This window comes from Anomaloglossus baeobatrachus, chromosome 6 (genome assembly GCF_048569485.1).
Source record: "Anomaloglossus baeobatrachus isolate aAnoBae1 chromosome 6, aAnoBae1.hap1, whole genome shotgun sequence".
NCBI classification, from domain to species: domain Eukaryota; kingdom Metazoa; phylum Chordata; class Amphibia; order Anura; family Aromobatidae; genus Anomaloglossus; species Anomaloglossus baeobatrachus.
The window spans coordinates 7,558,034-7,630,122 of NC_134358.1; the positions used below are offsets into that span (position 1 = coordinate 7,558,034).

Here is a 72,089-nt window from a genome sequence, read left to right on the forward strand (position 1 = left end):
GCTTTTGTGCTACCTGTAATGTGGAAGAACTTTATATTTCTGTTACCAGATGACGGACCTGAGTGGAGACTTGTGCTTTTGTCGGTTGAGTTGAATGTTATTTGGTGGTGATTTTGGTACAGAAAATTTTGATCAGGTCACATTTATCCTGTGCTCTATGCTGAGCGCTTACATCGGGTTTTCCATCGACATCTCCAAAATACGTGATTAAGGTGAACCTGCGACTGATCCATTCACTATAATAGGGCAGCAGAGTAACTCCAGACTCAGTTTTTCTACTAATCCTCCTCATTTCAGGGGCTCAAAACTTTCCCATAAAGTGTTAATTTTTAACCCTTTGGGAGAATCCTCTGCATTAATGACTGAAGTCTCTCTTCCATGGACGCCTCCATTGCTGATCTCCTCCAGTGTCAGCCTTTTCCGCCTTTACTGCGGTGACTATTTTTTCTTGTCTCTGGCTCTTTCTCCCTTACATTTTTTCCTATTCCTGTATAAAGCAGCTCGATGGGGTTCAGATCTGGTGAGGACTCGGCCATTGAAGAATATTCCACTTCTTCAATGTTTTAATAAGTCTGTCTGTGAAGCGTCGTCCAATCCTTGATGCATTTGGTTGAATCTGAGCAGAAAGTCTCACCCTGGGCACTTCAGAATTCATCCGGCTGCTTCTGTCTTCAGTCATATCATCACCAACCACTAGTGCCCCAGGGCCATCGATAGCTCTGCATACCCGGCCAGCACACCGTCTCCGCTATGTGTTACAGAAGACATGCTGTGCTTCAGATCAGGAGCCGCTCCAAGCCTTCTCCAGACTTTCTTCTTCCATCATTCTGGTCCATTCAATAGTGATGCGGCAGCTCCGACATGGTGGTGGGGCGGCAGCTCCGGCACAGTGGTTAGCAATTCTGAACAGATGAGTTTTCAAGTTCCATTTGAAGCTTGCAAGTGTAGCAGATAGTCTGATGTGTTGAGGCAGCGAATTCCAGAAAACAGAGGATGCTCGGGAGACGTCTTGGAGGCGGATGCGTGAAGAGCGAATGAGAGAGGAGGAGAGGAGATCTTGGGAGGACCGGAGGTGACGTGTTGGAGTGTAGTGGGAGATTTGTTCGGAGATATACGGAGGAGACAGATTATGGACAACTTTGTAATTTAATGTTAGTAGTTTGAATTGGATATGGTGGAAGATTGGGAGCCAATGGAAGGATTTGCAGAGAGGAGAAGCGGGGTGGTATTGAGGAGAGAGGTGGATCAGTCGAGCAGCAGAGTTAAGGATGGACTGGAGAGGGGCGAGGGTGTTGGCAGGGAGGCCACAGAGGAGGATGTTGCAGTAATTGAGGCGGGAGATTATGAGGGCATGCACTAGCATTTTTGTAGATTGAGAATTGAGGAAGGGACGGATTCTGGAAATATTTTTGAGTTGAAGACGGCAGGAGGTGGTGAGGGATTGGATGTGTGGTATGAAGGATAAGGCAGAGTCGAGGGTCACTCCGAGGCACCGAACTTTGGGTACTGGCGAGAGCCTGGTGTTATTTATTGTAATGGATAGATCAGGTGGAGAGTGTAGGTGAGACGGAAGAAAGATGATTAGTTCAGTTTTGGCCACATTGAGCTTTAGGAAGCGAGAGGAGAAGAAGGAGGATATAGCAGATACACACTCCGGGATTCTGGACAGCAGAGATGTGACATCTGGGCCAGAGAGGTAGATCTGAGTGTCATCGGCATATAGGTGGTACTGGAAACCATGGGACTTTATGAGTTGTCCCAGGCCAAATGTATAGATGGAGTAGAGTAGTGGTCCCACCACAGAGCCTTGAGGGACGCCAACAGAGAGAGGACGGGATGAAGAGGTTGTGTGGGAGTGGGAGACACTAAAAGTTCGGTTGGGAAGGTGTGAAGAGATCCAAGAGAGGGCGAGGTCTCTGACGCCAAGGGAAGAGAGGATCTGTAGTAGCAGGGAGTGGTCGACAGTGTCAAAAGCTGACGACAGGTCTAGAAGGAGGAGTACAGAGAAGTGGCTGTTAGCTTCGGCAGTAAGTCATTTGTGATTTTAGTCAGTTAACAGAAAGTAGACGAGGAAAACGGGTTGTAAATCCGCGCCAAGGACTCAGAGGATTCAATGGCGATTTATGCTTCTTTTATTGGCATGCAAATGTCTACGCGTTTCAGGAGTCTCAGCTCCCTTCGTCAGGACAGCAAGCAAGGAACATCAAATTTGATGTTCCTTGCTTGCTGTCCTGACGAAGGGAGCTGTGACTCCTGAAACGCGTAGACATTTGCATGCCAATAAAAGAAGCATAAATCGCCATTTACAACCTGTTTTCCTCGTCTACTTTCTGTTATCAGCCAATTTTGGGACTGCTGCCGGACTTGGATTCTTACATGCGTGCATAGTGGTTGTGACTGGCACAACCATTATAGGTGAGTGTAACACTTTCTTTCACCCTCCCATCACCTGGGTAAGACCCTATTGCGCTTTCTCTTCCACAGCCCTTTTATCTAGTGATTTTAGTCAGGGCAGTTTCGGTAGAATGATGTGGACGGAAGCCGGACTGTGGATTGTCAGAGAGAGTTAGGGGCACTTTGCACACTGCGACATCGCAGGTGCGATGTCGGTGGGGTCAAATTGAAAATGACGCACTTCCGGCATCGCATGCGACATCGCAGTGTGTAAAGGCTGGATGATACGATTAACGAGCGCAAAAGCGTCGTAATCGTATCATCGGTACAGCGTCGGCGTAATCCATAATTACGCTGACGCAATGGTCCGATGTTGTTCCTCGCTCCTGCGGCAGCACACATCGCTGTGTGTGAAGTCGCAGGAGCGAGGAACGTCTCCTACCGGCGTCACTGCGGCTTCCGTAGGATATGCGGAAGGAAGGAGGTGGGCAGGATGTTTACATCCTGCTCATCTCCGCCCCTCCGCTCTGATTGGCCGCCTGCCGTGTGACGTCGCAGTGACGCCACACGACCCGCCCCCTTAACAAGGAGGCGGGTCGCCGGCCACAGGGACGTCGCACGGCAGGTGAGTGTGTGTGTGAAGCTGGCGTAGCGATAACTTTCGCTACGCCAGCTATCACCACATATCGCTGCTGCGACGGGGGCGGGCACTATCGCACTCGGCATCGCAGCATCGGCCTGCGATGTCGTAGTGTGCAAAGCCCGCCTTAGAGGAGAGGTGGGAGGAAAGTGCAGCATGGACGCGCTGTTCCAGGAGTTTTGAAGCGAACAGGAGCAGCGATATGGGGCGATAGATGGTAGTAGAGGTTGGATCGAGGGAAGGTTTCATTAGGATGGGTGTGATTTTTGCATGTTTGAAAGCAGAAGAGAAGGTACCAGAGGTTAAAGATATTTTAAAAAGATGTGAGTAGGCTGGAATAAGCGTAGTGGTGAGGGGATGGGGTCAAGTGCGCAGGTGGTGAGGTGCGCTTTTGAGAGAAGACATGTGAGCTCTCCTTCAGTGATGGTGGGGAGCTGCTTTCCCCGTTTTGCTGTGTGACAGGAGGCATTGTCCTGCATGACAATTGCAGCTGATTGAGTGATGGACACAAGTAAGAAGCCGCGTGTTGTGAAGAAGGTTCTGATCCACACTTGTATCACTCTGCCATGTATCTGTATGAGAGGTCCAACTCCTGCTGCAGAAAACATTCCCCAAACCATGGCCCTTCCTCCACCATCTTTCACACACTTTGGGTTCAGTCTTTCCCCAGTTTGTGGATGAACATAATGTATCTCATCAGACCCAAATAAATTAAACTTGCTTTCATCACGGATTGTCAGATAATTAAAGGAAATTAACACCAATAACCTGCAGGGATCTGACAGTGATCTCTAATTGTGATCTGTGTCTTTTACATTTCTCACTTATATTTTTATTATTTGCTTTACAATAAATTCAATTTATGGAACAAGCAGAAAATCTTGCGAGTTTCCTCATGTAAGGACGACACAATGACCGCAACATTTAAAAAAGTGTGTGCTGTTCTCTCATTTTGATCTCCAGTGTACAGTGCTGGCCAAAAGTATTGGCACCCCTGCAATTCTGTCAGAGAATACTTAGTTTCTTCCTGAAAATGATTGCAATCACAAATTCTTTGGTATTATTATCTTCATTTAATTTGTCTTCAATGAAGAAAAAAAAAAAAATTGTCATAAAGCCAAATTGGATATAATTCCACACAAAACATAAAAAAGGGGGTGGACAAAAGTATTGGCACGGTTTGAAAAATCCTGTGCTGCTTCTGTAATTTGTGCAATAACAGCGCCTGTAACTTACCTGTGGCACCTAACAGGGGCTGGCAATAATAAATCACACTTGCAGCAGGTGACATGGAGTAAAGTTGACCCAACCTCTGTCCTGTGTCCTTGTGTGGACCACATTGAGCATGGAGAAAAGAAAGAAGACCAAAGAACTGTCTGAGGACTTGAGAATCCAACTTGTGAGGAAGCATGAGCAATCTCAAGGCTACAAGTCCATCTCCAAAGACCTGAAAGTTCCTGTGTCTACGGTGCGCAGTGTCATCAATAAGTGTAAAGCCCATGGCACTGTGGCTAACCTCCCTAGATGTGGAAGGAAAAGAAAAACTGACGAGAGATTTCAACGCAAGATTGTGCGGATGGTGGATAAAGAACCTCGACTAACATCCAAACAAGTTCAAGCTGCCCTGCAGTCCGAGGGTACAACAGTGTCACCCCGTACTATCCGCCGGTGTCTGAATGAAAAGGGACTGTATGGTAGGATACCCAGGAAGACCCCACTTCTTACCCCGAGACATAAAAAAGCCAGGCTGGAGTTTGCCAAAACTTACCAGAGAAAGCCTAAAACGTTTTGGAAGAATGTTCTCTGGTCAGATGAGACAAAAGTAGAGCTTTTTAGGAAAAGCCATCAACATACAGTTTACAGGAAAAAAAAAAAAAGAGGCATTCAAAGAAAAGAACACGGTCCCTACAGTCAAACATGGCGGAGGTTCCCTGATGTTTTGGGGTTGCTTTGCTGCCTCTGGCACTGGACTGCTTGACCGTGTGCATGGCATTATGAAGTCTGAAGACTACCAACAAATTTTGCTGCATAATGTAGGGCCCAGTGTGAGAAAGCCGGGTCTCCCTCAGAGGTCATGGGTCTTCCAGCAGGACAATGACCCAAAACACACTTCAAAAAGCACTAGAAAATGGTTTGAGAGAAAGCCCTGGAGACTACTAAAGTGGCCAGCAACGAGTCCAGACCTGAACCCCATAGAAAACCTGTGGAGAGATCTCACAATGGCAGTTTGGAGAAGGCACCCTTCAAATCTCAGGGACCTGGAGCAGTTTGCCAAAGAAGAATGGTCTAAAATTCCTGCAGAGCATTGTAAGAACCTCATTGATGGTTACCGGAAGCGGTTGTGCGCAGTTATTGTGGCTAAAGGTTGTGCAACCAAGTATTAGGCTAAGGGTGCCAATACTTTTGTCTGGCCCATTTTTGGAGTTTTGTGCGAAATGATCAATGATTTGATTTTTGTTTCATTCTCTTTTGTGTTTTTTTCATTGCAAGCAAAATAAATGAAGATAATAATACCAAAGAATTTGTGATTGCAATCATTTTCAGGAAGAAACTGAGTATTCTCTGACAGAATTGCAGGGGTGCCAATACTTTTGGCCAGCACTGTATATGTGCATTATCCAATTATTGAATAAAGATTAAATATGTTAAACTCCTTATTTGAGTGTCTCTTTAGGAATTGTATATGAAATATAGTGTGTCCACCCATATCCTGTATACACCGCACCTCTATACAGTGCGTCCACCCATATCCTGTATACACCGCACCTATATACAGTGTATCCACCCATATCCGGTATACACCGCACCTATATACAGTGTGTCCACCCATCTCCTGTATACACTGCACCTATATACAGTGTGTCCGCCCATATCCTGTATACACCGCACCTATATACAGAGTGTCCACCCATATCCTGTATACACCGCACCTATATACAGAGTGTCCACCCATATCCTGTATACACCGCACCTATATACAGTGCGTCCACCCATATCCTGTATACACCGCACCTATATACAGTGTGTCCACCCATATCCTGTCCACCGCACCTCTATACTGTGCGTCCACCCATATCCTGTATACACCGCACCTCTATACAGTGCGTCCACCCATATCCTGTATACACCGCACCTCTATACAGTGCGTCCACCCATATCCTGTATACACCGCACCTATATACAGTGCGTCCACCCATATCCTGTATACACCGCACCTCTATACAGTGCGTCCCCCCATATCCTGTATACACCGCACCTCTATAGTGTGTCCACCCATATCCTGTATACACCACACCTATATACAGTGTGTCCACCCATATCCTGTATACACCGCACCTCTATACAGTGCGTCCACCCATATCCTGTATACACCGCACCTATATACAGTGTGTCCACCCATATCCTGTATACACCTCCCCTATACACAGTGTATCCACCCATATCCTGTATACACCGCACCTCTATACAGTGCGTCCACCCATATCCTGTATACACCGCACCTATATACAGTGTGTCCACCCATATCCTGTATACACCGCACCTCTATACAGTGCGTCCACCCATATCCTGTATACACCGCACCGCTATACAGTGCGTCCACCCATATCCTGTATACCCCGCACCTCTATACAGTGTGTCCACCCATATCCTGTATACACCGCACCTATATACAGTGTGCCCACCTATATCCTGTATACACCGCACCTCTATACAGTGCGTCCACCCATATCCTGTATACACCGCACCTCTATACAGTGCGTCCACCCATATCCTGTATACACCGCACCGCTATACAGTGCGTCCACCCATATCCTGTATACACCGCCATTAACTTGAGAACGGCGGCAGCTATAGGCATAGAAGTGGTGTCTAGGTATAGTAAAGTAGCCATGCGCTACGCAATGAAACCGCCTATAGCGCCACCTGGTGGAAAACAACAGAGTTAGCAATTTTATCTCAAAAACGGAACGAGATAGAGGGAAAAAAAGGGAATTAAAAAATTGTGGTGCATCATCAATTCAATACGAATCGACACCTTGCACAGAAATGCTGTGATATAAAACCCATGACCCCCCCCAAAACATTGAATGCTGGTCATGCATATGGCGCTCATGTAACTTTGATGCTCAAAGTGGCCACCGTCAGCTGCAATGCACATCTGGACTCTGGACCGCATACTGTATCGTGCTGCACGCTGCAAGGTCTCCATGAGGTGTCGCTTCACGTCCGCAGCCTTGTGAGGTTTACACCTTCTAATCACAGCATTTCTGTACAAGGTGTGGACTCTTATTGAATTGATGATGCCCAAAACTTTGTAATTCCCTTTTTTCTCTATCTCGTTCCATTTGAGATAAAATACTAACTCCGTTGTTTTCCACCAGGTGGCACTATAGGTGATTTCATTGCGTAGCGTGGCTACTTTACTATACCTAGACACCACTTCTATGCCTATAGCTGCCGCCGTTCTCAAGTTAATGGCGGTGGACAGGATATGGGAGGACACACTGTATAGACACTGGGTATTATTTGGGCCTGTTTGGTTTCTTTACAAGCAGAGACTGGATTCTTCATGTATAAGCAGCGAGAATGGATTCTTTACTGTATGAGCATTGACAACAATTCTTTACTGTACAATGAGACTCATTTTTTTAATGTATGAGCAGTGAGACTGCATTATTTACTCATGTACTAACAGTGATATTCTTTAATTTATGATCAGTGAACCTAGTGATTAGTGATATGTTTTTTTACGAGCAGTGAGTTTGGATTCTTTACTGCACAAGTAGTGACACTGAATTCTTTATTGTACAAGCGGTTAGGCTGATCTTTACCATACGAGCAGGGAAAATGGCATTACTGTATGAGCAGTGAGACTGTGGATTCTTTACTGTACGAGCAATGAGACTACAAATTCTTTACAAGCAGTAGGAATTATCTTTACTGTATGAGCACGATTCTTTATTCTACAAGCAGTGAGACCGTCAATTATCGTACGAGCAGCAAGTCTGGTTTTTACTGTACAGTTTGTGAGACTTGATTCTTTAGTGCACAAGCAGTGAGACTACCTTCTTTTCGGTATGAGCAGTGACTGTGGATTTACTGTATGAGCAGCAAAACTAATTGCTTTATTGGATGAATAGTGAGACTGTGGTATTTACCGTATGAGACGTGAGACTGTGGATTCTTTACAGTACGGGCAGTGAGCCTATGGATTATTTAATATGTAATCATTAGACTATAAATTTATTTTACGAGCAGTGAGACGGTGGATTCTTTATTCTATGTGCAGTGAGACTATGGAGACAAATTTTTACATGAAGCCAAATGTACATCAACCGGAGTATAACATCCTGGGGACTCCAGTCGCTCTGAATGTAGGAACTCTCTCCATACAGCGCAGTCCTGGAAAACTCATTTTACCTGTTTGGCCTCGTTCCTAAATACTTCTGATAATTCTCACCTCCTGGACACATCATGGTGCATGTATAGCGGCTGATAAGGAATGTTCCTATAAGAGCTGGATTATCGATAATCAGACGGTGCACGTGTGCCGCCAATCATCCGACAAACCCGCAAACACTTAGGGGCACTTTGCACACTACGACATCCCAGGTGCGATTTCGGTGGGGTCAAATTGAAAGTGACGCACATCCTGCGTCGCTGTCAATATCGTAGTGTGTGAAGCCTTTTTGATGCGATTACGACGATTTTGCGCTCGTTAATCGTATCATCAGTGTAGCGTCAGTCACTTCCATAATTTGGAAATGACCGATGTTACGATGTTGTTCCTCGTTCCAGCGGCATCACATATTGCTGTGTGTGAAGCCGCAGGAGCGAGGAACATCTTACCTGCCTCCACCGGCAATGCGGAAGGAAGGAGGTGGGCGGGATGTTTACGTCCTGCTCATCTCCACGTCTCCGCTTCTATTGGCCACCTGCCGTGTGACGTCACTATGACGCCGCACGACCCACCCCCTTAATAAGGAGGCGGGTCGCCGGCCAGAGCGACGTCGCAGGGCAGGTCAGTGCATGTGAAGCTGCCGTAGCGATAATGTTCGCTACGGCAGCTATCACCATGATATCGCAGCTGCAACGGGGGCGGGGACTATCGTGTGCGATATCGCAGCATCGGCTTGCGATGTCGTAGTGTGCAAAGTGCCCCTTAGTCCTAAGGTGACAATATTGTGAAGGTGCAGATAAATCGCAGTCGCATGTGACTTGTGTCGAACTTTACAGCAAGTGAATTTTGCACCTTTGGGACTTGTGATAAAATCTAACACATTTGGAAACATTTGTATCTGTAAATCACTAGATGCAGCACCATGAGCTCAACCTCTGGCGGCACACGTACAGCCAAAACTTTAAGAAAACCACAAATTATTTGGTGCTTTAGAAATAAAAAAGCAATTTATTGATTAAAAACAAGAAACAAACTGCTCAGAGCAGGATATGTGACGACGACCACCATGTTGCGGTAAAGGAACAGTTGCAGATTGTTTTCTCACCACCCACAGGACAAGGCTTTAAAACAGAAAGTTGTAATTTTTCACCAAAATGGTGAATATTCATCAAGAAAGTTTAGGAGACGCCTTATTTATGCCTCAGATGTTTGGTTTTTGTCGCTCTTGTGGATATGTGCGTTAGTTTAAGCCCAGATCCAGAGCGGACGTCTGTGAAGGACCCAAGAAAACATCCGAAAAGTTGAATATTCATAAAATTGCTGGTTGTCCCCGGCCGCTCTCGGCATCCACCATAGATGTCCACACCACGGGTACGGAGAAGGTGCAGCAATATCAGGACAGCAGTATTTAAGGTGTTGGGAACGTGCAGGGGGGAAAGGTTAGTAACGAAAGACTGCAATTCTACATCACTGCAGTAATGTATGGGCGATCGGGTGATCGCAGGTTCAAAGTCCAAAAATAACAAAAAGGGAAATAATACTTAGCGTACTTGTAAAAAAAAAAGATATGAAAAAGTAAACATAAAAAATAGCCCATTTGCTATTATATTCTGAGCAAAGTCTAAAAATGATAAAACCCAAACCTCCCCTCCCCCCACATATGTAGCGAACGAATACACATTGTAATATTTAACCCGCGGGGTGAAAGCCAAAAATAAATAAAAATGGCAGAATAGTGTTTGGCTAATGTGTTTTGCTCTTATAGCATTTCCCATATTACAGACAAGAATATGGTTTCTCTGCAATGTGAATCTTTTCAGAGGTTTCAAAATTTGATTTCCTTATAAAAATGGTTCTATATACTGAACATTAAAACAGCTGCTCTCCTGCGTGACTTCTGTCGTGTTTGACAAGACTCGATTTATCCGTAAAGCATTTTCCGCATAGTGAACATGAATACGGCTTCTCTCCCGTGTGACTTCTCATATGCTTCACATAATTAGATTTATCGGTAAAAAACTTCCCGCATATTGAGCAGGAATACGGCTTCTCTCCCGTGTGAATTTTCTCATGTTTAACAAGACTGGATTTTTCTGTAAAGCATTTCCCACATTCAGAGCATGAATACGGCTTCTCTCCCGTATGAATCCTTTCATGTTTAACAAGGTCTGATTTATTTGTAAAGCATTTCCCACATAGTGAACATGAATACGGCTTCTCCCCTGTGTGAATCCTCTCGTGTTTAACTAGATAGGATTTTTTGGGAAAGCATTTCCCACAGAGTGAACATGAATACGGTTTCTCTCCTGTGTGACTTCTCTTATGTATAAAAAGACTTGATTTCTCTCTAAAGTATTTTCCGCATTGTGAACATGAATACGGCTTCTCTCCTGTGTGAATCCTTTCATGTATAACCAGATTTGGTTTACCTGTAAAGCATTTCCCACAAAGTGAGCACGAATACGGCTTCTCTCCCGTGTGGGTGCGTTCATGTCTAATAAGATGCGATTTATTTCTAAAACATTTCCCACAATCCGAGCAGCTGAACGGCTTTACTCCCGTGTGAATTTTCTGATGGTTAACAAGAATTGGTTTTGTTGTAAAATATTTCCCACATAATAAACACGGATACGGTTTCACTAGTCCGTGAACTCTCTCATTTTTACCTGGATTTGATTTATCTGTAAAACATTTTCCATGTTCTGAATTGGAGTTCAGCTTCTCCCTCATGTGAATTTTTAGGTGTGTACAAAGACTTGAATGTTTTGTAAACTGTTTTCCACAATCGTCACAGTGAAACGTCTTACCCCCTTTCTGACCTGTACTTGTAACCATTAGGTCAGAAGGTTGTTTGCGCTTCGGGAGCCTATGTGGTCGCTCTGTAGTGTCGGATCCGCCTTGTACATTGAGGGTAACTGTGTCTTCCCCCGAGTACTGCTGCATGACATCTTCCACTGTATAATTTAGAGATAGGAATAAGTTTTCAGAGTTTTTAAATGGGATTTTCTGTTAGTATATAATAATAATAATAATAATAATAATAATAATAATAATAATAATAATAATAATAATAAATACTAAATAAAAGAAAGGTTTAGACTACAAATTAAACCTTTATACCTACGGATTTTGATGCTTTTTGGTTATGTTTAAACAAAATAAAATATTATTATTAATAATTATTATTATTATTATTATTATTATTAAAAACTTCCAGGTATTGAAATTGCTAGGTGCAAGCCAAAATGCGTTTTTGATCTATTCCTGTTGCGTAAAACACATGTTTTTTTTACCTCTGGAATTTCCGCATTTAATACAAAACTACGGATAAAATTTGCACAGAAAACTCAATGTACGCGCAAGAGAAATTGACAGGCTACGGCTTGGAAAAGTGCACTGGAGGTCAGTTTACGCAGTGTAAAAAAAGCGCAGAGGCTGGAGATTTCTATGAATCCATCCACTTTTCTTGTACTGTAAAACGCTGCGTTACTGTAGCAGCGAAAATATGTAGCAGCAAAAACGTGAGTAAAGCTCAGAGTGTCGGACCCCAATGGTACAACACTAAGCAACAGAACAGAAAATATTACAAAAAGAAAATGAATTCTTGCTAGATCAGCTTGCGGCATTATTGACAGTCAAGGTTGTAACATTTTTAAGAAAGATCGTCATAAGGCTGCTTTACACACAACGATATCGCTAGCAATCTAGTTAGCGATGTGACATGCCCAGATCGTTGTTACGATTTGCCGAGATCGCTCATAGGTCGTTTAGTAGCGGTCACACGTACACATCTCACAAACGACACTACATCGTTCAGCGATTTATTGTTTGACCAAGGCGGTCATGTGGATGTTGTTCGTCGTTGACAGGGTGTCAAACGTAGCAATATGTCTGCTGCGTTCCAAACGACGAACAATATTTTGAAACTGAATGACGTGTCAACGATCAACGATTTTCACCCTATTTGCGATCGTTCGGAGTCGCTCGTAGGTGTCACACGCAACAACGTCGCTAACGATGACTGAAGTGCGTCACGAAAACCGTGACCCCCGACGACATATCGTCAGATAAATCGGTTCGTGTAAAGCGGCCTTTACTCGCAACTCTTCAATGCCAACTCATCCTGAAGCTCTTGAGGTAAAGCAAAAAAGTTTCCACAATGAGTTTTGCTGATCAATCATGGCAGCGTCTGACGTCAGTAAAAGTGGATGCGATTCACAGACGGCTCCTGCACACAGGTTTATTTTTCTTGCTGTGGGGAGTTCTGGAAATTTGCAACACATCAAGTTCTCTGGTGGGTACACGGAGTTTTATGTGCGGATTTTTCCCCTTATAATTGCATTAGATGTGAAATATCTACAGGTAATAAAGCGCATGTAATTATGGACAAAGCCAAATACTAGGACGTATCAAAAACAAAACACCATATAACCAATAGCTGCGGCATCAAAAATGCATCCGAAAAGAAATGTAGCACATTGGTAAGTTTTTGATTTCTGCACCCAATAATGATTATGGGAATGGACATAGAAAGCTTCCCATTTTCAAGGAAAACCCCCAAAACTATTACCCTAACAGAAGCATTGCCAAGAACATTCGCATTCCCTAAACGTCAGTTAACTTCAACGCCAACATAAAGACGTATGAGGAGCGGAAGTCACATTCACAATGTGAGATCAGGAGGAGCCCGATGCCTGCGTCCAACGTGACAAGCCCCAGTGCCCCCATCAGACGCAGGCATAGCACGCTCCCACCATCAGATGAAGCAGCCCCCGCGCTCTGCTCCCACCATCAAATGAAGCACCCCCCTGCTCTTACCAGCAGATTAAGCATCCCCCCCGCTCTCTGCTCCCACCATCAGATGAAGCAGCCCCCGCTCTCACCATCATAGAGTAGCATAGATGGTAGCATTTTTGCAATAAGGCAAAGTGGTAAAACCGCTCGACCTGCAGCGCAATCAAGCAGGGGCTACTGAGAGCGGACACCACTGATATAAAAAAAAAACCCTCAGGGGGAACAAGAGAGGCAGGTCGGGGGTACACACACACACACACACACACACACACACACACACACACTTCACAAGGTTTAATCTGCCCAATTACAGCCTTGCTGAAGCATCCCCGGATCATCAACGATCATCCACCAAATTTCACAGTGGGTGCAGGACACTGGCCTGTACGCCTCTCCAGGTCTTCGTCTAACCATTAGACGACCAGGTGTTGGGCAAAGCTGAAAATTTGACTCAGATATTACCTTAAAACCACATAGACTAAACCTCAAAATAAATATCTTTATTAATAATATTAATTTAAAATATAGACACCATATGTCTTCCAGACAACAATAAACAAATACAAAGTGAGTGAAGCTTAGTTGAAAAATAGAAAGGCGTGAGAGAATGAGTAATAGGGAATTAGTAGGTATAGGGTTTCAATGAACCTAAGCTATATCTCTATATAGCCCTTCCTACCAGCGGAGGGTGTCATAATGTTTAGGACCCCCCCGCTCCAGATGGCTGACCCTCACTGTCCCTATTTTCTACTGGCTTGTGTCCACCACCAACATCCAGGTGCAGAGTGTGTTAAAGACAAACTACATATAGTACACAATAGCGTTAAATGTAGGTTTTTTCACTGAATAAATATTCAATCTGAAAACTTGATATTTTGTTAGAAGGGAGCGACAGGGTCTGCCACGCAGGCTCCTGCAGCTCCTCCCGACGCGTTTCCCCCCCTTCTAACGCAATGAAAGGGGGTTCATCAGGGGTAATAAGTAGAAGACACCTGTAAGAAAGACAGACATGTGTCACTATTCAAATTTAGGAATATACATGCTTCCTTGAACCAATGTGTGCAGTGAAGATGACTCACTTAAAAATGGTTAAAGCCAGTGACTCAATAAGTCTTCTGACCAGGAGAGGTGCGGCAAGTATTACTGTATCCTTTTTCACAAGATTCCCTATTACTCCATCAGGGTAAATGGACTCATAAGGGGGATTATGTCTTTGGACTTGCTGCAAAGCAAAAAGAGTGAAGAGGAAAAATTCCCTTAGGGCAACATACAGATTGTACAGAGTCACTATGTCAAGGGTAATAATAAACATATATAAAGAACCTGATTCCTCCTCAATGAGCCATGGCCCAACGGATATGTATTGGTCTCCAAATCACGTGGAAAGAAAACCTGCGATGTATAATCAACATATCCTCGTTAGAGCCATGATGGAGTGGGGGGCCATCCCCCCCAAAAAAAAAAAAAAAAAACAAAAAAAGGTAAATATATCTACCCTCTGCACCCAATGAGGACCCTTGCCCACTAAGGAACAATCAGGTTCTTATTGCATTTTTTATCTTTTATTACCATCCGTACTATAGTGATCCTATGCCATATGTGATATTCAAGAATTAACGCATGTGGATATACTTAATGGGGGTATGATGTAGATTTTTTTATTTTTACAAACAGGAACCTTGTGGTGAAAATTCTCCAGGAATTGGGCTGGAACAACCCCTACCTTGACTCATTGGGTGCAGAGGGTAGATATATTTACCTTTTGTTTTGTTTTTGTTTTTTTTTGGGGGGGATGGCCCCCCACTCCATCATGGCTCTAACGAGGATATGTTGATTATACATCGCAGGTTTTCTTTCCACGTGATTTGGAGACCAATACATATCCGTTGGGCCATGGCTCATTGAGGAGGAATCAGGTTCTTTATATATGTTTATTATTACCCTTGACATAGTGACTCTGTACAATCTGTATGTTGCCCTAAGGGAATTTTTCCTCTTCACTCTTTTTGCTTTGCAGCAAGTCCAAAGACATAATCCCCCTTATGAGTCCATTTACCCTGATGGAGTAATAGGGAATCTTGTGAAAAAGGATACAGTAATACTTGCCGCACCTCTCCTGGTCAGAAGACTTATTGAGTCACTGGCTTTAACCATTTTTAAGTGAGTCATCTTCACTGCACACATTGGTTCAAGGAAGCATGTATATTCCTAAATTTGAATAGTGACACATGTCTGTCTTTCTTACAGGTGTCTTCTACTTATTACCCCTGATGAACCCCCTTTCATTGCGTTAGAAGGGGGGGGAAACGCGTCGGGAGGAGCTGCAGGAGCCTGCAAGGCAGACCCTGTCGCTCCCTTCTAACAAATATCAAGTTTTCAGATTGAATATTTATTCAGTGAAAAAACCTACATTTAACGCTATTGTGTACTATATGTAGTTTGTCTTTAACACACTCTGCACCTGGTTGTTGGTGGTGGACACAAGCCAGTAGAAAATAGGGACAGTGAGGGTCAGCCATCTGGAGCGGGGGGGTCCTAAACATTATGACACCCTCCGCTGGTAGGAAGGGCTATATAGAGATATAGCTTAGGTTCATTGAAACCCTATACCTACTAATTCCCTATTACTCATTCTCTCACACCTTTCTATTTTTCAACTAAGCTTCACTCACTTTGTATTTGTTTATTGTTGTCTGGAAGACATATGGTGTCTATATTTTAAATTAATATTATTAATAAAGATATTTATTTTGAGGTTTAGTCTATGTGGTTTTCTGGTCATCCTACCTTGAATTTCTATTATTTTGTGGTTTTACGTAATATTAAATGGCAGGTTTTCTATCAGGACCAATCAATACCAACAGATGGTTGGATGATGCTGAAGAGGTGTTTTCAGATAAGGTGGTAGATAGCCAGGGAACCGGGAAGGGTACTATTAGGAATCTCTTCTCGGAACTACTAGACGTGTACAAACTTAATATAAAATCTTGGTGGGAAGTGCAATCATTGGAACGATATATAAAGCAAAGGATTGTTCCCCGTGGCCTAAGAATCAATTTGATTCCCGCAGAACGGTCGAGGACCGAGAGACTCATTGGTAGGTGGGAGGAAGAGCTCACAAATTCCTCCATCAGGTTAATGACAATCCTCTTGGAGGAGGAGAAGACCACGCTGGAAAATAGTTCAAAAACTCTACAGAACTTAAGGGAAGAGGCAATTAAATTTAAGGGGGACCCTGAGTTTGTAACAAGAGAGACATCGTTGCAAGTCTCAGTAGATAAGTACCAACAAAACCTAAAGATTAGGAAACACAAACATTTCCTAAGAGACTTGGGTGACTTCTCTGAGCAGAAGGAACCCCTTATTGGGGCTACGGGCCCCCCGGTTGACATTTCATCCTCTGACTGCTCTGATTTCGAATCCCAGGGACGACCTGAATTGAATAAGGGTAGAGGGAGAAGGAATAACCAGGGCAGATTTAACAATTGGGATAGGCAGGGTAATAGATTTAGACAATGGGGTCGACCCTCTGGAAGATCTGGTTTGCCATTGCCCTATGGAGCACCCTATCAAAATGTAGTTCAACAAAGAACCATAGATTATGTAACTCCCCCTATGGTGTCTCCTCCTGGACAACCTACCCCTTTAGGCCCACAACAAGGGGTATCTACTCATTTTTTAGGGGGACGAGATCCCTACAATCTACGACATCAAAATCAGAGAACTACTTGGAGAAAATAGATCTCCATTCTGATGTAGAGAATCAGATTATTAATCTGTCTAGTTACCATTTGTCTCATATTGAGAGACGAGTCCTGGTTTATGGACTTTCCTTTGTTCCAACTGTCAGGTTTGACCCCTTCACCTGGGTGAAGGACATTGAATTGTTTCTTAGAAAGCTAAAATGGAAAAAATTCTTCGCACACAGTGATGAGGCTGAATGTGCCCGTTTGGGCATCCCCTTGGAGATGCTAGAAGATGTTCGTTTACTATCCAGCTTGGGTGAGCTGAGTGGGGAGAACCTAGGATTAGGACCCTTTACCAATCTTAAGCCCAAAAATAAAAAGATGCCACCTAGTATGGACTTTAGTAGCCTTGATATCTTTTCTAAACTGGTGGAAAATGATCTCCGTGCCATTCAACCTAGATTGAGATCGGTTAAGTCCAACCTTACTATGGAGGAATGGCGGGCCTTGTCGGATTTGGAGAAAAACACACAGATTACCATCAAGCCATCTGATAAAGGTGGGAACCTGGTGGTAATGAATACGGTGGATTACCCAGGTATGTGCAAGAGAATCTTAGCGGATAAAACCACATATGAAATTCTCGCCAGGGACCCCACAGGGGAATATCTGGGAGAACTTCTAGCCCTCCTAAATGAAGCCCTGGAATCTAGACTTATCTCTGATAGGGAATTTGAATTTCTGTATCAGAAATTCCCTGTTTGTGCCACATTTTATGCGATCCCTAAGATCCACAAGGGGCTGCACCCACTGAGGGGTCGCCCTATTGTCTCAGGAATTGACGCCATTGCCCAGAATTCCAGCATATACTTGGACACGATCCTGCGCCCCTTTGTTACTAGTTTGCCTTCATACATAAGGGACACCAGTGATCTTATATCCAAGTTAGAGGGCATTGTATTAGAACCAGATACCATACTAGCATCTATTGATGTAGAGCAGCTCTACAGTAGTATTCCTCACGACAAAGGGATGGAGGCGGTGCAATTCTTCCTGTCCACGCGCAGAAACCAATGCCGTGAGCACAGCAGGTTCATTTCCAGCTTGCTATTTTTCATTTTAACACACAACTACTTCTCTTTTGATGGCAAGATATACCACCAGCTCAGGGGCACGGCGATGGGGAGCCCTTGTGCTCCCACATACGCCAATATGTTCCTGGGCTGGTGGGAGGATACCCACGTGTTCGTGGACGGGGATGTCATCTTTTCCCCCCATATACAATTTTGGGGGCGTTATATAGATGACATCCTCGTCCTCTGGACAGGGGGCGAGTCATTGTTTGTGCAATTTTTGGACAAACTGAACTCAAATAACATCGGTCTGAGATTCACCTTCGAGATGAGCTTCAGTTCCTTGGCGTTTCTCGATTTGAAAATCACTAGGGACCTGGAAGGGAATTTAGCTACAACCATTTATAGAAAGCCTAGAGCTACGAACAGTCTCCTGAGATGGGAGAGCTACCATCCGGCACCCCTCAGGAGAGGCATCCCTAAGGGACAGTTTCTTCGACTAAGAAGAAACTGTTCCTCCCTTAGTGATTTTGAAGGTCGGGCACAAGAGATGAAAAGACGATTCCAGCAGAGGGGTTATCCACCAGGGGTTATTGAACCTGCGTACAAACATGCGCAGTCTCAGTCAAGGAGGGAATTACTCAGGCCAAAGGAAAAACTGGGTGACAATGAGACCACAAGACTAGTGGCTACATTTGATGACCAAAACCCTAGAGTTATGGAGATACTCAGACAGTATTGGCCCATTTTAAGATCAGACCCGGATATTGGTAAATATGTCTCTCCACACCCAAGCGTTACCTTTAGGAGGGGGAAATCCATTAGGGATCACCTCACGCACAGCCATTTCGTACCCCCAAGAGGGGAGGGGACTTGGCTGGACCGAAAACCACAGGGGACCTTTAGATGTGGTAGATGCAGTTACTGCATCTTTATAAATCAGACTAAAGAATTTTCCAATCTGGGGACTGGCAGGGTGTTCAAGATCAGAGACTTTGCTAATTGCAGGACCCAAGGGGTGGTTTATCTCTGTACTTGCAGCTGCCCCCTGGGATATGTTGGCAAAACCAGGAGGCAGCTGCGAGTGAGGATTGGAGAACACCTGGGTGACATCAGCCACAAAAGGGACACGGCCATCTCACGGCATGTGAATGAGTACCACAATGGCGACACTAGAACCATCTCTTTTCAGGTCATAGAGGTGGTTAAAAAACCGGTACGTGGAGGAGACTGGGACAGAACCATCTTGCAACGTGAAGCAAGATGGATTTTTTTGCTGGGTGTAGTCTCCCCGGGGGGCTTGAATGAAAACATTAGTTATGTTAGCTTCATCTAATGGAAAAAGGGTTGCTATAGCTGATAGAAAGCCGTGATATTAAATTCTATGTGGGTCATCCATACCCACCTTGAGTTTCTTGTTATATATATACTATTTTTAAATTTCCTTGGACCATATGTAGTGTGTGAGGGATTGGTGCCTCTATATACACTTATAAAATAAATACAAAAAACAAAAAGGGGAGGGGGGGGGGGATCTCCACTCAGTGGTAGGTCACCAAAGGGCAAGACCAAGGGTCCTATTAGAATTGGAGCTATGAAATGGGGGATATCTGACAAGAATCGTTACCAACGGGAAAATAATCCCTAATACTGTTGTGCTTCATTTAGCACGTTTTTGATCTATTATTGATATTACCCGCCTCACTCCGTGGTCTGAATCGATCGTGGAATGCCTAATCTGATTAGGGATGATGTGTATCCCCGCTTGTCGTATTGTGTATACCTTACAATAGGCATTCCATAATGTGAGACATATGTGGTGGTTTCATATTTGTCAGTCAATCCAGTTAAATAAGCAGTTTAGTCTAACGCAGCGTCATTCCTATGACGCATGCTTAAGGGCACGTCCTTATCTACATAAGACGATTAGCATCTTCCTTGTTAAATCTGACTGGGAATAGGAGGTGGGCGTTAACGCAGTGTCATTCACTACAGCGTCAATCATATGACGCATACTTCTGGGCAGGTCCTGTTTGCATAGCCCCTTCCCTGCCGAAAACCGATTGGGAACAAGAGGTGGGCGTTACCATCATGCTAGGAGGAGTCACACTCTCGGTTCTGATAGGATCATTCTCCTTTCAATCATAACACAAACAGGAAGTGGGCGAGATCGTTTACAACATCAGGAGATCTCGTGTCTCCATAGGTCTCTTTTCCTGTCACTCTTAAAGTGAGCAGGGAAGGGATGATGACTCCGCCCCCAACTTCCGGGACGCGGCAAGTTTAAATACCCCTTCTTAGTGGATCCATGTGCAGGACACCGACATCACTAGGATACAGGCAACATACTGGATTTCCAGCATCACTCCCTGCGTTTTAGATGTGTATCGGCACTCGGGACCCGGACAGGGTCTTTGCAGGTGGAGTGGCCTAGAGGACTTCTTTGGGTATGTACCTTCCCCCCTAAACCAGGAGGGGCGAATGCTTTGTATGTGTAAAGGGGCTCCCCATTGATACTGACTAAGTCTGCTTTTGTAGGTCTGACCTATAACAGGTGGGACCCCAGCACCCTTTTGATTCCTAGGACTAATAAGGAAGTCCTTTTCATTACAGACATATATTCTCCCTTCTATCGGTGGCCTATCATTTATTGCTGACTGCAGCAGGTTACTACATGGATGTTCCTCGGATGGTATCTTTTTCGCTTGCAGGTATATCTGCTGTGATTTGAGGATTTATGCATGATTGATATGTAAGATGGGGGTATAATGGAAACTCCCCCTTTTTCACACATAGGAGCTGTGTGAGCTGTGTGGTGAAAACTCTCCAAGAATCAGGCTGGAACAACTCTGACCCTGACATACTGGTGTCTAAGGGTAGATATAATTGCCTTTAGGGGTATGGCCCTCTGCTCCATCATTACTCCTACGGTGAAATCTTGATTATACATTACAGACTCTCTCTTCATTTAAATTGGAGAATTTAATACATCCGTTGGACCCTTGCCCACTAAGGAACAATCAGGTTCTTATTGCATTTTTTATCTTTTATTACCATCCGTACTATAGTGATCCTATGCCATATGTGATATTCAAGAATTAACGCATGTGGATATACTTAATGGGGGTATGATGTAGATTTTTTTATTTTTACAAACAGGAACCTTGTGGTGAAAATTCTCCAGGAATTGGGCTGGAACAACCCCTACCTTGACTCATTGGGTGCAGAGGGTAGATATATTTACCTTTTGTTTTGTTTTTTTTTTTTTTGGGGGGGGGGATGGCCCCCCACTCCATCATGGCTCTAACGAGGATATGTTGATTATACATCGCAGGTTTTCTTTCCACGTGATTTGGAGACCAATACATATCCGTTGGGCCATGGCTCATTGAGGAGGAATCAGGTTCTTTATATATGTTTATTATTACCCTTGACATAGTGACTCTGTACAATCTGTATGTTGCCCTAAGGGAATTTTTCCTCTTCACTCTTTTTGCTTTGCAGCAAGTCCAAAGACATAATCCCCCTTATGAGTCCATTTACCCTGATGGAGTAATAGGGAATCTTGTGAAAAAGGATACAGTAATACTTGCCGCACCTCTCCTGGTCAGAAGACTTATTGAGTCACTGGCTTTAACCATTTTTAAGTGAGTCATCTTCACTGCACACATTGGTTCAAGGAAGCATGTATATTCCTAAATTTGAATAGTGACACATGTCTGTCTTTCTTACAGGTGTCTTCTACTTATTACCCCTGATGAACCCCCTTTCATTGCGTTAGAAGGGGGGGAAACGCGTCGGGAGGAGCTGCAGGAGCCTGCAAGGCAGACCCTGTCGCTCCCTTCTAACAAAATATCAAGTTTTCAGATTGAATATTTATTCAGTGAAAAAACCTACATTTAACGCTATTGTGTACTATATGTAGTTTGTCTTTAACACACTCTGCACCTGGTTGTTGGTGGTGGACACAAGCCAGTAGAAAATAGGGACAGTGAGGGTCAGCCATCTGGAGCGGGGGGGTCCTAAACATTATGACACCCTCCGCTGGTAGGAAGGGCTATATAGAGATATAGCTTAGGTTCATTGAAACCCTATACCTACTAATTCCCTATTACTCATTCTCTCACGCCTTTCTATTTTTCAACTAAGCTTCACTCACTTTGTATTTGTTTATTGTTGTCTGGAAGACATATGGTGTCTATATTTTAAATTAATATTATTAATAAAGATATTTATTTTGAGGTTTAGTCTATGTGGTTTTCTGGTCATCCTACCTTGAATTTCTATTATTTTGTGGTTTTACGTCAGATATTACCTTACTCTAGGAATTGGGCAGATTAAACTTTGCGAAGGACGTATGAATCAAGCTCAATACAAGGTTATCCTGGAAAAACAGCTGCTTTCTTCTGCGCAGGCAATGTTCCCCAACTCTGAGGACTGTTTTATTTCCAGCAGGACAATGCGCCATGCCACACAGCTAGGTCAATCAATGTGTGGATGAAGGACCACCACATCAAAACCCTGTCATGGCCAGCCCAACCTCCAGACCTGAACCCCATTGAAAACCTCGGGAATGTAAGGAAGATGGATAGTGACAAGCCATCAAACAAAGAAGAACTGCTTACATTTCTGCACCAGGAGCAGCATAAGGTCACCCAAAAGCAGTGTGAAGACTGGAGGAAAGCGGCCAAGACGCAGGAAAGCTGGGATTAATAATCCAGGTTACTCCACAAAATATTGATTTCTGACTCTTCCTGAGGTAAAACATTATTATATTGTTGTGTGTAAATGATTATGACCTTGATTTCTTTGCATTATTTGAGGGGTGAAAGCCGTGCATTCTTCTGTTATTTTCACCATTTCTCATTTTCAGAAAATACAAAATTTACTGCTTAGAAATTCGGAGACGTCGTCAGTAGATTATAGAATAAAACAACAATTTACATTTTACTCAAAAATAAAGAGAAAAATCAGAAAAACTGACAATTGTGCAGCGGAGTCTGAATTTTTGACAGATCTGTATAATTATAAACAAGGTCCTTGGTTGACTATAGCAACCAATCAGAGCTTCTTGACCTCTAACAGAATACAAGCAGAGCTGTGATTGGTTGCTATAGACCACCTGATAAATCTCCAGGGTAACTGTCAAAACAGCCAATATATTACCTCATAAAACCCCACACAGTGAGTATACAGGTAAGGTCATGTGAATTACATCAGCCTGGTCATAATAGAAGTCTATAATAACAGATCAGTTCCCAGCTCCATTCACTTTAATGGAGGCAGGTTTTTTGAAGAGTAACTGTAAAGGGTTAAATTTTCTTATCAAAACATAGTCTATGACGTTCCCTGAGTCACATGGGGTGTCTGTGCAAATTTTTGTGATTGTACATGCGACGGTGCGGATTCCTTTAGCGGACACACACACACACACACACACACACACACACAGCTTTATATATTAGATTACCTTATACATTATGACCTACATTTGACATTTGCTGGGCTTGTCTCCTGCATCATCCACTCATCGTCCGATTCCACCTTCACTTTAATAATAGTCAGCTCTTCCTCCTGAATTGAAGTCTGTAAGTGTAGAGAACAATATGGCAGATGAGAGGTAAAAATTAACAAACAGATCAATGCGAGAAAACAGCAAAACCAAAAACGTCCGCCAAACTAAAGCAAAAAAGCAAAATCCACAAACTCTTGCATAGATCTGGTACAGCTTCATCTACCTGATGATCCTCCGGGACATCGCGATTCTCCTCATGGTCCTGTGGATTCAGAGGACGGGGACTTCTCTCTGGTGGGTCCTGTGGATTCAGAGGACGGGGACTTCTCTCTGGTGGGTCCTGGGGATACAGAGGACGGGGACAGCTCTCCGGTGGGTTCTGGGGATACAGAGGACGGGGACTTCTCTCTGGTGGGTCCTGGGGATACAGAGGACGGGGACAGCTCTCTGGTGGGTCCTGGGGATACAGAGGACGGGGACAGCTCTCTGGTGGGTTCTGGGGATACAGAGGACGGGGACTTCTCTCTGGTGGGTCCTGGGGATACAGAGGACGGGGACAGCTCTCTGGTGGGTCCTGGGGATACAGAGGACGGGGACAGCTCTCTGGTGGGTCCTGGGGATACAGAGGACGGGGACAGCTCTCTGGTGGGTCCTGGGGATACAGAGGACGGGGACAGCTCTCTGGTGGGTTCTGGGGATACAGAGGACGGGGACTTCTCTCTGGTGGGTCCTGGGGATACAGAGGACGGGGACAGCTCTCTGGTGGGTCCTGGGGATACAGAGGACGGGGACAGCTCTCTGGTGGGTCCTGGGGATACAGAGGATGTGGACTTCTCTCTGGTGGGTTTCTCCTCCTCCTCCTCCTGCATTGATCTGTGAGAGACACAACCACACAGTGACGCACACAGGACCGGCTGATGATATGTCCGTGTATCACACACTTCTCTTATTGTTGTCTTGCGCTGTACCCTTTTTGGCAGAGGAGTACACTTACTGTATGGCGCGGACTCTGGAGACATTTCTTCCGCACCCATGAGGCATCCTTCCTCTGCAATGAGATCACAAGTCACTAATGGATGTTCACAGCAATTGGGGGCCATTAAAATCCTCCATGTCTCAAGTGTTAGTACATCCAGATTTCACAGTCAGTTTTTATAGAATAGACTAATATCGCATTACTGCAGTGTTCTGTATGATGATCAAGTCATCGTGGAAAAATATATATATATATATATATATATATATATATATATATATATATATATATATATATATATATATATATATATATATATATATATATATATATATATATATATATATATATATATATATATATATATATATATATATATATATATATATATATATATATATATATAGTATCTTTTCTAAGCACGAAATTCCCCCCCCCCCCCCCCCCCCCGGGATCAAACCCGACCTTACGCACTGTTAAGGCGCTATTGTTTAAAAAAAAAAAAAAAAACTATTGAGGCAACCGGGAATTTCTTTACCCTACAAATGGTTGAACAACCCCCTCTGACGAGCAAAAAAGAGAATTTTGTTTACTTACCGTAAATTCTTTTTCTTATAGTTCCGTCATGGGAGACCCAGACCATGGGTGTATAGCTACTGCCCCCGGAGGACACACAAAGTTACTACACTCAAAAACGTGTAGCTCCTCTCTCCTAGCATATACACCCCCTGCTAGCCAGATCTAGCCAGTTTAGTGCAAAAGCTGAAGGAGGACATCCACCCACAAGAAGAGACAGAGTAAAACCCGGAAGAACCGGAACCTCTGTCTACAACAATAACAGCCGGTGAAGACACTCGGAACAAGAAACCTGCCAACAGGCATAGGGAGGGTGCTGGGTCTCCCATGACGGAACTATAAGAAAAAGAATTTACGGTAAGTAAACAAAATTCTCTTTTTCTTTATCGTTCCTATGGGAGACCCAGACCATGGGACGTTCCAAAGCAGTCCATGGGTGGGAATAAACAGACAACTGAGAAGCAGGCAAACCTAACTTCACAAATGGGCGACAGACGCCGGAAAAATGCGTCTGTCCAAGCCCACGTCTGCCAAAGCATGGGCATGCCTTGGGAGTGCTTCGAAAAAGCATGCAGACTAATTTGAGCTGCAGTCTGACAGACCTACTGAGCCGCAACCTGGTGCCTGAAAGCCCAAAAATAAAGGCGCCGACAGGTCTGACCAAATGTGCCCCGATCCCCAGCGGGGAAGGCACCTGAGTACACTCATAGGTCTCGGAAATGGCCGACCTAGGCCAACATCAGGGTCAGCTTAGATGCCGAGAGACCATTACGCTGACGACCAGTCAGCACTAGAGAGGTGCACCGCCTAATAACGGCGGTGCGAGACACATAGATCCGGAGCGCCCGCACCAGATCCAGGATATGCAACGCTTCCTCAAGCGATGAACAGGAGCCGGACAAAAGGAAGGCAGGAAAATTGCCCCGGATAAGGTGGAGGCAGAAACCACCTAGGGAAAAAAGTCCGGAGTCGGACGAAGACCACCTTGTCTTGATGCAAAAGACCAAAAAAGGGGGACGACTCCGAGAGAGTGCAGCCAGAACTCTCAGGCGGGAAATTATAGCCACTAGAAGGTGTACCTTTCTGTGAAAGATGAAACAACGGAACCTCCCCAAGAGGCACAAAGGGGGGTTTCCGGGAACCGGGAGGACCGGATTAAGGTCCCAGGTCTCCATAGGCCGCCGGAAAAGCGGAATGATGTGAGATGCGCCCTTAAAGGAGCGCACCGGAGCCAGCCGGACGATACGCCGCTGGCACATACTGACAGGGCCGAGACCTGTCCCTTAATGAGGGATAGTCCAAGCTGTAGACCGGACTGTGGAAGGGACAGGAGGGTCGGCTAGGCCAAAAAGGTCAAAGGACACTTTGGAGCTCGAGTCAAGGCAGAGATGACTTCGGGAAGGATATCAGAAGTCACTAAGATCCAGGACTCAAGAGCTATGCCGTTATTCTGAGATCCAGAATTCTGACGGGAAAAACGGACCTTTTGGGAAAAGGTCTGAACGGTCCGGAAGATGCCATGGCAACCCAACGGACAGAAGGAGCAGGTCAGAGGACCAAGCCCGCTTGAGTCAGTCTGGAAGAATGACTCGACGGCCCCCTTTACCGATCCTGCGCAGGACTCTGGACAAGGGGTAGAGGGGGGATTGTGGACCGCGGTTGGACAGCTGAAATAGCCTGCCTCGTAGTTTTCACATCTAGGATGTGGACTGCGGATACAGTGGACTAGGAGTCCCTTGTCCACTGAAGAATGTTGAGCCGCCAAGATTGCCAGGCGGCTGAGCGTCCCGCCCTGGAAACTGAAATAGGAAAACGCTGTCTCGTTGTCCGACTGGACTCGAGTGTGCCTAGCCGCCCACAGATGGTGAAGGCTTGGAGAGCCAGAAATACAGCAGTGATTTCCAGCACATTGATCCAGAGGGCTGATTCGGACAGAGTCCAAGCGCCCTGCGCTCCACGGTGGAGATATCCTGCTCCCCAGGCGGATAGGCTAGTATCCTGGTGAGGATCACCCGGGACGAGCCAGAGAGGAGCGCCCCTGAGACAGAGTGGCCGAAGCCACCACTGAAACGAGCCTCTGGTCAGTGGCGAAGCCACCACCCCGTGGGAGGATTGAGTTCGCTTGTACAGCGGAAAACATCCAGTCTCAGAGGACGCAGGGGAAACTGGGCAAGGAACCGCTTCCATTGACGTCCCTGGTTCGAAGTCAGAGTGGACTTTGACAGAAAGACAAGCCACCCGCATAGGTCAGAGTGGCGAGAGTGAGCGAAGCACTCTGCTAAGGGTGAGCACTGGATGAAGCCCCAACAAGAAGGCTGACCAGGGCAAAAGATCACTGCCAAACCCTAGGGGGGCAGGACCGTAATCACAGCTGCCTGGATGATAATACTTGAGGGGCCTTGGCTAATCCCAAGGGAAGAGCCACGAATTGGACCACTCCGATTGTCAAAACGTAGTCAACGCAGGTGAGAAACTGCGATTGACTCCTGCCGATAGGCAGCTCTGATGCCGATGGCTGCTAAGGAATTTCCTTGGGCTCTTGATTGATCCGGTGAGAAAAACACACGGAACAAAACCGAGACTCCTGTGAAAACGCCCCACCTGGCTATGCTTGAAAAGCTAAGGATCCAGGTCGGAAGGCACCGCCCTCTTCGGGGACTAGGAATAGATTTAAGCAAAAATCTCAGAACCGTTCCCAGTCGGGAAGCGGTACAATTACTCCATTGGCCAGCAAGAAATGCCACAGCCTGTGAGAAGGCGGCGGCCTTGGAGCCGGGAGGAGTTGACAGAAAAAATCTGTTTGGCGGGTGGACAGAAGTCCATCCTGTAGCCAAGGGAGATATAATCTCGCCCCCACTTAACGGAGACGTGTTAGAACCCTACGTCGCCAAGTGGAGAGAGCCTGCCACCGACCAAGGAGGTTGTTGGCGTGGCTAAATAGCTCGGAGGAAGCTGACTCAGTGACAGCATCTCCTGCGGTCTTCTGAAGACGCAGCTTCGAGCCATTTGGTTCCATGAACCTAGGCTGAGCTAGAGGACGATCAGATGGAGGAACGGAAACCATCGAAACCTCAACTGATTCCTGCCCTGGACAGGTTCCCTGGTTTAGGTTTGTGGCGAGGAAGAACACTCCCCGCCAAGAGCTCCTTAATTTCACTTAGCTTGGTTCCGGGGAAACTGGTCCCACCAAGGGGGAGCCCAGCCAGGAACCTCCATAGAGGCATCTGCCTTCCAATTCCGAAGCCACAGGAGCCTGCGGATAGCGAGGAAGGTAGCCCAGACCACCGCCGTGCGGCGTCCAGCATGGCAGACCTGGCAGAGGATGAAAAGACTGAAGTCTGGAAGTTCAGGGAACCGTTTTGGGCATGTGAGAGAATGCATCTCCTCCAGAGAAGCAGAGAAGGTACAAAAAAACCGCACTGCTGTAAGCTGAGGAGAAAGAAGCTCCTGCCGTCCCCATACCGACTTGGCCCAAAGGACAACCGGGCGGACCGCAGAACCTTAAGTGAGGAGCCATCAGCCACTGACATAACGGTCCGGGCTGAGCCACCTGAAGTGAATGAGCCCACTTCTTGACCACCATTGGTGGACAGGGGAAACACAGTCCTCAGAAACACGCTTCGGGGAAGCTGAGAGCGGATTGAGGTCCAGTACAAATTAATGTACGGTAGAATCCTATAGAGGTGCCGTCAGCCACTGATACAACTAACCGGGCAGTCTAGACCGGAGTGGCTACCCTCTCTGATGGGAGGGGGAGACAGGCAGCAGAACCCCGCTGTGGGGTCTGCAGGATAGGCTGTGGGCTTGGACGCAGCGGGCTGAAAACTGGAGTGGTTAAGTAACACACTCCTTGACCTGCTAAAGGTAAACTGTGCCTTTCTGCCAGCGGGGAATACTCCCCTGATCAGGCGGACACAGGAATAATGGACGCAAGCCATCATTCGCATCTGCGTCACCTACGGACGGATCAATGTACATAAAGTAGCGTCCGTGTCCGTGGTAGAGACATCTTCCTCGTCCGGTGAATCAGCTCGTAATCGGAGCTGCGGGACGGGGAGGACAGGGGACCCTACGTCTCCCTGTCAGGAGAACGGGGTCTGAGCCCAGAAGGAGAGTCCCTTGTGAGCTTAGCCGAGCGAGCAGAGAACGCCCTGAGAAGGGGGCTGGCATGCTCAGCAGATGCCGGGACAGCCGACCCCTGGAAATAGGATTCCCCCAGGGGTCAGCCACCGAAACCGGGGCAGCTGGAGGGACCATTAATGAGCCCCCATGCTGAGGGGCCACAGTGGTTAGGAGCTCGGTACAGCCGTACGAGACTACCTGCAGTGGATAATAAAAACAGCCTGCAGGCTCGCTCTGTGAGACATGCTGCAGAGGTGGGGGCTCTGTCTAGAATGCCTAGAATACCCAAGACAGGGGTTCAGCCTGGGGAGACTCCCACCTAAGAACCATTACAGTGTGCCGGTTCAGGCAATATGAGGTTACATGCAGAACATGTAGTGTACAGCCTTGGAGCTTTGCTGCTAGAGTGAGACATGCTGCTGAGGAGGAGATTCTATGATAAAGAATTAACTCCTTCAGAATGCCTGAGAGTGTATAAAAAGTGCACAACCAGAGGTTGTGACTTATCAGGCCATATTATGAGTGCCCTCCGGATTCCAAGCCTGGACCCTCAGCTAGTATTCCCTCCCTCTGCTGCAGAGCAGCCAGCGCCGACCAGTGTCTAAGACGCTGAGAAAATGGCGCCAGAGTGAGGGGGGGGTTAACCCAGGAGCGGGAATCGGAGGGCGAAGGAGATGTACAGGGGAGGGAATCATCTCCTCAAAGAGGAGCGTCCTCCCCTGTGCAGAGCGGCCGGCGGGCGGCTCTGCAGCGTCCCCCTGCATGCCTGACATGCAGGGGAACGAAACGAAACTAGGCCGCGGCTGAAGCCGGGGCCTAGAGTTATGCATGCGGCCGAAAATCAGGCATCGTCGGCGCGGTTCTCAGTAAAAACTGTGGAACCGGCCGGAAACACAGTAAACAAAGCAGCATTATCAAGCAATCACTGTCCCCCCCAATAAAAGTGCCCCACATTGCAGAAAAGACCCTCTGAATAAGCGTCTCTATACTTAGCTTTGAGATGCAGGGTCCATTCCCTGTGGGGTGGGGGTCAGTGCTCCGTCCAGCAGGGTCCTGCACAAGGGCTGCGGATGGAGGCCGGTCTCCTGCAAGGCAGTGAGAACCGAGTTGGCTCCCACTTCAAATCAGAGCCCCTAAGGGATGTTGAAGGAGCGTGGCATGAAGGGCTCCTGCCCTGAAGTCAACCTTAACAGCACTGCCGCCAGGGGAGTGTGAAGGGACATGCCGGGAGTCCAGTGGACCCGCTTTTCTTCCAAATCTTTAGAAAAAATGAAAAATCAAAAAAAAGGATGCATGTGTGTGTGTGGATCCTCCTGACACAAAGCAAGAAACTGGCTAGATCTGGCTAGCAGGGGGTGTATATGCTAGGAGGGAGGAGCTACACGTTTTTGAGTGTAGTAACTTTGTGTGTCCTCCGGGGGCAGTAGCTATACACCCATGGTCTGGGTCTCCCATAGGAACGATAAAGAAAGCTCCCATACATGACTAAATGGGAATCAGATTTAGACATTAACACCTCCCCCTCGGCGTGGCATACCGCGACACAGTGGGTGCAAAGATCCTCCAAATGCATTAAGAATTTGGAACAGCTGAAAAAGGTGCATCTACGTTGGTTCCTTACGCCGGCAAAATTGGTGCATTACATTCCCAACTACTCACCGCTCTGTTGGAAGGGCTGCCTCCAGAGGGGATCACTGGGACACCGTTGGTGGCACTGTCCGAGGATCCAATCTTTTTGGATAGCAGTTTTCAGGCTCATTAGTGAAATGACAGGTGTGCACACCAACCCCAACCCAGGGCTGGCAGTTCTGAACTTGGGCATAGACTCGTACCCGCAGAATTTTAGGGGACTGATTGTGAAAATTCTAATAGCTGCCAGACAGTGTCTGAGCCATTCGTGGAAGGCCACTGAAGCTCCCTCCGGAGCGGAGTTATATAGTAGGATCGACCAACAATGCCAATATGAATACTGCCTTGCCCACTCCCTAAAACAAAAACTAGAATTCTTACAATATGGGAACCCTGGCTGTCATCCAGCCATGCAACACCTAATACACAACTATCCCCCGGGCAAAGAGCACCTAGATGAGATAGAGCTGATGGAATTATAGCCCTGGCTCAGCTTGCCAGGGGGCTAAAGCATTGAGACCCTGACTAGGGCAGCAGGTTATGAGGGAGGTCTAGGAGGAGTTGATGGCCCCGGCTGGTGGGCTGGGGTTGGAAATGCAGGCAGGCATCTAACCCTTTACCCTTACTAACCCCCCCTCTCAACCCTGCCTTCTCCCCCCCCCTTCCTCATGTTGTTGTGTGGTTAAAGTGTAAAGGGGGCTTTACACGCAACAACATCGCTAACGAGATGTTGTTGGGGTCACGGAATTCGTGATGCACTTCCGGCCTCGTTAGCGACGTTGTTGCGTGTGACACGTACGAACGACCGCTAACGATGCAAAATACTCACCAAATCGTTGATTGTTGACACGTCGTCCATTTCCCAAATGTCGTTGCTGATTTTGGACGCAGGTTGTTCGTCGTTCCTGAGGCAGCGCACATCGCTACGTGTGACACCCCGGGAACGATGAACTACACCGTACCTGCATCCTCCGTCAACGAGGTGGGAGTGACTTTCATACGGCTGCTCTCCGCCCCTCTGCTTCTATTGGGTGCTTGCTGTGTGACGTCGCTGTGACGCCGCACGAACAGCCCACTTGGAAAAGAGGCTGTTCGCCGGCCACAGCGACGTCGCTAGGAAGGCAAGTACGTGTGACAGGGCCTAGCGATATTGTGCACCACGGGCAGCGTTTTGCACGTGACGCACAAACGACGGGGGCGGGTGCTTTCACGAGCGACATCGGTAGAGATATCGCTGCGTGTAAAGCAGCCTTAAGGCAGAGGAATTGTAACAGAATTGTCTTGGAGTATTCTAATGTATGGAGCCCTCATGTGCGGGCGGTTGGCAAATGTAATCTTCATTTACCATGTATGATTTTGTATCTGCCGTGTGTTTAATAAAAACTAATTGGATTACAAAAAAATATGTATATATTATAATAGCTGTGTCTACAAAAGGGTTAATAGAAATGATGAGGGTGATTTAACATGTGACTTTTACACAGGGAAAACTCGTACTTCGCGGTGTTACAATTCATCACACACGGGGGCTGCTGAGGTGGAAATTTTGGTGCATTTTATATTCTAAATTTGAGGGGAAAAACACAAAAAAAAAAAAAAAAAAACTTTAATTCAAAAAATATCTGACTGCACAGAGAGAGCGCGGGATGGCGAGGTGCGGGGACAGGAGACCATTCACTGATCAGGAGCGCAGCCGCTAATGTGGGGTGGTGAAGCTGTGTCTGTGCACCTGGAAATATGGCCGCTGTCTGATGTATACGGCATGGGTATACGATATATATCGGACAGTGTGTGTTCTTCTCTTCTCCTCCAGATGCTGGATGTTTTCTATGACACTAGGGATTATGTTCACATCAGTTTTAACCCCTTCACCCCCCCAGCCGGTTTTCACCTTACTGACCAGACCAAACATTTCATCACTTTAGGAGATAATGAATCTGAAATGCTTCAACTTACCCAGGCAATTCAGAGACTGTTTTTTTTCGTTACACATTGCACTTCATATTCGGGGTAAATTAAGGTTGATAGGATTTGCAATTATTTATTAAAAAAATTGTTAACAAGAAAAAAAAAAAATTACTAAAAAATGAGTAATTTGTGTGTCCTTAACAACCCATGATATGCTATGTATGTCCCGAGTAGTTTCCCTGCCTTTGATGCGGGCTCACATGCCGGATCTGCATTTTTTGCTACAGATGAAGGCTGAATTATTCAGCCTTTATCTGCCTCTAACACCTGTAGGTGGCGCTCTGCCCACAGCTGTACACATGTTAAATGCCACCTGTCAGAGGGATTTCCCAACATAGATGCTTGATGAAAAATTTCCAACACCAATGTATACAAGTCTCCTCTTACCCTGTGATGTCGGGGGCCGGTCGTTCATCATCACCTCCTCGTACAGATCCTTGTGTCCTTCCAGATACTCCCACTCCTCCATGGAGAAATAGATGGTGACGTCCTGACACCTTACAGGAACCTGACAACATAAGAAGAGCGTCGTTACCCAGAATCCTCCAGTGCCGGTCCCGTATAATGTCCCTGCAGTCCCACCTCTCCGGTCAGCAGCTCGATCATCTTGTTGGTGATTTCTAGGATCTTCTTATTGCTCCTCTCATGTATCAGTGAGTTAAGGGGCGGCTCTCTGATGGGGCCCCGCCTCCTGCTCCACCCTCCTGACTCATGGCTGCCGGGAGTCACACAATCACCTGACTCCTTCTTCACTATTGTATAATCCTGTGTATGGAGAGAGACGTCACAGACACGTCAAGATTATAATCTGCCTCCTTCCACCCATTCGCCTCCTGAAAGGCACTGGGTATCATCGAATCGCCCATTAACCCGTCCCACTGCTGATGTAGGTACAAAAACTACAATAGCAATGGTGTTTGTAGAGGAGCCGTACCATTGTCGGTTTTATTAAATTTGTAATTTAAAATGGTTATTGAAATAATACAGAAATTAGAACTTTTGGTAAATTGTGTGGCGCAGCTACAACCACCATCACTATTATCACTTCCTACAGCAGAATAGGGACGGCTTAATGGGGGTTCACTTTTCACCTACAAACACGAGAAAGACACAGCCGACCGAAAAATCTCCAAACACAGAAAAAAGTCTGCGAGACTGGTCAACTTCCAAAGTACACGGTGGCTCCCGATAGTCGGTATACCGACTAAGTCAGAGGACAAATGGATGAGGGGGTTGGAGGACAAGTGCCAGATCCTTTCCTTCTGCAGCGGACAATTCTGGATTCCGCCTCCTCCGCTCCCTCCCAACATTTCAGAGTAAAAGAGCAACGTCAGCCGAACGATCATTAATCTGACACTTATCTCACGTCTGTCCCCATCTTTAGTCACAACTTGGGAGACGGCTCTTGCAAGAAGAGGAATAAGACAGGAGGCACACTTGCATGTGACGCGTGCGAGTATCGGATCGCACTGCCCGGACCAGCTTCTCTTCTGCCAGGAGCGGCTCCGCTGTATCTATTTCTATGATGTTGACCCGCTCCGGTCATGAGAGCTGCGGCCGGTCCGGGCAGTGCGATACGATACTCGCACAAGTCACACACAAGTGTGACTCCAGCCTAAAAACAAAAATTGTCTGCAGCTGTGAAGGGTCAGTATATAGCCGCTCACCTCCCCGGTCAGCAGGTAGATCATCTCCAGGGTGAAGTTTATCAGCCTCTTGGTGATCTCACTCTTGTCCTTGTCCATCGTCAGTCGATTATTCATTCAAGTGTATGGGATATGGAGATGTGGACTCTGGATTGATGGGAGGGATCCTGCAAGAAAGAAGACGTCTCTGTATGATGTACAGCATCTCATTTGTGAAATGATAAATGTAATCATGTTATCTCCAGTCAGTGTGGGTATATACAGGTATATATAGTGTATACATATTCTCTGATCACACTTGTATCAACACAAATCAAAACAGCAATACTGGTCTAATGGGAAGAATAAAAAAATATAAGGCTATGAAAAAAATTTTTAAAAGTAAAATCCTCGTCAGGAAATGTCTGTGCTTTTTATACTAACAGGGTCGATCCGAAACTAACATGGATTTAATCTTAAATATCTATGCAATGTAATAATGTAGTCACTGCAATACAATTTTCATGAAAAAGTCCCCACTGTCCCTCGCTGGATTATCCAACTGCTTGACTTTTTTTTTTTTTTATAAACTTCCATTTTCATTTGCTTCCTTGTCAGCTCCGAGTCGTGATGAGTCGGGAGACGACCGCACCGTCACTGCACATTGTAAAGGAGAGAACGCGGAGATCAGGAGGAGCAGAGACAAGCCCTGTCCCCGAAACAGTAGGGGGCCGCTGCGCTCCTCCTGCTCTCCACGTTCTCTCCTTTACAATGTGCAGTGATGGTGCTGTCACCTCCCGGCTCATCACATCTCAGAAGAGCAATTACCACCTCGGCCACTGAAACAGACGACACTGTCAGGTGGGGTAAGAAGCTACGACAGCGACCGCAGCCCCTTCCCAATGACACCCCATTTCAGTATCCCAGCATGCACTTGGGATCTTCAAAGAAGATGTCATCAAATCAGAAGAAAAAAAAACCAAAACAACAAACCTTGGAATAAACAGGGGAACAGTATGCTTCAAATCGACATTAGTTTTGGACCCTCCCTTTAAGGGTTTTGTTCACATTTTATTTGGTACTTTTATTTTAGCCTTTTTTTGGGGGGGGGGCAATTATTTTTATTTATTTATTTTCTAAATCCATCAGTAAATGAATAAAAGGCTAGTGAGGTGACAACGCTTACAAAGCACTCAGATGCCCACACGTCTTGTGGCAAGTTTTCCAGTCTTCACATTAATTTCCATTGTAGAATATGAAATGTTTTGGCAAAGGAAAGAATCTGAACGATGTCCGGGTCAATTTTAAAGGAAACCTGTCACCAGTTTTTTGCCCTATAAGCTGTGGTCACCGGGCTCTTATATACAGTATTCTAACATTCTATATATAAGAGTCCAGGCCGCTGTGTAGAACATAAAAAACACTTTATAATACTCACCTAAACCGGTCGCTGCAGTGGATGTGGGTCAAATGGGCGTTCTCATCCTCCGGTGCCGCCTCTGTGACTATCTTTGTCGCCGCCTTAGTCGTCCTTCTGAAGCCGCGGTGTATGACGCGTCCGACATCATACACACTCACCGGCATTCAGGTCCTGAGCAGGCGCACTTTGATCTGACCTGCTCAGGGCAGATCAAAGTATTGTAGTGCGCATGCGCGGGACCGGCGAGTGTGTATGACGTAGACACATCATGCACACAGGCTTCAGAAGGAGGACAAAGATGGCCGAAAGAGAAGGTGCTGTCACCGTAAAACGGAGACGCCCATTTGAGCCACATTCACTGCGGCGACCGGTTTAGGTATTATAAAGTGTTTTTTACGTTCTACACCGCGGCCTGGGCTCTTATATACAGCATGTTAGAATGCTGTATATAAGAGTCCGGTGGTGGTGGCCACAGCTTATAGGGCTAAAAACTGGTGACAGGTTCCCTTTAACCGCCTGGCGTTTTGGAATCATGAACACAGATGGATGAACCCCCAGAAAAGGGGAGAGAGAAAAAAAAAAAAAAAGTCAACCAGAATCCAGCCCAAACTTGAGCCCAGACCCCAAACCCCCTATTAAATCTATGTGGACCCAAACTTGTGTGCTGTAAAATGGTGTTCGCAAGGGTTTGGGGGCTCCAAACAGAAGCAAGTTTAATTAAAGCAGCACAATTACACTTACCGAGTTTCCGCCCAGCTGTCACACTGCTTCTGGGTCCGCTCATTAAACCTTAGGAATATTCACTGCTTCCCCGCCACCCTCTCTGACAGCGTCTGTGATTGGTTGCAGTCAGACTGCCAGCGTCTTATTGGTTGGCCTCACATTAGCTGTCTAGGTCACCGGTGTGGAAAATTAAGTAAATAATTGGAAACAATGGCGTAGGGTCCTCTGTATTTTGAAATCCATCGCACATAAAAGCAGACAGCTACAGGCTGCAGCCCCCACAGTGTGAAGTGTCTTGGCTGTGTATTGAAATAAGAGGGACCCCATGCAAATTTTTTAAATAATTTAAAAAAAATAAAAATTTGCATGCAGTCTCCAATTTTGATACTCAGCCAAGATAAAGCAGACAGCTGGGGCGTGGTATTCTCAGGCTGGGGAGGACCATGGCTATTGGGTCCTCCCCAGCCTAAAAATAGCAGCAAGCAATCGCCCCACAATTTGCGTACCCATTAAATGCGCCAATGTCGAAGCTTTATCCGGGTCGTTCAGATTGCCCTGGTACGGAGGCAATATAAGAAGTTGATGACAGCTGTGATTTGTCCAGGATCCTGCAGTGCTCGGCTACGTTTTCTAATGTAACTATACAATGTGACCTTAGGATGTACCAGAGCATTGATCGTCATGGGACCTTGTGTGGATTAAGTCAGACCTGCAGGAGCATTTTTGGGGTTAATAAATTGGAAAAAGAGGGGTTTTTTTTGTTTAAATAAAAGGATTTTTCTCTGTGTTTTGTATTTATTTTTTTTTGCTTACACGATTAGTAATGGGGAGGGGGGACCTCATACTACTCCCTATTACTAACCTTGAGCTTCATGGCAGCTGTGATTTTTTTGACATCAACACAGCTGTCATTAACCCCTATATTATCCCAATTGTCATCGCACCAGGGCCATCAGGATGAGCCAGGATAGCGCCAGGATAGGCATGTCTAATGGATGCTTCAATTCTGGGGCAGCTGCGGGCTGCTGTATTTTGACTGGAAAGGGCCTGAAAATAGCAGCCCCCAGCTGTCCTCTTATCTTGGCAGTGTGTCAAAATTGGGTGGTACGGTGACTGGAAAACATTTAAAAAATGTATTTTAGTAATTTAAAAAAATCCATATGGGGTCCCTTGTAATTTTTATAAATATTTATTTATACACTCCACTCCAGGTATCCAGAAGACGACTAGTGTGATAGCAAGCAAACACAGACGGCGGAAGTCTGACTGCAACCAATCACAGATGCTGTCACAGAGGGTGGACGGGGGAAAGCAGAGAATATTAATGAGATTTAGTGAGCGGACCCGGAAGCAGTGTGACAGCTGCGCAGAGACTTGATAAATAGAACTGTCCTGATGTAATCCCCATTTTCCTTACTAGCCCCCATGTATCCCCAGTACCCCCCACACTACAAACACCCCACAGTCCCCATGTATCCCCAGTGCACCCCACACTACAAACACCCCACAGCCCCCCGTGTATCCCCAGTGCCCTCCACACCACTAACACTCCACAGCCCCCCCCATGTATCCCCAGTGCCCCCACACCACTAACACCCAACATCCCCAATGTATCTCCAGTGCCCCCCACACCACTAACACCCCACAGCCCCCCATGTATCCCCAGTGCCCCCCACACCACTAACACTCCACAGCCCCCCCATGTATCCCCAGTGCCCCCACACTACAAACACCCCACATCCCCGTGTATCCCCAGTGCTCCCCACACCACTAACACCCAACATCCCCAATGTATCTCCAGTGCTCCCCACACCACTAACACCCCACATCCCCCCATGTATCCCCAGTGCCCTCCACACCACTAACACCCCACATCCCCCATGTATCCCCAGTGCCCTCCACACCACTAACACCCCACATCCCCCCATGTATCCCCAGTGCCCCCCACACCACTAACACCCCACATCCCCCCCATGTATCCCCAGTGCCCCCCACACCACTAACACCCCACATCCCCCCATGTATCCCCAGTGCCCTCCACACCACTAACACCCCACATCCCCCCATGTATCCCCTGTGCCCTCCACACCACTAACACCCCACATCCCCCCATGTATCCCCTGTGCCCTCCACACCACTAACACCCCACATCCCCCCATGTATCCCCAGTGCCCTCCACACCACTAACACCCCACAGCCCCCCCATACCACTAACACCCCACAGCCCCCCCATGTATCCCCAGTGTCCCCCACACCACTAACACCCCACATCCCCCCATGTATCCCCAGTGCCCTCCACACCACTAACACCCCACATCCCCCCATGTATCCCCAGTGCCCCCCACACCACTAACACCCCACAGCCCCCCATGTATCTCCAGTGCCCCCCACACCACTAACACCCCACAGCCCCCTATGTATCCCCAGTGCCCTCCACACCACTAACACCCCACAGCCCCCCCCATGTATCCCCAGTGCCCTCCACACCACTAACACCCCACAGCCCCCCCCCATGTATCCCCAGTGCCCCCCACACCACTAACACCCCACAGCCCCCCATACCACTAACACCCCACAGCCCCCCATGTATCCCCAGTGCCCCCCACACCACTAACACCCCACAGCCCCCTATGTATCCCCAGTGCCCCCCACACCACTAACACCCCACAGCCCCCCATGTATCCCCAGTGCCCTCCACACCACTAACACCCCACAGCCCCCCATGTATCTCCAGTGCCCCCCACACCACTAACACCCCACAGCCCCCCCATGTATCCCCAGTGTCCCCCACACCACTAACACCCCACATCCCCCCATGTATCCCCAGTGCCCTCCACACCACTAACACCCCACAGCCCCCCATGTATCCCCAGTGTCCCCCACACCACTAACACCCCACAGCCCCCCCATGTATCCCCAGTGCCCCCCACACCACTAACACCCCACAGCCCCCCCCCCATGTATCCCCAGTGCCCCCCACACCACTAACACCCCACAGCCCCCCATGTATCCCCAGTGCCCCCACACCACTAACACCCCACAGCCCCCCCATGTATCCCCAGTGCCCCCCATCCTCTCCCCGTACTTGCAGCCCCCTCAGCCTCCGTTACCTCAGCTGCTGCGCTCTTCTTCCCGGCTCCTCCCTCCTTCTCCTGCACAGTCGGAGTCTGCAGGGCGTCACGTGACTCGGGAGCCGCCGCTGCCTTCAGCTTTTACCTCATTTTCTGCATTTAGTCGGATTGGAATAGTTGAAGGACCTTTGATGACGTCACTAATAGGTGACCAGGAGGTGAGGGCGGCGCTCAGCAGTGATGTGTAATAGCCCTTGTGATGATGTCACGATCGAGTGAGTGGGCGGAGCTCTGCCTTAGCGAGGATGGACATGTGACAGGAGGGGCGGAGCTTCTCTGTGGTGATTTGTGTGAGGAGACCTCGTGGCGTCTTTTTCTTTCTCCTCCCATTAACCCTTTGTCATTTTGATCCTCACTTTTTCCTCTCCGTTTCCTCGGAGCCGTCACTCGCCTGTTCCCTGTGTGTGGTGACGGGTTATTATCTGCCGCTGGATCCGCACAGTGGGGCCATTCACCTCGCGCTGCGCCTGTGTCTGAAGACATTGATTTGGAGGCGCAGCTGAATGACTTCTTCTGCGAGGCGCGCCCCTCCTCTGCCCGGTGCGCCCCTCCTCTGCCCGGTGCACCCCTCCTCTGCCCGGTGCGCCCCTCTTCTGCCCGCGGTGTGCCCCTCCTCTGCCCGGTGCGCCCCTCCTCTGCCCGGTGCGCCCCTCCTCTGCCCGGTGCACCCCTCCTCTGCCCGGTGCGCCCCTCCTCTGCCCGGTGCGCCCCTCCTCTGCCCGCGGTGCGCCCCTCCTCTGCCCGGTGCGCCCCTCCTCTGCCCGGTGCGCCCCTCCTCTGCCCGGTGCGCCCCTCCTCTGCCCGCGGTGAGCCCCTCCTCTGCCCGGTGTGCCCCTCCTCTGCCCGGTGCGCCCCTCCTCTGCCCGGTGCACCCCTCCTCTGCCCGGTGCGCCCCTCCTCTGCCCGGTGCGCCCCTCCTCTGCCCGGTGCGCCCCTTCTCTGCCCGGTGCGCCCCTCCTCTGCCCGGTCCACCCCTCCTCTGCCCGGTGCGCCCCTCCTCTGCCCGGTGCGCCCCTCCTCTGCCCGGTGCGCCCCTCCTCTGCCCGGTGCGCCCCTCCTCTGCCCGGTCCACCCCTCCTCTGCCCGGTGCGCCCCTCCTCTGCCCGGTGCGCCCCTCCTCTGCCCGCGGTGTGCCCCTCCTCTGCCCGGTGCACCCCTCCTCTGCCCGCGGTGCGCCCCTCCTCTGCCCGGTGCGCCCCTCCTCTGCCCGGTGCGCCCCTCCTCTGCCCGGTGCGCCCCTCCTCTGCCCGGTGCGCCCCTCCTCTGCCTGCGGTGAGCCCCTCCTCTGCCCGGTGTGCCCCTCCTCTGCCCGGTGCGCCCCTCCTTTGCCCGGTGCGCCCCTCCTCTGCCCGGTGCGCCCCTCCTCTGCCCGGTGCGCCCCTCCTCTGCCCGGTGCGCCCCTCCTCTGCCCGCGGTGCGCCCCTCCTCTGCCCGGTGCGCCCCTCCTCTGCCCGGTCCACCCCTCCTCTGCCCGGTGCGCCCCTCCTCTGCCCGCGGTGTGCCCCTCCTCTGCCCGGTGCACCCCTCCTCTGCCCGGTGCACCCCTCCTCTGCCCGGTGCACCCCTCCTCTGCCCGGTGCACCCCTCCTCTGCCCGGTGCACCCCTCCTCTGCCCGGTGCGCCCCTCCTCTGCCCGCGGTGTGCCCCTCCTCTGCCCGGTGCGCCCCTCCTCTGCCCGGTCCACCCCTCCTCTGCCCGGTGCGCCCCTCCTCTGCCCGCGGTGTGCCCCTCCTCTGCCCGCGGTGTGCCCCTCCTCTGCCCGGTGCACCCCTCCTCTGCCCGGTGCACCCCTCCTCTGCCCGGTCCACCCCTCCTCTGCCCGGTGCGCCCCTCCTCTGCCCGCGGTGTGCCCCTCCTCTGCCCGGTGCGCCCCTCCTCTGCCCGCGGTGTGCCCCTCCTCTGCCCGGGGCGCCCCTCTTCTGCCCGGTGCGCCCCTCCTCTGCCCGGTGCACCCCTCCTCTGCCCGGTGCGCCCCTCTTCTGCCCGCGGTGTGCCCCTCTTCTGCCCGCGGTGTGCCCCTCCTCTGCCCGGTGCGCCCCTCCTCTGCCCGCGGTGTGCCCCTCCTCTGCCCGGTGCGCCCCTCTTCTGCCCGGTGCGCCCCTCTTCTGCCCGGTGCGCCCCTCCTCTGCCCGGTGCACCCCTCCTCTGCCCGGTGCGCCCCTCCTCTGCCCGCAGTGTGCCCCTCCTCTGCCCGGTGCGCCCCTCCTCTGCCCGCGGTGTGCCCCTCCTCTGCCCGGTGCGCCCCTCCTCTGCTCGGTGCGCCCCTCCTCTGCCCGGTGCGCCCCTCCTGTGCCCGGTGCGCCCCTCCTGTGCCCGGTGCGCCCCTCCTGTGCCCGGTGCGCCCCTCCTCTGCCCGGTGCGCCCCTCCTCTGCCCGGTGCGCCCCTCTTCTGCCCGGTGCGCCCCTCTTCTGCCCGGTGCGCCCCTCTTCTGCCCGGTGCACCCCTCCTCTGCCCGCGGTGCGCCCCTACTCTGCCCGGTGCGTCCCTCCTCTGCCCGCGGTGCGCCCCTCCTCTGCCCGGTGCGCTCCTCCTCTGTCCGCAGTGCGCCCCTCCTCTGCCCGCGGTGCGCCCCTACTCTGCCCGGTGCGCCCCTCTTCTGCCCGGTGCACCCCTCCTCTGCCCGCGGTGTGCCCCTCCTCTGTCCGCGGTGCGCCCCTCCTCTGCCCGCGGTGCGCCCCTCCTCTGCCCGGTGCACCCCTCCTCTGCCCGGTGCGCCCCTATTTTGCCCGGTGCGCCCCTATTTTGCCCGGTGCGCCCCTATTTTGCCCGGTGCACCCCTCCTCTGCCCAGTGCGCCCCTCTTCTGCCCGGTGCATCCCTCCTCTGCCCGGTGCGCCCCTCTTCTGCCCGATGCATCCCTCCTCTGCCCGGTGCGCCCCTCTTCTGCCCAGTGCGCCCCTCTTCTGCCCGGTGCATCCCTCCTCTGCCCGGTGCGCTTCCCTTCTGCGCGGTCAGCCCCACTTTTGTGCAGTGTGCGCCTCTTCTGCGTAGTTGGCGCCATGTCCAGCACAAAGGTCAACAGTCAGGAAGTGCGGAGGGGATTGTGGGGTAGAAAACGCCTCATGTCTCGCCGCCTCCTCTCAGCTTCTCACACTTCACGGGAGCTCATCCAAACCGGTGTGAAAATGACAAAAAGGCACACGCTTTTTCCCCTTTGTGCAATTTTTCAGAGCTTGGCAGCCAGTTTTCTGTTTGATAAATCTGCTCCTTTGTTTTAATTCTTTTTAATTCCATTTTTTGTGACAGATGTTTAGGGCCCCTGAGCCACTCAGGGCACTACTAGGTACTGCATCCTAACCAGGATGCAAGACCTACCCCCAGGGACCTGGAACACCAGTGCCATATGCACACCCCAAAATCCCAGTTTTCACACCAGGGGTAAATGGCTAGATAGACACCAAAGAGGATGGCCACCTAGAGGGCGGAGCCGGTCCAGAGGACTAAGCCTGGTGGGAGGGGACAAACAGACACAAGAGGAGAGTGAAGTGAAGAGAATGGAAGTGTAGAGAGACGTGTCTAGAGCTGGGTCGTGTAACGGTGACCCGGGGTCACAGGAGATTGGTCGCCAGGGTAGGTATACCCGAGTACTACTGGGACCAGAGCACCAACGGGGCACATGGCCCTAGATCAGGTGACGGCTTCACGCGGCCTGGCAAATACCTGCACAGTGAGGGGACCTTCACGGACCTCACTGACCCACAGATCCGGGGCCATCAGCAGTAAAGAGTAGATCAGGGATCGGGACCTACAGGGTCCACACTGCCCGCCGTATGGACAAGGAGACTGCCGAAAGACAGTCGGGCCCCAAACCGCTCCAAGCTACGGGGATCCAACCACACTGAGAGTGTCGGGGACAGAGCAACCGAGTCATCAAACTGGCACTAGAACTACATGGACCTGAACCAGTCGTCCAAGGTCCCAACTTACAAACCACGGTGTGGCCTCCCTTCTTCGACGAAAGTCACCATACATTCCCCGTGCTCAGCCCTACCTGTGGAGGGCCTACTACCACAGCTGCCATTTACCACCAGCCCTAGGGATAACCAACTCAGCAGCGGCGGTTCCACCATCTTAACCGCAACCCGCAGGTGGCGTCACACCAATGACTTTAATCTCCCTTGTAAATACTCCCCATTAAATAGCGTCCCCAGGGTCACGGAATCGGGCAACGGCCAGCAATCATCCGTGACACAGCATTCCCGTAAATATACGGCCCAGGACAGAGCCCATAGCCCTGGGCAGGGCCGCCATCAGGGCATTCGGCTCCCTTGAATTTTTCAACCTTCTCCCACATTTCAGGCTTCAAACATAAAGATAAAATGTTAATGTTCTGGTGAAGAATCTACAACAAGTGACACAATTGTGAAGTGGAACAAACTTTATTGCTTATTTTAAACTTTTTAAAAAAATAAATAACTGAAAATTGGGGCGTGCAATATTATTCATCCCCTGTATGTAAATACTTTGTAGCGCCCCCTTTTGCTGCGATTACAGCACAAGTCTCTTGGAGTATGTGTCTTATTAGTTTTGGAGAGGCTGAAATTTTCGCCCATTCTTCCTTTGTAAACAGCTGGAGCTGAGTGAGGTTGGATGGAGAGCGTTTGTGAACAGCAGTTTTCAGCTCTTTCCACAGATTCTTGATTGGGTTCAGGTCTGGACTGTGACTTGGCCATTCTAACACCTGGATACGGTTATTTGTGAACCATTCCATTGTAGATTTTGCTTTATGTTTGGGATCATTGTCTTGTTGGAAGACAAATCTCCGTCCCAGTCTCAGGTCTTTTGCAGACTCCAACAGGTTTTCTTCAAGAATGGTCCTGTATTTGGCTCCATCCATCCTCCCATCAATTTTAACCATCTTCCCTGTCCCTGCTGCAGACAAGCAGGCCCAAAACAAGATGCTGCCACCACCATGTTTGACAGTGGGGATGGTGTGTTCAGGGTGATGAGCTGTTTTGCTTTTACACCAAACATTGGCATTGTGCCTGAATAGTTTGATTTTGGTTTCATCTGACCAGAGCACCTTCTTCCACATGTTTGGTGTCTCCCGGCAGCTTGTGGCAAACTTTGAACAACCCTTTTTATTGATATCTTTGAGTTATTTATTTATTTTTTTTTTAAAATGTAAAATAATAAGCAATACATTTTTTTCAACTTCACAATTGTGTCCCACTTGTTGTTGATTCTTCACCATAACTTAAAATTTTCATCTTTATGTTTGAAGCCTGAAATGTGGGAAAAGGTTGAAAAATTCAAGGGAGCCAAATACTTTCGCAAGGATAAGGACAAATAAACCGGGATGAAGACATATATACCTGGAGGAGGACATTTATGCTATGAAGGGGACAATAAACCAGAATGGGGACTTACATACGAGGAAGGGCCCAGTATGCAGACATATATACCAGAATTTGGACATATATACCAGGAGAATATTATACAGAGAGGCAATGTGTGTGGGGGGATAGTATACAGAGGGGTAGTGTGTGAGGAGATATATACAGTGCCTACAAGTAGTATTCAACCCCCTGCAGATTTAGCAGGTTTGATAAGATGCAAATAAGTTAGAGCCTGCAAACTTCAAACAAGAGCAGGATTTATTAACAGATGCATAAATCTTACAAACCAACAAGTTATGTTGCTCAGTTAAATTTTAATAAATTTTCAACATAAAAGTGTGGGTCAATTATTATTCAACCCCTAGGTTTAATATTTTGTGGAATAACCCTTGTTTGCAATTACAGCTAATAATCGTCTTTTATTAGACCTGGTCAGGCCGGCACAGGTCTCTGGAGTTATCTTGGCCCACTCCTCCATGCAGATCTTCTCCAAGTTATCTTGGTTCTTTGGGTGTCTCATGTGGACTTTAATCTTGAGCTCCTTCCACAAGTTTTCAATTGGGTTAAGGTCAGGAGACTGACTAGGCCACTGCAACACCTTGATTTTTTCCCTCTTGAACCAGGCCTTGGTTTTCTTGGCTGTGTGCTTTGGGTCGTTGTCTTGTTGGAAGATGAAATGACGACCCATCTTAAGATCCTTGATGGAGGAGCGGAGGTTCTTGGCCAAAATCTCCAGGTAGGCCGTGCTATCCATCTTCCCATGGATGCGGACAAGATGGCCAGGCCCCTTGGCTGAGAAACAGCCCCACAGCATGATGCTGCCACCACCATGCTTGACTGTAGGGATGGTATTCTTGGGGTCGTATGCAGTGCTATCCAGTCTCCAAACGTCACGTGTGTGGTTGGCACCAAAGATCTCTATCTTGGTCTCATCAAACCAGAGAACCTTGAACCAGTCTGTCTCAGAGTCCTCCAAGTGATCATGAGCAAACTGTAGATGAGCCTTGACTTGACGCTTTGAAAGTAACGGTACCTTACGGGCTCGTCTGGAACGGAGACCATTGCGGTGGAGTACGTTACTTATGGTATTGACTGAAACCAATGTCCCCACTGCCATGAGATCTTCCCGGAGCTCCTTCCTTGTTGTCCTTGGGTTAGCCTTGACTCTTCGGACAAGCCTGGCCTCGGCACGGGTGGAAACTTTCAAAGGCTGTCCAGGCCGTGGACGGCTAACAGTAGTTCCATAAGCCTTCCACTTCCGGATGATGCTCCCAACAGTGGAGACAGGTAGGCCCAACTCCTTGGAAAGGGTTTTGTATCCCTTGCCAGCCTTGTGACCCTCCATGATCTTGTCTCTGATGGCCTTGGAATGCTCCTTTGTCTTTCCCATGTTGACCAAGTATGAGTGCTGTTCACAAGTTTGGGGAGGGTCTTAATTAGTCAGAAAAGGCTGGAAAAAGAGATAATTAATCCAAACATGTGAAGCTCATTGTTCTTTGTGCCTGAAATACTTCTTAATACTTTCGGGGAACCAAACAGAATTCTTGTGGTTTGAGGGGTTGAATAATAAATGACCCTCTGAATAAACTTTACACAATTTAAAAAAAAAATAAAAAAAAGAAATAACATTCTTTTTTGCTGCATTTCACACTTGCAGGCTGATCTACAGTACAAATGTCACAATGCCAAGTTAATTCCGAATGTGTAAACCTGCTAAATCTGCAGGGGGTTGAATACTACTTGTAGGCACTGTATATATAATATATATATATATATATACATATATATATATATATATATATATATATATACATACATATACATATATATATATATATACATATATATATTGTAACGTTGCGCCCTGCAACGTGGGGGTTTCACTCGCTTGCAGCGGTGTGAGGCAGCTTCAGCAACACACGTACACAGTCTCTTCATAGAAATTCTGGCAGTTTATTAAAAACACTCAGCATAAACTGCCCTCACACATAAACAATAAGTCCATAATGGAAGTTTAGCAACTTCCCCACTCTCTGGCTCCTGCCAGCATACAACTCTAGCCAAGGTTCCTTCCAGCACCCAGGGCCCTCTGCAGACCCCTGTCTGTCTCTCCTCCAGGAGAGATTCGGCCCTACAGCCCTGGCCTGGCTTGGCCGCACTCACCTCAGACTCTATATCAGAGCCTTGTGATCAGCCTCCATGCAGGCTGAAACACCCAGAGCTCCTGGCTCTGCTCTAACTTGTTTCCAGTCCACACACTGGACATCTAGAGCCAGCCTCTCTCTAGACTGCCCTAGACACACTTCTTCCAGGTTCAGAGACAGGATTGCTTTAACCCATGGAGCCACACCCACAGGTGGTAAGGCGTGTGTAATCAGCATCACACACCCTTCCATGGCTCTACATGTAATGCAATCCTGTGGAACCACAGGTCCCAGCCAGCTTCACATTGCAGAGCACCCATGCTTCTGCAAAACATACCGGCCCTTTGTAATACAGCCGGTTGATACCTCACATACCCTCCCCCTCTGTTCAAACCCGTAGGGGAGAACACTTGCCAACGACCTGGGGCCGCGAGACAGGGCATCCCCGTTGCCATGCCCCACCAGTTGAGAGGGCCGTCCAAGAGCAGTAGTCCCTGAGGCATCGCCCGACACTGTCACCAAACCCTGTCTGGTCAACCTAGGGTTAAAGGACGTCCCATTTCCAGACCGTTCTCTCCCTGACCCCCTCCCAGGGTCACCGTAGTAGAGAGACATGTCCCCAGTCAAACCTACAGTCTTGTCCGAACCTAGGCTTTCTTGAGTACCCCCAAGGCTACTGTCGGGAACTCTAAGCTCATAGCGGCCACTATCTACAGTACATCGTAGGTTACCACTCTGTCGGCGATTCCTTTTATCGCGCGTCTGAACTACTGGACCGACACGCCATCTTCCACTTCTTTCCCCTGAACAACGGGTGGAAGACGGCTGCTGTCCCCCACACAGTTGGCGAAGCTGCTCCTTAATTTTCAGGTTTTCTTGCCACAACCGCTCCATGTCACGTACATGGTGTACCCGATATTCAATAAGGCTTCGAATGTTTCCAAGACTCTCTACAGTCCCGACACAGACGAACGGAACCATACCAGCTTCCCTGGGTATCTTGCTCTCATTAGCAGCAGGGATTCTTAATCTCACCAATCCTGATTTATTCACCATGTCTTGCATGACTCGTCCGGTTTTTCCAATGACTCTCCCCACCAGAGCCCGGGGTACTTGGACAATATCTTCCGCCAGACTCTGATTTTTCCTTTTATACGCTAGCTGTCTAGTGGCTTCTTCCTTTTGCAGTTGGACCTGCCACTTCATACGAACACATCTGAAGTGCATGTCCTTTAGAATAGCCACCCGCTGCCCAGTAATTTCACTGGTGGACAATATCACTAACTGTTCAGCCCCTGGGGTACAGTAGACCTCACACGCTTCCACAGCTCTCTTAAATTCGTCATGCATGCACTCGGTGGCACACGCTTCTCTTAAGTCCTTAGGTATATCCACCATGCACTTGACTACAGAAGTCTCATTCATCCCTGCCACATGCTTGTCAAGTTTAGCTTCCAAAGTCAGCTCTCTTTGGGCCTCCCCTGCTTCAACATGTTTGGTCAGGATTGACACTCGCTGCTCCATCTGCTCCAAGGCTCCCTGGGACTTGGACTGGTACTCTGCCAAGCGACTTCGGAGCTCAGCCACTTCTTTCTCCAGCTCCCTTACTCGACTCTCAGTAGCCTGCCTAAGAAGTATCTCTTGTTGCAGATGGTCTTTGCTCATCCTCTTGAATGAGTCTTCACTTGCGGACCTCTCTGGTCTACGACACACTATTTCTGAGGCTTCTTCCATCTCAGCTTCAGAACGTTTGGGTTTCTTACACTCCTTACCCAGGACCTTCTCTATATCCTCCATCGTAGTTTTACCAAGCAGGTCAGGCAGGCTCCCAGTCCTGGATGAGACCTCATGTCCAGACTTCACCTCTTCCTCAGAGGCTCTTTCCGCTTTTACAGCACCTGCTGTGTCTTGGGACTTCACTGCATTCCCTCCAACTTCCACTTGGGTCTCTGCAGTGTCACCCTCTGCCTTCTCTTGGGCATTTACAGCATCGCCTTCTACCAGGGTGTTACGCCCTTCAGCACGGTACTCTGTTCTTCTTAGAACCTTGGCACCATTTTCAACATTCATCACTTCACCACTGGGTAGCTTACCAGTCTGCTCACCATGACCTTTGTGGATTTGTACTCCACCAACACTGCCCTGGATTCCTTCTCCTATATTGTTCTGTAGGATGTCATCTCGTTACAGCGCTATCATCCAACAGACCTCCAGCTTCATGCATGGAAATTATAGGAGACACCGCCATTACGTCTTTGGTCGGTTCCTCCCCTGCAATTTCACCCTGCTGGTTTCTGTCGTGACAATGTGTCAGTTCAGTCTTTGATTCCTCTTTCTTTTGCAGGATATCACTGTCTGACTCTTCCGTAGCAGGTGTTACTAGCACCATGTTTTCATTAACCAGGCATATCACTTTCTCTGCACCCTCAGACGGCCTACACTGTGCCCCCTCTCGGCGCTTATTACGTCTTCGGCGTCGGGAGGAAGTTTTGCCCTTCTCGCCCATCTGTTCCACACTGTACTCGTTTGTCACCTTACTAGAGTCAGTGTCTTTACTGGAGTCATAATCACTCCCCCTGGCATCCTGGACTATCATGTCCCCACTTAACCAGATATCTGCCTCCCTTTCTGGAGCTACCCCGTTTTTAACGGTCACACTATCGGTTATTCCCTTAGTCCTTATGACACTAAGTTGGGTCCGTCCATCATTTTCTTTCGTCACCCCTAACTTAGGACAGTCAATTTTAGGAGGTGCTATCTCCTCCTTACCACACATAACTGCACAACAAGGACCCCTTTTCACCTCCCAATGTGGTGGGGTTTCCTTTGGGCTGTTCCGGCTCTTACACAAGCAACCGTATACGTCCCCCTGCTTCCACAAGTGCACAAATAATTTAGAGTCCCAACCTATAATAATTGGGTGCAGTAAATCTGAGACTACTCCAACATCATGAGAACCACTGTCCCAGGCTGTCTTAATGACCACTCTGGAGACCGGGTATTCTGTCTCATTACTGTGGGTGCAGCCGACGTGGATCTTCCTTCCAGGAATCAAGTGGACATCAGAGGTGGCCCTCACCAGGGTCACCAAGCTCCTTGAGTCTACGACTCCTGTTATAGATTCCCCATCCACTTCCACGGAACACAGATGTGGCTTCTCGTCGGATGGGTGGTCTATATTGCAAACAGGACACTTGTGGCATGAACACTGTTGTCCCTGGCTACAGTCCATCTGTGCCACTTCACCCTTGGATTTGGGATGCTCCGCACCCTTTTGGGGAACCACCGCTTTCTGGGACTCCATCCCCTTATGGGCAACCACCCCCTTATGGGCAACTATTCCTTTCTGGGACTCCGCCCCCTTTTGCGGTTTCCATGCAATGTCCTTAGCCCCCAGTTCACACCGTTTGCCCTTGTCTCCCTGGGCACCCAGTGTCCATACTGGCCCCTGAAGGGAACGCTCAAACTGGTCCATGGCTGTGACATCGCTACACACCGACAGCTCCTGCTGTCCCTGGACCAGGAACTGATACAGCTCCTCCACAACGTCCGCAGGGACCATTCCCTCTTTTTCGCTTTTAGCCCCCACTGCTGTCACTGGACCTCCAGGCACATGCTGTTGGTGCTGCTGGCTCTGCAGCAGCTGGTTCAGGAGCTCCTCCATGCTGTAACGAAAAAGAGGCACAGGAGGGGCGCTCCAATGGGTAATACCCGGTGGTCAAAGACAGGGGGGGGGGGGGGGTTAGATAACCACTAACCTTTCCAGGTTGTACCGCCCGTACAACCTGGGTCTCCAGCCTGTGGTGTATCACTGCTCACCAAGCAGGTCCTCGCAATTCCGGCCGGCCTGGAATCCTCCAGTCACTGGTCTCTCGCCACGGCAGACCCACTGATTCACCGCCAGCAGCTGGAGCACGCTGTCCCTGTTCGTGGACCCGCCGATCCACCGCCAGCTGCTTGAGTGCGCAGACAATTTTCGTGGACCCGCCGATCCACCGTAAACCGCTTCAAAAAAATTTTCGTGGACCCGCCGATCCACAGCAAGCAGTCCGTATCCACAGGAATATGTCCTATGCCGTTGCCCCTAGCAACCAGACCGCATGCCCGCATTCGAGACACCATATGTAACGTTGCGCCCTGCAACGTGGGGGTTTCACTCGCTTGCAGCGGTGTGAGGCAGCTTCAGCAACACACGTACACAGTCTCTTCATAGAAATTCTGGCAGTTTATTAAAAACACTCAGCATAAACTGCCCTCACACATAAACAATAAGTCCATAATGGAAGTTTAGCAACTTCCCCACTCTCTGACTCCTGCCAGCGTACCACTCTAGCCAAGGTTCCTTCCAGCACCCAGGGCCCTCTGCAGACCCCTGTCTGTCTCTCCTCCAGGAGAGATTCGGCCCTACAGCCCTGGCCTGGCTTGGCCGCACTCACCTCAGACTCTATATCAGAGCCTTGTGATCAGCCTCCATGCAGGCTGAAACACCCAGAGCTCCCGGCTCTGCTCTCACTTGTTTCCAGTCCACACACTGGACATCTAGAGCCAGCCTCTCTCTAGACTGCCCTAGACACACTTCTTCCAGGTTCAGAGACAGGATTGCTTTAACCCATGGAGCCACACCCACAGGTGGTAAGGCGTGTGTAATCAGCATCACACACCCTTCCATGGCTCTACATGTAATGCAATCCTGTGGAACCACAGGTCCCAGCCAGCTTCACATTGCAGAGCACCCATGCTTCTGCAAAACATACCGGCCCTTTGTAATACAGCCGGTTGATACCTCACAATATATATATATATATATATGTATATATATATATATATATATAGGGGCAGCTTGTGTGGGGATAGTGTACAAAGGGGCAGCGTACGTGAGGGATACACAGAGGGTCATTGTGTGTGTGTGGATATTATACAGAATTTCAGTGTGTGGGGCATATTATACTGTACAGACGGGCAGAGTGGGTGTGGGTATTTACAGAGGAGCAGTGTACGTGTGGTATATTATACAAAGGAGCAGTGTGTGTGTGTGGGGATATTATGCAGAGGAGTAGTGTGTTTGGGGAGGATATTATACAGAGGAGCAGTGTGTGTGGAGGCATATTATACAGAGGAGCAGTGTGTGTGAGGCATATTATACAGTGTGTGTGAGGGGGATATTTTACAGAGGAGGAGTGGGTGGGATATACTGAGAAGCAGTGTATGTGGGGAGATATTATACAGAAGAGCAGTGTGTGTCGGGAGATATACAGAGGAACAGTGTGTGTGGGGGATATTATACTGAAGAGCAGTATCATAGTTTTTAAGGTTGAAGGGAGACTCTAAGTCCATCTAGTTCAACCCGTAGCCTAACATGTTGATCCAGAGGCAAAAAAAAACCAATGTGGAAAACAAGTTCCAATGGGGAAAAAAAATCCTTCCTAACTCCACATCCGGCAATCAGACTAGTTCCCTGAATCAACACCCTGTCATAAAATCTAATATACATAACTGGTAATATTACATTTTTCAAGAAAGGCATCCATGCTCTGCTTAAATGTTAGTAGTGAGTCCCTCATTACAACATCATGCGGCAGAGAGTTCCATAGTCTCACTGCTCGTACAGTAAAGAATCCTCGTCTGGGATTATGATTAAACCTTCTTTCCTCAAGACGTAGCGGATGCTCCCGTGTTCCAGTCGCAGGCCTAGGTGTAAAAAGATCTTTGGAAAGGTCTCTGTACTGTCCCCTCATATATTTATACATTGTGATTAGATCCCCCCTAAGCCTTCGTTTTTCCAAACTAAATAACCCCAAGTTTAATAACCTGTCTTGGTATTGCAGCCCACCCATTCCTCTCTAATAATCTTGGTGGCTCTTCTCTGTACCCTCTCCAGTTCAGCTATGTCCTTCTTATATATCGGTGACCAGAATTGTACACAGTATTCTAAGTGCGGTCGCACTAGTGACTTGTACAGAGGTAGAACTACAACAGTGTGTGTGTGTGGGGACAATATTCTGAGGTGCAGTGTGTGTGGGGGATATTATACAGAGGAGCAGTGTGGGGAGATATACAGAGGAGAACTGTGGAGGGGGATATTATACAGAGGAACAGTGTGTGAATATTATACACAGGGGCATTGTGTGGGTATATTCTACTAAGGCCCGTTTCACACGTCAGTGAAAAACACAGACGTTTTTCACTGGCGTGTAAAACACGCACATGTCCCTGCGTGTGCCGAAAATCACGGCACACGTGGGTTGTCTAAGTGCAATCCGGGCTCTGTTCTCCGTGGCCCGTGATTGCACTTAGAGATTCACTCACCTGCGCCCGCTCCCGCTGTCCGTGGTGCTGAATCCTCCCGCGACGCAGCATCCGGCTGGCGGTGACCCCTGCAGGAGCTGCTTCCGGGTCGGCTGTGTCGCGCATAATGAATATGCGCGACAGTAATCAGTCGGCACAGAAAGAGCAGGGAGAACGGGCTGCAGAGGACATCGCTGGACGCTGGGTGAGTTAAAATGTTTATTATTTTAAAAGCACGTTTTTTTCTGGCACGTGTTTCACGGACCACACCACTGCGTGGTCCGTGGAACATCAGTGATGCCAGAAAAAAATGGACATGTCTCCGTGCAGCAATCACGCACACGCGGGTACGCTGCACGGAGACACGTGCAGTGACAAATCACTGACATGTGAGCAGACCCATTCATTATAATGGGTCTGCGTATGTCAGTGATTCTGGTACGTTTAAAAAAAAGCACAAACGTCCCAGAATCACTGACATGTGAAAGGGGCCTAAGGGGCAGTGTGTGTGGGGGGATATTATACATGGGGCAGTGTGTGTGTGCGTGTGTGTGTGTGCGTGTGTGTGAGATATTATACAGAGGGGCAGTGTGTGTGGGGGGATATTATACATGGGGCAGTGTGTGTGTGCGTGTGTGTGTGTGCGTGTGTGTGTGTGTGTGAGATATTATACAGAGGGGCAGTGTGTGTGGGGGAATATTATACATAGGGGCAGTGTGGGAGAGATATTATGGAGAAGGGCGGTGTATGGGTGTATTATTCATCTTCTAAGGGAAATGCTTCTTTTTCTGGAACACCTTCAAGGGTGCTAACACTTTTGACTGTGTGTGTGTGTGTGTGTGTGTGTATATATATATATATTTATTTATTTATTTATACACACACACACACACATTCGTTTTTCCAAGAATGAGGATGGGAGTGTGGAAGGGTGGAGGCGAAGCTAGGGTGGAGCCTGGGCAGAATCTTAAGGGGGCCCAAAAATGTTGCCAGTACGGGGCCCTGAAATTCCTAGTGGCGGTCCTGGCCCTGGGCAACACAGATGCAATGAGAAAAATATGCATTTTTAGCTTTTCCGTATTTTTTTTCTTTATATCTTTTACCATACAGAATAAACAATTGTTTATTTTGATGAGACTTTTGCGTTTGTGTGAGATATATGGCATATCCATACATGCTAATCATACATACTGTATGTCCACATATCCTGACCTGAAGCTAGAGGTCACTATATTCAGGATAGAAATCCAATACCTCCATTCTGGATCAAATGGTAAGGAGTGGAAATTAATTATAGTACTGAGGAAGCCCCTGACTAGAGCAAGACACCCTGGTGTCAAAAGTAATTCAGTTAGGGAAGTGGACGGGCAATCGCTGGTTACAGATAAGCTTCAAAGGTGGCCTGGCAGACACACTGGCACCCGGGTAAAAATTATTAAAATGGGATGGCAGGCATATTTTCAGCCTCAGGAGCAGGTCGCACGTAACACAAATTTTGCCTTAATTGTGGGATGTGCGTATCAGCCCATAATTAGTAACTAGCTTTTGGAAAATAATAGATACATCATGTTGCCTAGCTATGGACAGATAAAATTATAATAGGAAAAATTATGGTAATATCTTCTGCGTGGGATACTCAGAGGTGGAGGTATGAGGAAAGCTGCCATTTCATAATTATTCAGAACCTGAAGGCAAATTCCATGTCCAGCTCTGTCATAGGTCACCAGCTGTGCAGTAGGTGGAAAGTACATAGGTTATCAAAAATGAAAGCGGACATTTACAGTTGCCTGTTCCTTGCGACTAGGCTGGCTTGGGCACAGTGGAGGTGCTGTGGAGTCAAAGATTTCCTTGGTACTCCCCACATGTTTATAGGACATGATCTCTCCAATTAGAACCACCTCCAAAATGTCTGCTTTCATGAATTAATAAAAAAACCAAAAACAACAAAAAAACGAAGTGGGCTTCGCCCAATTTTTGTGTCCAACCAGGTACAACTAAACAGCTTGGAATCGGAATCCGCAGCACAGGGGGACTTTCTGCCCTCCTGTGAATTGCAGCCCACAGCCACCCCAGAAAATGGAGCTTTAATAGAAGCGCCATCGTCTGGTGCTGTATCTAACTCTACCAGCAGCCCTGGTGCTGGGTGGCACGCTGGGTAATAAAGGGTTAATACCAGCTTTGTTTTACCAGCTGGTATAAAGCCCGAGATTCTTAATGTCAGGCCAAGTTTGACCTGGCCATTAAGAATCTCCAATAAAGGGTTAAAAAAAAGACATCACACAGAGAAAAAATACTTTATTAGAAATAAATACACAGACACACTTAGGGACTCCATCTTTATTACTCCCTCTCACCCCTCCACGATCCTGGTCTTCTGTCTGAGAGGGAGAGAGATTTCTGTCCTGACCATGCCAGGCTGCTTTCTGGCCATGCTCAGTACAGAAAACAGGATCCTGTCTATCAGGATACGGCGACTTACGGTACAGCAAGATCCGGCGCCCATTGAAATACATTGCAGGTACCGCCGCAATCTAATGGATCCATTGACATGCAGTATTTTGCCTGAAGACAAAAACGCTACAAGTAGCATTTTTGAAAAAAGGTAAAATACCGCAAAGCAATGGATCCAGTGTGTGCCGCATGTGACCGCATATTGCCGCAATTCTATTGCAAATGCATTGAAATCTGTAAAGGATCCAGCTTTGTAGCAAAAAATCCATTTGTGCCGCAGTTAAAAAAACGCTGATGTGAAAGCACCCTTATTGGTGTTCAAAGAAGAATGTAAATTGTCCTATAGGCTTCGGCCTTATGCGGGCGTCACACGAGACGATCTATCGTGCGATGCATTGTCGGGGTCACGGTTTTTGTGACGCACATCCGGCATTGTTTGCGACGTCGTCCCGTGTGACACCTACGAGCGACGGAAAATATTTGCAAATCGCGTGCAAATTGTTTATCTGTCACTCGTCGCTCATTTTTAAAAAATCGTTTATTTTTCTTTCAGCTGATTGTTCATCGAACCTGGGGCAGCACACATCGCTCCGTGTGACACCCCGGGAACAATGAACACATCTTTCCTGCGTCCTGCGGCACCCGCCGGCTATGCGGAAGGAAGGAGGTGGGCGGGATGTTTACATCCCGCTCATCTCCGCCCCTCCGCTTGTATTGGCCGGCCACTGTGTGACGTCGCTGTGACGCCGAACGTCCCTCACCCTTCAGGAAGAGGATGTTCGCCGCCCACAGCAACGTCGCACAGCAGGTAAGTACGTGTGACGGGGGTTAACGACTTTGTGCGCCACGGGCAGCGATTTGCCCGTGACGCACAAACGACGGGGGTGGGTGCGAACGCTCATGCGATCGTACAAGAGATCGTACCGTGTGACGCCCACATTACTCCTCTGGATATGAGCAACAGCGATATTGTGATATAACCGGATTGTGATCTCACTTGATTAAAAATTTCATAGATAGGCAACCAACACCAAGTGGACTGACCCGGCTCTTAAAAACCAATTTTGTCAGGGGCTTTCAGAAAGGTTGAAGGATGCCTTGGTGATTTATTAAACCCCCGAGTCCTTGGAGGCTGCTATGTCCTTGGCTATACGTGTGAATTGATGCCTCCGAAATAGAATCAGCAGGAGAGAATGGCGTGCACTCAGGGAAAGGTGCTGGTAGATGGGATACAATCACTCGTAGTCAGACTATATAAATCACCGCACTCTCAATGTAGTCGTATTTCCCTTGGGAAGCTTAGTACAAGCGCGGGAGCGCGGTTATCTGCTGTTAAGGTCCTTATTATTAGCAGAACGTCTCTGCCAGTTCTCTTTAACCTAGATTTACAAGGTGTCATACCAGATTATCATACATAATTGAGGACACAGACTGTACTCTCCGAAATAGAATGGTTAGACCACTTTCTCCAGAGACCATTTCTTGAGGAAGGCAATCTGAGGGTGAACCACCACTCATGGGTTTAGAGGAGCTCATGCAGCTACGGGGAGTCACTACTTCGCACAATTCCTCTGAGATCCGCAAAAAAAAAGGGGGTTTTGGTTGTTTTTTTTTGTGGTAAAAAAGCTAATTTTATTGGAGTCTGCCCCTCGGTTCCTAAGCAAAAAGAAATATGTGGAACTCGGCTTACCCTTGGTGGCCTGGGGATAGACAATCAGGTTGTTCGTTTGTCTTCTACATGTAATTCTCAGTTTGTCCTGACAGCAGAAGTGGTGCTAGAGAGCAGGACTGAGAAATGTGCTGTTTGTGGACAGTGGAGCAGGAGTCAGCATGGTGGATGCTCAATAAGAACTCATGGGCTTATCTGCAGGATATTAACTAGGCCCATCTCCAGCTATGTCATTGGCTCAGCGCTGCGTGCTCAGGGATGCGTGACACAGAGTGTACATGATATAAGACTGAGGGTAGGACCCTGCATTATGAAGTCATTTCCTCTTATGTCCTGGTAGGCCTTCACACTCCTATTGTACGGAGTCTACCCTACTTGGTGAAATATACACATGTGGTCAAAATTGTTGGTACCCCTCGTCCCCTGTTTAATGAAAGAAGAACCCACAATGATCACAGAAATAACTTGAACCTGATAAAAGTAATAATAAAAAATCTATGAAAATGAACAAATGAAGGTCAGACATTGCTGCTTTTCTGCTTCCACAGATTTTTAAAAAAATTAAAACTCATGAAATCGGCCTGGACAGAAATAATGTTACCCTTAACTTAATATTTGGTTGCAGAACCTTTTGAGGCAATCACTGCAATCTCACGTTTCCTGTAACTGTCAATGAGACTCCTCTCAACAGTTATTTTGGCCGCTCCTCATGAGCAAACTGCTCCTTGTGTCTGGTGTGTGAAGGTTTTGCCTTTTCCAGACATTTCAGCTCTTTCCAAAGATGCTCAATAGGATTTATGTCAGGGCTCAACGAAGCCACTTCAGAATAGTCCAATGTTTTCCTCTTCGCCATTCTTGGGTGTTTTTAGCTGTGTTTTGGGTCATTATCCTGTTACAAGACCCATGACCTGTGACTGAGACCAAGCTTTCTGACACTGGGCAGCAGCATATTTCTTTCTAGAATCCCTTGATAGTCTTGAGATATTATTGTACCCATTGCACAGATTCAAGGCACCCTGTGCCAGAAGCAGCAAAGCATCCCCAGAAAAGAACAGAGCCTCCTCCATGTTTCACAGTAGGGACAGTGTTTTTTTCTTGATATGCTTAATTTTTCTGTCTGTGAACATAAAGGTAATGTGCCTTGCCAAAAAGTTAAATTTTTGTCTCCTCTGCCCATAGGATATTCTCCCAGAAGCTCTGTGGCTTGTCAACATGCAGGTTGGCAAATTCCAGTCTGGCTTTTTTTTTTTATTTTTTTCCCAACAATGATGTCCTCCTTGGTCATCACCCATGAAGTCCACTTTAGCTCAAACAACAACAGATGGTGTGATCTGACACTGATGTTCATTGAGCTTGAAGTTCACCTTTAACCCCTTCACGACCGTGGGCAGTAAAGTTACGTCCTATTTTTACGTGACTTAACGACCAGGGACGTAACTTTACTGCCTAAAGTTCATTTGATTGCCATGACCATAGCAACGGCTTTTAAATGATGTCCCTTTTGTTTCTTACAGCAGGGGACCTTTGCTTGACCTCAGGGGGGTGGCATCGCCACCCCCCATCGACAATCGTTGTGATAGGCTGTTCAAATATGAACCGCCAACCACATCGATCGCACTGGTTTCGGCTAAAACAATGCCTGAACCAGTGCGATCCTGTGAGATCCAGCTTTGAGGTGCTGCAGCAGATCATAGCTGGAGCTCAAACATGGCGCCCCCCAGCCCCTGCAGCACTGATTGGAGCGATCAAGCTATGACGCACAATCTCTCCAATCAGTGTGCAGTGGGGTGGTCTGATCTGGAGGTGACTGCCCTCCCCAGGCTTGTGTTCGTCCAGGGAGCCCTCCCCCAGCATGTCTACGGCATGAACCGGCTGGTACTTGTAGTACCACACCGATGCTGCTGCCGCCGCCGATGCTGCTTTCTGGCTGCCACTCCTGCTCTCCGTAAGTACTGCGCACTCCCCCTGATGGCTCCTGCGCGCTCCCGTGATGAACCTGCCGATCTGCCCCCACTGCTGTCCCTCTCCGACGTCCTCTTACCTGCCTTCACCGGGTCGTCCGAGGTCTTCACTGGCCCGATCACATCTGCCTCCATCGCTGGGTTCTTCCTGGGTCTTCGGACGAGCTGTCCAACTTCCTGCCTACTGCTCCTGTAAGAAGCTGTCCATTTGCTGCCTTCTATTCCTCCTGCAGTTCCTCTGGGCAGTGATCTTCTGATAATCCTCTGGGTCCTGTGAGTATAGCTTTTTTTTTTTCTGTATCCTGTCCGTTTTTACACCTCATCTGTCCGTGCGTCCCGCCAAGCGCTGATCAGTGATGCAGATAACGTATCTGCATCTGTGGTCAATTTTCGGCGTGAATTTTTTTTTTTTTGTCTGTATCTTGCGTCGTTGTTTTGCACCTCATCCGTGTGTGCATCCTGCAGCGGCCGAGCGCTGATCAAGGATGCACATAATGGATCGGCATCCCTGCTCAATTTTCGGCGTGACTTTTTTTTTTCTGTATCCCTGTCGCTTTTTGTATCTCATCCGTCCGTGTGTCCTGCAGTTTGAAAAAGCAAATGGCGCTCCATCTCTTCTAAGCCCCGCCATGCGCCCAAACAATTACTTTCCACCACATATGGGGTATCTGTGTACTCAGGAGAAATTGCACAATACATTTTATGGTGCATTTTTTCCTGATACCCTTGTAAAAAAAAAAAAAAAAGCTACCTGGTTGAAGCAAAAATTTTGTGGTAAAAAAAATAATTTTCACGGCTCAACGTTATCAACTCCTGTGGAGCCCCATGTCACATTTGGACACTCCATATAGTGCCTAAACAGTGGAGCTACCCCACAAGTGACCCTATTTTGGAAACTAGACCCCTCAAGGAATTTATCTAGATGTTTGGTGGGCCCCTTGAGCCCCCAGGGGCTCCACAGAGGTTGATAATGTTTAGCCATGAATACATTTTTTTTTTCTTTTACCACAAAACTGTTACTTGAACAGGTAGCTTTTTTTCACAAGTATATCAAGAAAAAATGCTTTATGGCACGAGATTATGGGCGGCGCTGTGCATGACCTCACCAGCATCATGCTAGTACCCGACCATAATCTCGTACCTGAGCAAATACATCCCGGGCGCACGCGAGGGATAGTTCTGTGCACAGGCCAACGATAGTGGCGCATGCGTGAGACTTTGGCACAGTGTGGAGGATGACTGGGACGGCATACAGCGGCAGGAGGGGGTAACGAAGGAGAAAGAGAGCCCTCCCTTTAGGCCCTACTAAAAAATGTACATACGAAAAGGTAATATTTATAAAGTTGTTTTTGCCGTCTGAAAAAGGGGACCAGATACAAGGCACACCTTCATAGAATGCAGCCGAGGAGCTGCAGAAGCTGGTAGTTTTAGTTGCATAGGGAAAAATCTGGTGACAGGTTCTCTTTAACGACACCTCTTTTAGGACTCATGGAGTTTACAAGCAAAATATGGCACACATGTATGAAACATTTTGGTTTGGCTTCAGCTAACTCCCCGATGATATCTTTCATCTATCAACCCTTAATCCCAAATAGCATGGAATTCAAGATGGTCCACCCGTGGATCTGTGTTTTATTTTTAGATATACGGATGTGGTGGACAAGGACACATTGAAAATAAAATGAGTGTATTTTCTTCTCCATATCCAACCGTGGGTTCTTCCAATATATTCAGATAAAACATTTCGCACTATTGCTTTAGGGTTCACCGGGAGTTTCTCAGCCAACTGAATTTGAAAAGCTTTGTAGAAGAGGCATGTCAACAAAAGGGTTAATATCGTATATCTATAGGTTAATTCCCCTCAAACTGATCCTTTTAAAAAACTTTCATAGGTGGGAGTCTTTCCTGGGGAAGGGGTTTCCCCCCCAGACATGGCAATATATTTGGGATAAGGTGGCTAAAACCTCCATATGTGCCTCATATAAGGAAAATCTATATAAGATCATGATGTTTTGGTATCCTACTCCAGAGTTCCTCAATAAATTAAATCCTCATCTCCCGAGTGTCTGCTGGCGTTGTGGTTTGTCGGTTTGGTCACACTTTCACATATTTTGGACCTGCCCCAGGCTGTCTGGGTTTTGGACCTCAGTGAAAAGGTTGATACAAGAGGTTCTTTATGTGGAGGTGGGGTTTGATCTGGCAATTTACCTTCAAAGTGTCACTCCTAGAGGGTTGGGGACGTATTCAGCTGAACTGTTTCTACACCTTCTAACAGCAGCCAGATGCATGATTGCTCTCCTTTGGAAAAGTCCAATCCCCCGCCCTATGGGGACTTACTAACCAGAAATTCTGACGTTTGCAGAGTGGAATATTTGATGGCACTGCTGAATGCTATAGTTTATCGTTTTGACTGTACCTAGGGTCCTAGGGATTATTTTTGGGCCTAATTTAAGAATTAGGTTTTAAGCGGGCTTTACACGCTATGATATTGCTAGCGATATCGTACGCAAAAGCACCCGCTCCGTTGTGCATGCGATTTCGTGTGATCGCTGCCGCAGCGAACATTATCGCTACGGCAGCGTCACACGCACTTACCTGGTCGTCGTCGTCGCTGTGACTGCCGAACAATCCCTCCTTCAAGGGGGAGGGACGTTCGGCATCACAGCGACGTCACCGCGACGTCACTAAGTGGCCGGCCAATCAAAGTGGAGGGGCGGAGGTGAGCGGGACGAACATCCCGCCCACCTTCTTCCTTCCTTACTGCTGGCGGGAGGCAGGTAAGGTGAGGTTCCTCGTTCCTGCGGTGTCACACACAGCGATGTATGGTGCTGCAGGAGCGACGAACCACATTGATAATCAACCATTACCGATTTTTGGTTTTGGAACGACCTCTCCATGGTGAACGATTTTCACCATTTTTGAGGTCGCTTAAGGTCGCTGGTCAGTGTCACACGCTGCGATATCGTTAATGACGCCGGATGTGCGTCACTAACAACGTGACCCCGACGATAAAACATTAACGATATCGTAGCGTGTAAAGCCCCCTTTACTCAGCTTTTGTCCCCCCTCCCCTCTTTTCTTTATCCCTAGTGTGTCAGTCCTCTGTAAATTTTTGGTTTGATAACTTTAAGGTTAACTGTTTAAGAGAAAGATGTATTAAGGCCCTGTGGTTATTTAGCTTCACAAGTCTATAATTCTTCCAATGATATGCAGTTAGTTCAGGAGCCGCTGGAGGGTCTAAAGTATTATGGATAACAGGGCTGTGGAGTCCATTTTGGTGGAGTTGGAGTCGGTATAAAATGGACCAACTCAGACTTCTAAAATATATAAACTGGGTACAGTGGTTCATTGCAGGATGTGATGAATATTTTTTTCATAAGTTTTTTGTGAAAGTTCTGAAATGTCCTATAAATGTCTGTTCTATTCCTGATCAAAGAATCTAGGCTTTTAGTTGAGATGAATCTGTGCTGCACTTCAGCTACATGATATAAGTAGGGAAGCTCCCCTCTACAGAGAAGGGTAAAAAGAAAGCCACAAAAAAACAGCTGCAATCATCTCAGAACTGCTACAGACTCTAGAGTGAGCAGGGAAGTAGGATTAAGGTAAGGACTTTTTTTAAAGCAAGTTAAACTTTCAATAAACAGCAAAATGATCCTTTAGATTTATATGATGTTGTTGAAGCTGCTTCGTCTCTCTTCTATTCATCACATGCGCTGTGTTGTGCACACGCTGCAGCTGGCAATAAGAGATATAGTCTGCAAGAATGAATGACAAAGGAATTCAGCTCACCCACTCCAAGTCTCCAGGCCCTCTCTCTGCAGCACGGACAATTGGCCGGGCAGCTGCAAGCATGTGAGATGAAGTCCAGCGCAGGAAAGAAGGCACTCTTCAATATAAATTTCCATATGGTTTATTCCATGTGCACAAATGTAGAGGTAGGTACAGACAGCCCCTGGGCAGGGGAAGAATGACTAGCGACGCGTTTCAACCGTATTACACGGTCTTAGTCATGTCTAAGACCATGTAATACGGTCGAAACGCCTTCTCTCCTGCGCTGGACTTCATCTCACATAGTCTGCAAGAGGGACATGCTGGAACTCTGATTGGCAAAGTGAGAAAATTGGTAATTGTTGCCAGACCCCCTAAATTGATTCCATCTTGAAGAGACGTGCTGGAAAAGGGGCAATTGTTGATCTAGCGCCTCGGTGGGGCAGCACTTATTTAATGATTGAGCGATTGCTTGAGCTGAAACCCTTTCTTGTACAAATGGCCAACCCTCAGGTAACACTAAATGAAGCTCAATGGACACAGGTGGCTGAATTGAAGGAATTGCTTAATCACCCATTTACAGGGACAAAAAAAAAATTACAAATCTGAGGATTTAACTCCTGGCATTTTCATAAAAGAGTGGAAGAACTTGCTATTTTACCTGTCCCAAAGAGAATTGATTGCAGATGGCATTTCTGCTTTAATGAAATGGAGAGAGACACAGCTATTTTAAAATAACATTCTTCTGGCAGCTGTTTATGTGGACCCAAGTCATCGTATATTGCTCGATGATCACCAGCTTACTAAAGGAAAAGAAGCTCGGACTGAAGTAGCGCAGTTAGGATGAGCGGCTACAGGATGGCCAAGAGCAAGAGAACTTGGATCCTGCCAGTGCTGTTGTATCTTCATCCTCATCAAATGAGGAGTTTAATTTTGAAAAGTATTTGGATCGTATGGAACAGGAAAAAATGATTCCACTCCCATAGCAAACGGATTGACCAGATTTCAGCAAAATTTTTAACTTGCTCTCAAAGAAGTAGAAAGGGTCAACCGTTCATGAAAATTGACTGTGCATGAGGCAATTCCTTTATACCCGGAAATTGTTAGAGATGTTGCCCATGTGATCACCACTTTGCCACCAACCCTACCAAGTTAGTGTAGAGAGGTTGTTCACTAGCCTTAAAATTAAGTCAGATTTGAGGTTCTCTATGAACAAGGATGTGATGGAGGCCGTACTATTTCTCAGAACAGATTCATATGTCGCGGGCGGGGAGGAGGGTGTCAGCACACTACGCTCACCCCTGCTGCTCGGGTCCGGCAGTTGCTGCTCAGTGGTGGCTCGAGCTGTGGGCCGGATCCCGGGGGTTTCTCGAGCGGCACTCCTCGCCCGTGAGTGAAAGGGGATTGTGGGGTGTGGGGATTGTTTATTGTCCGTGACGCCACCCACGGTTGTGGTGATTTCACCACCGCTGCTCAATATGGGGATCCCGGGGATGGTGATGCGGAGCAGCCAGGTGTTGTGTTGTCCCTCCGTGGGTAGGGGTTGGTGATCCCGGGGCCCAGTGATGGTGTGGAAGGTGCAGGGCCTGGTGGGCGCAGGGACGCGGGGGCAGCGCTGTGCCTTGCGGCACTGTGGTACTCACTCAGCCTGAGACGTTGACACAGTTTTACGGTAAACCACACGGCTGGAAAGACGGTTCCCACGGACGGCTGCACTTGCTCTCCCAGTAGGTGACGGTGATGTCCCTTTTCCTTGCACCTTTGTTTCTGTGTTGGTAGCGATGGGTTCCCACCGGTAACCCGCTCCCCGGCTTCCAGCTGGACCGGAGGAGCTCTACTCTTTGCCCGCAGGCGCTGGCCCTGAGAAACTGGTGCCCTGGCGGTGGCGGTGTTTCTGCTACAATGGTTGGGCTGTTGCCTTCAATCGGGACTTGGTCGTTGGGGGATCTACGTCCCCTTCACTGACGGATTCGGCAAATTATGGCGACTCCTAGCCTTGCCGGGGTCCGAGAGGCCCCTGCCCTGGTGCTGACTGTCCTTTGGTACACTGCTCCAGACCGCCGGGCCACTACCCGTCCGCGGTCCTTCCAGGAACTTCCAAACGGTCCCCCTCCAGACAGTCACCGCCGTTGCTGACCTTGCTGACCCTGTCCTGCACACAGCTGGACTACTTCAGGCTGTCTTTCTGTCACCTTTCTCCTTCTTTCAGTTTCTCCTACTCCTCCTTTACCACTTCCACTTTACTTCCTTTCACTTTCTTAGCTCATCTTAGCTGTTTACTCCTTCACTCCCCTAACTAGACTGCCTGGACTTCCCGCCTCCAGAGCTGTGTTCTCCTCGGTGGGCGGAGCCAACCTCCTGGCCCACCCCCTGGTGTGAACATCAGCCCCTGGAGGAAGGCAACAAGGATTTTTGGTTAGCTTTGATGTGCCTAACTGGGGTGTAGGGTGTGGTGGTGTGATGACCTGTGGCCCCTGGCTTGCCCAGGGCGTCACATTCCCCCTTAGCAAAATGCAGACCGTCCGCGGGCTGCCCGTCCAACACCGGTTTTATTTTCTGTAAAGCATAAAAAGGTATAACATGGTAAAACGGTAACATAATTACATTTTTAATGAATCTTCCCATAATGGGAGGCACTTTTACTTGAACGTTTCATAACGGTTTACGGTTACGGTTTCCGCTCTCTCCCACCCAAGCAACCTGGCCCTGATGCTGCCCCTAAAGCCCAGGCAGCACCCCTTGACCCACAGTCCAGCACACGGTACCCGAGCGGGATCTGTCCTTCCCCTCCAGAGGGTAGCCACCGGTTCCTTTGGTGGCTGGGCCCCAGCCTGCTCCGCTGAGGGCCCTCCCTCCAACCTGCCTCTCCGGAGGCGGCAACTGCGGAAAATGGTAACGGCAAACAACTTATTTACAAGCCACTTAACGTTTGTGGGTGCCCTGCAAGTTCACGGGCTTGTCCATGGATAGTTCCCATGCAAAACTTTTTAAACGGTCCCCACGGGGACAACGGTGCCGGCTCCGGCCGGTTGCAAATCACTTTTGACAATCAGGTTAAGTACTCGGTATCATCATTTTCCATCATTTTCAACTTTTTAAACAACAATTCACACAACTTCCTGGTGGTCCCAACGGGGACTGGACAACGGTGCTCCGCTGCCCTACTCCAGGCCTTCAGCTTCATCCGAGGGAAGGGGTGCAGGACTCACTCTGCTCTCCTGGCGGCCCCGCAGTTTCACATCCAGGGCAAACCACCCCCTCTCTCCGCAGTGTCGGGTATACTGGACGATGTCTCCCGGCATTAGGTTGCTGCCGGGATGCTCCTCAGGCAGGTGGGCATTCACATCCCGCCGGGCCACAAACACTTCGGCCTCCAGGCCCGGTTCATAGATAAACCCGTAGCCCCGGCGGACATCAAACCGCCTCACCTGCCCCTTGTACAGTGGACCCCGGACACGGAACGTGGCCTGGCGGAGATTCTCCTTCTCCCGGATAGCTCGGGCCACCAGCTCGGCCTTCTTCCGTTCCCTCTCAGCGATCTCCAGGCCCAGCGGTACCGGCTCCCTATCCCAATACGGCGCTGCTGCGAGCTCCGGCGCACGGGTCGGGCCCCGTGGGACATTCTGGACGTTGCCCACTGTCAGGAATCTGGGCGGCGTGTCCCGCGGTGTCTTGGCCTTGGGCGCTGCCTTACAGCAACAACCCGGCGCTACCTCAGCCGAGGTGTGGGGGATGGGCATAGGGGCTTTCCGCTGCTGGGCCTTCGGCTCGGAGCGGGTCATCGGCTCCGGCTCGGGGGACTTTTCAGGGGATGCCTCCGGTTCAACCTTCGGAATCTTCCACGGCAACACCTCCGGTTTACTACGGGCTCCGGCTACAGGTTGGCCCGCCTGGGCGGGGACGCTGGGTGTTGCTACCGGTTGCGGTGGTAGCAGGCCTAATGGCGGGGTCACGGCCTCCGGGACGGGTGGCGAGGGAGGCAGCAGGGGGAGAGGGCTTGGACCGGGTCCCTCGGCCGCAGCGACCGGTCCCTCGGGGACATAGGGGCGTGGGTCACTCACCCTCCCTTTCTCCGCTTCCTCCTCGCGTCTCCGCACGGTGGCTATAACATCCGCCATGTCGGCCTCCCACTCCTCCATGAGGAGCTGCATCTTCACCTGCAGCCGTTGGTAGAGCTGCGCAGTCCGGATTTCTACCTACGCCACGGTTCCAGGCGCGGGGGCTACGGTGTCGCGGGACGGCATCCACATGGTGACTTCTTCTTCCAGGAACGGTATGTCTGCAGAGTCCTGGCGTCCCTGCTTTTATAGCTGCAGCTACATGCAGCTAGCCGCCATCGCGTCCCCCTTAGCTCTTTCCGGCCACTCCTCTTTCGGGGCGGGGTTTTGGCCTTCGCGCCTCTGCTACTCGAGAAGACGCTCGAGCGGGAACTTTTCGCGCCAAAGATGGCGGCTTCTGAAATTTTTCAGCCGGATACCTCCGGCGGTAACAAGGCGCACCTCTACCAAACGGCAGAGCGGTAAGATCCTGTTCGTGACGCCAAGTTGTCGCGGGCGGGGAGGAGGGTGTCAGCACACTACGCTCACCCCTGCTTCTCGGGTCCGGCGGTTGCTGCTCAGTGGTGGCTCGAGCTGTGGGCCGGATCCCGGGGGTTTCTCGAGCGGCACTCCTCGCCCGTGAGTGAAAGGGGATTGTGGGGTGTGGGGATTGTTTATTGTCCGTGACGCCACCCACGGTTGTGGTGATTTCACCACCGCTGCTCAATATGGGGATCCCGGGGATGGTGATGCGGAGCAGCCAGGTGTTGTGTTGCCCCTCCGTGGGTAGGGGTTGGTGATCCCGGGGCCCAGTGATGGTGTGGAAGGTGTAGGGCCTGGTGGGCGCAGGGACGCGGGGGCAGCGCTGTGTCTTGCGGCACTGTGGTACTCACTCAGCCTGAGACGTTGACACAGTTTTACGGTAAACCACACGGCTGGAAAGACGGTTCCCACGGACGGCTGCACTTGCTCTCCCAGTAGGTGACGGTGATGTCCCTTTTCCTTGCACCTTTGTTTCTGTGTTGGTAGCGATGGGTTCCCACCGGTAACCTGCTCCCCGGCTTCAAGCTGGACCGGAGGAGCTCTACTCTTTGCCCGCAGGCGCTGGCCCTGAGAAACTGGTGCCCTGGCGGTGGCGGTGTTTCTGCTACAATGGTTGGGCTGTTGCCTTCAATCGGGACTTGGTTGTTGGGGGATCTACGTCCCCTTCACTGACGGATTCGGCAAATTATGGCGACTCCTAGCCTTGCCGGGGTCCGAGAGGCCCCTGCCCTGGTGCTGACTGTCCTTTGGTACACTGCTCCAGACCGCCGGGCCACTACCCGTCCGCGGTCCTTCCAGGAACTTCCAAACGGTCCCCCTCCAGACAGTCACCGCCGTTGCTGACCTTGCTGACCCTGTCCTGCACACAGCTGGACTACTTCAGGCTGTCTTTCTGTCACCTTTCTCCTTCTTTCAGTTTCTCCTACTCCTCCTTTACCACTTCCACTTTACTTCCTTTCACTTTCTTAGCTCATCTTAGCTGTTTACTCCTTCACTCCCCTAACTAGACTGCCTGGACTTCCCGCCTCCAGAGCTGTGTTCTCCTCGGTGGGCGGAGCCAACCTCCTGGCCCACCCCCTGGTGTGAACATCAGCCCCTGGAGGAAGGCAACAAGGATTTTTGGTTAGCTTTGATGTGCCTAACTGGGGTGTAGGGTGTGGTGGTGTGATGACCTGTGACCCCTGGCTTGCCCAGGGCGTCACACAAACTGCACAAATGTTATTCCGCACATTTTTGTTGAAAACGTTTTTCCCCACTTACTGCACAGTGTATTATATATTTACAACATATTAAAGTTTTTTGTGTTCTAAACTTCTATTCGAATATATTTTATGTTCTATCTAAACAGCACGATTATTGTGTTGTGAGGAAAGAGTTAACTTAAAATTGAGTAGATGGACATTCACGCTGTTTTGCAAAGTGTACCAATAAGACCCAGCTACACTATGACGCTGAGAGCGTATTCAAGGACTCAGAATGTTATGTCTTGCCAAAAAGAACAGAGATAAGACTTTAGCTTGAGACTAGTCTAAGACAATGAGAATTGTGTTTTCGCTTCACCGAGAAATGAAAGTTTCGTTTACTGAGAAACACGGACATAGCTACGCCCCTATTAGTTTGATAAAAAAAAAACCTGTATGCGATAATACACTAGCATTCTTCGGAGCGCACAGCCTTATGTGTGGATACCAGCGTCTGTGTCTCATTGGGGCTGAGGGAGGCTGAGGGGGGGCCCGGGACTCCCTCCGCATTTGGTCATTGCTGGCAACTGTTGTGACCTATTGGTCAACCTAACAGTGTCATAACAATGATTAAAAGCCGAATGTTACCATTTTACTACAGGAAATTTATCACAAACATGAGTCATGTATGAGAGAGTCAGAATCAGGGAAATTGAGGAGTCGGAGTTGGATGTTTGGCTTAACGACTCCACTGCCCTGATGGATAAGCTGCAATGTTTTCTTCGGCGCTCTATTGGGAGACCCAGACGATTGGGTGTATAGCTACTGCCTCCGGAGGCCACACAAAGCATTACACTAAAAAGTGTAAGGCCCCTCCCCTTCTGGCTATACACCCCCCGTGGGATCACGGGATGCTCAGTTTTCAAGCTTTGTGTGCGAAGGAGGTCATACATCCACGCATAGCTCCACTGTTTGTAGTCAGCAGCAGCTGCTGACTCTTTCGGATGGAAGAAAAGAGGGCCCATATAGGGCCCCCAGCATGCTCCCTTCTCACCCCACTTGTGGTTTGTAAGGTTGAGGTACCTATGGCTGGTACGGAGGCTGGAGCCCACATGCTGTTTTCCTTCCCCATCCCCCTGAGGGGCTCTGGTGAAGTGGGATCTTGCCGGCCACCTAGCCCTGAGGCCGGGCTCCATCCACAGACCCATAGAACCTGCTGGATGTGGAGCGGGAGTGCCGTTCAGGGACAAGGCCCTGCAACTTTCAGGTACTCTGTGTCCCCGTATGGAAAGGCACGCACACTCCAGGCTTGCTGGGTGTGCTAGTGCGCCGGGGACTGTAGCGCTGTGCGCTGGGCTTATAGTCCCGGCAGATTACTTGGGGACTTTATGTGTGGAGACCGCCGCGCCGACCGCCCCTAGAGCGGCGGCGCAGCTGCGACTTGTAGTGCGCCGGGGACGCGCCGACCGCGCTTTTACGGCGGCGGCGCTTCTAACTTTACTCCCCGGCTTTGCGGCCTGGTTTTCACTTCGTTCCCGCCCCCAGCCCTGCCAGTCAAGGGAGGGGCGGGATGCTGTACAGTAAGTCGGCGCAGGGAGCTGGAGTCTGCTTTGCATTCTCCAGCCCCCTTCACTAGATGCAGTGGGACGCCGCTTTTCCCGCTCTTGGCTCGGGCACGCCCTCGGGCCGCCCCTCTTCTCTGGAAGCCGGCAGCCATTCCAGCACGCAGAGAAACAAAATGGAGACAAGCGCCGGGATACCAGTCACAGGATTCCAGCGCAACACACCCGCTTTTGTGCGGGCGGTAAGCGGCAGCTGAAGTGCTGACCCACTAATGCTGAAGTGTCCTGTTGTATATGTCGCTGTACATTGCACTGTAAAGGCTATTCTTGGCTGTCTACCCACTTTGATGACTAGACAGCGGCAGCAAATAGCAAGAGTGCTAAGGCGATTGCATGTGCTGCAGTGTTTACTGTCATGCTTGTATGCTATACGTTCACTGTATGTCGCTATTCTTGGCTAATGCTCCTATATAAATAGACAACAGCAGCAGAAAAGCAGGGGTGCTGAGGCACAAGTTTTCAATGCTGCTTGGATTGCATGTGCTGCAGTGTTTATTGTTATGCTTGTATGCTATACATTCACTGTATGTCGCTATTCTTGGCTATGCTCCTATATAAATAGACAACAGCAGCAGAAAAGCAAGGGTGCTAAGGCACAGGCTTTCAATGCTGCTTGGATTGCATGTGCTGCAGTGTGTATTGTCATGCTTGTATGCTATACATTCACTGTATGTCACTATTTTTGGCTAATGCGCCTAGATAAACAGACAATAGCGGCAGAAAAGCAAGGTGCCAAGGCACAAGTTTTCAATGCTGCTTGGATTGCATGTGCTGCAGTCCTGGATAAACAGACAGACAGCAGCAGAAAAGCAAGGGTGCCAAGGCACAGGCTTTCTAGGCTGCTTGTACTACATGTGCTGAAGTGTTTATTTGTACTTCATGCTTGTATGCTATTCACTGTACGGTCATGTACTGCATGTGATACTGTTCCAGGACCCCCAGTGTGTGCAATTGCTCAACCGGGGTCTCGACTACATGTGGCCAAAAGAACCACCTGTGATCCCTGTCGAGAGACAGGGACGGAGTCCCAGTTTTTCCGCTGATATGTTGTCTGTGACTATGACTAACATCTTACAGACTGTGCAGCCCAGACGGTCCTTGGGCAATATTGTTGCAATGCCCCTGGCCACCCTGATTTGGAACAAATCAAGGCCCCAGAGGGGTTCCAGGCATCCCAGGGTGCAGGCTCTGACACGGACGACAGTCCCAGACTGCCTAAGCGGGCTCGCTGAAAACGGCCCTCCACTTCATCACTGGTCACGGTCCCAGCAGGAGTACTCGCTGTATGATGAGGCAAACGTAGCTGTTCAGGACTCTGATCCTGAGACCGCTCTCAATCCGGATGCCCGGATGGTGACGCTTTAGTGACTAATCTTATAGCGTCCATCAATGGAAGGTTGGATATTTCTCCCTCAG

General features: G+C 48.8%; 1 protein-coding gene across 1 annotated transcript; it reads right to left on the reverse strand.

The window, feature by feature from the left end:
* Window positions 1-9,424: 9,424 nt before the first annotated feature.
* On the reverse strand, window positions 9,425-40,015 carry LOC142316917 (uncharacterized). Its single transcript, XM_075352695.1, has 8 exons — window positions 39,653-40,015; window positions 34,442-34,587; window positions 33,357-33,539; window positions 33,162-33,282; window positions 24,498-24,551; window positions 23,727-24,376; window positions 23,478-23,574; window positions 9,425-11,389 (listed from the first exon to the last, which is right to left on the reverse strand). The coding sequence occupies exons 2-8, from the start codon at window positions 34,535-34,537 to the stop codon at window positions 10,305-10,307; spliced, it is 2,286 nt and encodes a 761-aa protein (XP_075208810.1). The 5' UTR covers window positions 34,538-34,587; window positions 39,653-40,015; the 3' UTR covers window positions 9,425-10,304.
* Window positions 40,016-72,089: the final 32,074 nt, after the last annotated feature.

Bases quoted from the DNA above. Each gene is read 5' to 3' on its own strand.
- LOC142316917 (XM_075352695.1), bottom strand. From the start codon at position 34,537: ATGAATAATCGACTGACGATGGACAAGGACAAGAGTGAGATCACCAAG. The intron at 33,540-34,441 runs GTGAGCGGCTAT...CTCCATACACAG, and splicing joins TCTACCTGCTGACCGGGGAG to GATTATACAATAGTGAAGAA. The intron at 33,283-33,356 runs GTGGGACTGCAG...TTATGTTGTCAG, and splicing joins TCGAGCTGCTGACCGGAGAG to GTTCCTGTAAGGTGTCAGGA.